The 72089-nt window shown below is 35.3% G+C and overlaps 1 pseudogene; it reads left to right on the top strand.

The window, feature by feature from the left end:
- The first annotated feature begins 53795 nt into the window (after positions 1-53795).
- On the top strand, positions 53796-58524 carry LOC141499235 (ATP synthase F(0) complex subunit C2, mitochondrial pseudogene; annotated as a pseudogene).
- The last annotated feature ends 13565 nt before the right edge of the window (positions 58525-72089 follow it).

Raw genomic sequence — 72089 nt, 5'->3', positions numbered from 1 at the left:
CTGACAGTAGTGTGAGCATTGACTGGAGAGTGGGAAAGAGAAGAGGTCAAAAGAAGGTTATGGAAAGCATCCTGGTGGATAGTAATGAGGACATATAATAGAGGGGTGGCAGTTGATATAGAGAATAGAAAACAAATGTAGAGATGAGTTCATCAGGATTTGATTACTGGTTTTCTTTTTTTTTAAATTGTAAAGATTTTATTTATTTGGGGTTTTACAATTTTTCCACCTAATCTAACTTCCCTCTCCCACCCCCACCCCCCACAGAAGGCAATTTGCCAGTCTTTACATTATTTCCATGGTATACATTGATCCGAATTGAATGTGATGTGAGAGAAATCATATCCTTAAAGAAGAAACAAAGTATAAGAGCGAGATCAGACAATGATATCAGTTTTTTTTCCTAAATTTAAGGTAATAGTCCTTGGTCTTTGTTCAAATTCTGCAGTTCTTTCCTCTGGATTCAGATGGTATTGTCCATTGCAGAGAGCCCCAAATTGTCCCTGGTTGTTGTACTGATGGAATGAGTCCATCAAAGTTGATCATCACCCCCATGTTGCTGTTGGGGTATATGGTGTTTTTCTAGTTCTGCTCATCTCACTCAGCAACAGTTCATGCAAATCCCTCCAGGCTTCCCTGAATTCCCATCCCTCCTGGTTTCTAATAGAACAATAGTGTTCCATGACATACATATACCACAGTTTGCTAAGTCATTCCCCAATTGAAGGACATTTATCCAATTTCTAATTCTTTGCCATTACAAACAGGGCTGCTATGAATATTTTTGTACAAGTGATGTTTTTACCCTTTTTCATCATCTTTTCAGGGTATAGACCCAGTAGTGGTATTGCTGGATCATTTTTGTTACCCTTTTGGCTTAGTTCCAAATTGCTCTCTAGAAAGGCTGGATGAGTTCACAGCTCCACCAACAATGTAATAGTGTTCCAGATTTCCCACAACCCTTCCAAAAATGATTATTATCCTTTCTGGTCCTATTGGCCAGTCAGAGAAGCTTTAATTTGCATTTCTCTAATAAGTAATGAGTTAGAGCAATTTTTCATATGACTATGGATTACTTTGATCTCATCTGTAAATTGCCTTTGTATATCCTTTGACCGTTTGTCAATTGGGGAATGACTTTTAAAAAAAATGACAGCTCTTTATATATATATATATATATATATATATATATATATATATATATATATATATATATTAGAAATGAGTCTTTTGTCAGAAACATTAGTTGTAAAGATTCTTTCCCAGTTTACTACATTTCTTTTTATCTTGGTTACAGTGTTTTTGTCTGTGCAAAAGTTTTTTAATTTAATGTGATCAAAATCATCTAGTTTGTTTTTAGTGATGTTCTCCAACTCTTCCTTAGTCATAAACTGTTTCCCTTTCCATAAATCTGACAGGTAAACTAGTCCTTGATCTTCTAGCTTGCTTATAATACTTTTTTATGTCTAAATCCTATATTCACTTTGATCTTATCTTGGAATAGGGTGTGAGGTCTTGGTCTAATCTAAGTTTCTTCCATACTAATTTCCAATTTTCCCAGCAGTTTTTATTGAAGAGAGAGTTTTTATCCCAATAGCTGGACTCTTTGGGTTTATCAAATAGCAAATTACTAGAATTGTTTCCTGCTATTGTACCTAGTCTATTCCACTGGTCCACCACTCTATTTCGTAGCCAATACCAGACAGTTTTGATGACTGATGCTTTATAATATAATTTTAGATCAGGTAAGGCTAAGCCACCTTCTTTTGCATTTTTTTCATTGAATCCTTGGAAATTCTTGACTTTTTATTTTTCCATATGAATTTACTTACTACTTTTTCTAACTCATTAAAGTAATTTTTTTGGAAATTTGATTGGTAGGGCACTAAACAGATAGTTTAATTTTCGTAGAATTGTCATTTTTATTATATTAGCTAGACCTATCCATGAGTAGTTGATGTTTTCCCAGTTATTTAAATCTGATTTAATTTGTGTGAGAAGTGTTTTGTAATTGTTTTCAAAAAGATTCTGAGTCTGTCTTAGCAAATAGACTCCCAGGTATTTTACACTGTCTGAGGTTACTTTGAATGGTATTTCTCTTCTAGCTTTTCCTGCTGTATCTTGCTAGTCATATATAGAAAAGTTGAGAATTTGTGAGGGTTTATTTTATACACTGCAACTTTGCTAAAATTGCTAATTGTTTCCAGTAGTTTTTTTGGGATGATTTCTTGGGATTCTCTAGTTGATTACTGATTTTCTGTGAGAAGTGAGGGATAAATTAAAATCCTAGTTAGCCCCAATAAAATCCCAAGATAAATCAAAATAGGGGAATTAGCAAATGGTTGTGCCACCAATAGAGCTATCAAAGGTGGAAGAGGAGGCAGGTTTGGAGGGAGGAACACTTCTCTCATTTTTAGATATGTCCAATACGAGGAGTTGCTGGTTGGACAACCAGTTAGAGGACTCCTATAGAGAGCTAGAGGTGAAGATTTGGAGCTCAGAAGAGAGGCCAAGGCTGGAGGCCAAGGCTGGATTAAGGAAACATCCGTGTGTGGAAACTAGAGGAGCAAGTAGGGTTGCTAAGCAAGAATTTATCTAGAGAGAATGGAGGAGGCTAAGGATATAACACAGGGTTGGCTTGCTGTATCCTTTACAAGGTTCACTTTGAGTCAAGTAGAGTAAATTCCACAGTAAACGTTCAGCAAATATTTTCATTGACTGCATGCCTATCCTCTTTTCTGTAATCAAGGTGTGATAGTTCTCCTAAGTCTCTTCTTCCTATACCTATTTTTGGGGGTTTTTTTGTAAGGCAAACGGGGTTAAGTGGCTTGCCCAAGGCCACACAGCTAGGTAATTATTAAGTGTCTGAGACCAGATTTGAACCCAGGTACTCCTGACTCCAAGGCCAGTGCTATATCCACTATGCCACCTAGCCACCCCATATACCTATTTTTAAAACATCGGCTGTGAGCATATTAGAACTTACCTTGTCTCCATCTCAGTGTAAATCTTAAAGAATCACTTTGATCTATGCTCTTCAACATTTGTGATCATTAAGTTAGAAGGGATAGATGACTTAGTCCTGTTCTTAACTTTCTGGACTTTAAAAACATGCCCATTCTATTGCTGGCTCATCTTGTCATTTTTCTTAGCACTATTTTTTGTTTGTTGGTTGGTTGGTTGGTTTTATTTTGTTTCATCTTTGCCTTAGAACTGTCTACCCTCCCTTTGATTTACTCACTCTTGAATATTAGGCTCTTTTTCTCCTGACACTACCACTACCTACTTTGGACCCTAATCTGCTCATCCCTGGATTATTGTCAGAGTCTTTTGCTTGATCTCCCTATCTGTAGTTTCTCTCCTCTCCAGTTCATCCTCCACTCAGATATCAAAGTAATATTCCTAAAGCACAGGTTTAACTATGACTCCCCTTTCCTCTAATTTGGTAAAGTTCCCTGGGATTATTTCCAAGATCAAATATAAAATCCTTTGTTTTCCTTTTAGAGTCCTTCACCATCTAGGCCTTCCTACTTTTCCAGTCTTCTTATACTTTAGATCTTTCTGTGAACTCTGATGCAGTGTTGCTTCCTCACTGTTCCTTGCACATCACCATTATCTATATACTACACCAAGTTGTTTCTCAAACTACATACTTAGGATGCATTAATAGAAGTGCCCTTCCTTTTTCAACTGGGAGCTTCGGAATTTTCCATTCTGTGTACTCTATGCATCTTCCAAACCCAGCTATTTGAAGTCTCCTATAAATTCTCTATCTTTCCCTACCTGCATGCCTCTGTCCTTGCTCTTCCCAACTATCTGCTTACCGCTAATGCTCTTCTACTTTTATATCTACTTACAAAAACTACCTTTTCAACAGAGCTTTCCCTGGTCCCCAGACATTAATGTCCTTTTCCTGCTCAGACCTCACATAACACTTTTTACTTCACTTTTCTCCTTATTATTTTTATATTCATTAAATACATAAATGCTAATTAATCACACATTGTATATCAGAACAATGCTACATGTGCTAACTTCTACCCACGTAACAATGAGCAAGTCATTCAACTTCTCTATTTCAAATTTCTCATTTCTAAAATTGACTAGATAATTTCTTGTAGCATTTACAATTCTAAATTTTATTGATCCTGCTGAGGTTTTATAGTTGGAAAGCTACTGACTACCTGCTTTGCAGTACCCATTGAGCTCAAGATTAAATATTGTGGATTTAAATGATATCAAGAAATATTATGGTTTGACATAAAGGAGAACTTACACTGAGGGTTACCCAAAGAAGATTGTAGAATACTATACTATTTTTTCTGGTGATTTCTGAGATCAGATTAGATAATTATGTATTTTAAATTATAGAAGCAGCCTAGCCTCTGAGAGTCAGGATTAAATGCTCTCTAAGGTCCATGGCATTAGAGATTTAGAGACTTAATTAGAGATTTAGAAATTAGAGTTACTTTTTGGGGTCCAGGTCTGTTTGATTTCATGCATAGCTGAGAACATACTTGGTCTGCAGTTTGGTAACAATAGTCACTAAAATATTCATTTAAGGAACATTTTTGTACTATAGAAGCAATTGCTACTGACATGGGTTTAAATTTAAATAAGTATTATGTGTTTGATAAGAGGTCAGTCACATAAGCAACATACACTACACACTCTGTATGGAGCCCTTTATTTGGAGTAATGTATATTGGAGTGATTCTTTTTTGTTCACATGATTTACCATCAAAAATCTATTGAATGCACCCCCAGACAAGTGCAAGTAGCTGTTGGAACAATCATATTGATGCTTAGAGATGGAAATGAGATAGGATAAAAGCAGAATAATATAGAAGGAATGCAGTTCCATGATTTCTGGATCTGCTGGTCTGCAATGTGCTTTTGTAAAAAGTATAATGACCTAAGCTGAGTTGCCAGAGTAGAATTAATAGTTCCATCATGAGTAATAATGACCTAGAACTTGATTTCTTAGGAAAATTCAATTCAAATCCATGCTTCTTTATTCAATGCTTAATATCTGCTATTCAAACATTTATTAAGTACTTATTAGATCAAGCACAGTGCTAGATACTGAGAATACAAAGAATGAAACAGTTCTTACCCTCAAAGAGTTTGCCTGCTGCTAGGAGAATACATACTCTGAGAAATAAGTTGGGGGGAAAAAAGAAATGGAAAAGAAATAGAAAGTAATTGGGAGGATGATCAAAAACACTAACAAATCAAGAATTGGGAAAGGCATCCGATATCCTTAGAACCAGCGTAGTATGATCCCTAGGGAACTGAGAGTTTGAGTCATGAAGACCTTGGAGCCTGGATTGCAAGTGGGATGCTAGTCAGCCTGTCATGGAAGCCCTGAGAAACCAGGTGCCTAAGATGCAAGTCCAAGGAGAGTTTTGGATATGGATTTAGGATTGTGCTCTAAGCAAATGTGAGTTAAGTTATAAACCTAGTCTCCTTCCCCTCCTCAGAAACTGAGGTGATACAGGATGGGAAAGAGGACTATGCCTCCTCTGTGTTTGGGGAATAAGTTTATATATTTGTGATCATACCTTCTGAAGTAAATATTTCTGAGTTAAAAACTAAAAAAAATGCATAGTGTGTCTACTATGTCAATAGGTGCTAAGATTAGTAGACTTCATCATCTGTGGTCACCTCTGTATTTCCTTCCCTGCTCCTTATCCTCTTCCCCAGGTATATTGTACAGCCAAGATGGAACTGTACCTTGCATGAGGTGCTGCTTGTGGTCCAAACACTGTGCTTGGTATCAGAAGATGAAAGGTATAGAAATGATGGCTTTCATCAATACTGATGCTCAGTTCACTTTTCAGCAGTCACTAAGTCTATTGTATAAGTGGGAAATCTCAATGCTTTGTCTGCAATGTACACTGGAAGAAGAGTGACAAGGCCAATTGCAATGTATATGTGTGTGTGTGTGTGTGTGTGTGTGTGTGTGTGTGTGTGTGTGTGTATATATATAATATATATATAATAATATATATATACACATAAACACATATGTGGGTGTGAGTATGGTGTTAGTCCACAGACTTGACAAAGCAAAAAACTGAAATTAGGAAAAAATTTTAAAGTGATCCATGATGAAAGGAAAAAAGATAGTATGCAATTTAAACCACTAAATTATGAACCATTTAAATGAAGACTTGATAATGAAAATGGGAAGTGGACAAAAGAAATGATATCAACATCAATTATAATCTTTTCATAAGAAGCTTAACTGATGTAAGTCAATTGTGACAAAAGGGAGAAAAAAATCACCTCAAACAGAAAACAATATACTTACTTGGTAAGTAGGCAAAGGTGATGGCCAAAGAAAATTTGGATTTAAAATGTAAACTTACTTGTAAAGCCTAATAAAGATGGATGGTAATCAGAAATCTAATTTTATAAAGCAAAGAAAATCAGGAGAGGGCAACACCAACTTAAACCAAGTTTAGCAACACAGTAATCATCCTGAGGACATTTAAGGATGAAAATGCAAGGGAGACAAAAAAATAGAAGAAAAATGGAAATGACCTACAAAGAATTAAATAACAAACCACTGTAATTACCAAAGACAATAGAGCCACCATACTTGAACATCAACAGTCTCAGATGTGCTTATAGAAATGGTATTAAATGACAATAAGGAGAAAAAAAATGGGATGAAGTATATATTGAGAATGGCTCTTTACATAGGATACTTATTAACATATTAAAGGATAGACTTAAAAGGGGATCGATAGCAAAGGCATGAGGATAAATCTTACATCTTATTGATACCCCCAAAAAAGTGACTCAAAGGTTACTAATAACCACCAACTTATACGCTTATTTTACAAAATAAACCAGAAAATTATGGGACTCATAAATATACAAATCAAGAAAATCCTTAATCTTAGATTGAGGCATTAGAAGAACAAGCCGACTCTCACAAGATATTCAGCAATGTCTCACACCTTGACCATGTTGTCATTGATTGAAAGATGAAGATAATGTAAGTTTCCATTGAGATTCATGTTTTTATTATGAAACAAAGTAATCTAGTAGGGAAAATTAATACTTTAAACTATCTTTTTGTGATAAGTCTCCCATACATTCATAAAATTATTCAAAATTACCTAGAACATATACCAACAGAAAGAACACTTTTAAAACACCTCTTCCTCATCTCCCTTCCCCATCCTTACACAAGGTTTAAAATGTGAATATGTGCTGTCCAGAATTGTTCTTCATTGTGATAATGGGGATCTAGCTTAAAGTCCAAGTTGAAGAAGGATTTTCTATGGATGGTGAAATTCTTTTGTCTGGATGCCTTGGAACATTGCAGAGACTTTTTGAGATATATAACCCCTCAAAGGAATTTGGTCTGATTATCTCCATGGAAAAGAACTAGTGAATCGGTATTATCCACCTACCAAATTATGATATGCAATTTAGTTGGGAAAAAACAAAACTATAGAACTTATCTATTTGGGATAGATAGTACAAACTGGTAATGGAATGAGTCCAGAATTGAACAAGAGAAAGAAAAACAGGCAAGATTGTAAACCTCTTTTAATGATTCCCAAGCCTCTTTCCAAATACAGAGACTGGTACTAAGAAAACTTCCTTGAAGTTGGAGGTGATCATTCTGTGGTGAATTTATATAGGACATAAACAAGAATCACATAAGACCAAGCAACATGGATAAGTTGTGATTTATATAATTGGAGTACCATTTAAATTTATTTACTCGGGTCACACTCTGGGATTTACCTATCAATTTCTGTATTTAAACCACAGACCTCTTTTGCAAACTGATCAATGTGCCTTTTGCAACCACCCACTCCATATAGTAGTTAGAGGATTGTCCGGACTGTTTCTGATTTTTCAGAGGAGTGGTTTTTTAAGAGGAGTAGTATGATAGCTACATGTTCATCCAGTCTGAAAGATCTTGCTAGATACCAGGTGCTTCTTGGAGAATCATGTTGAGGAACATAAGAATATATGAGTAAAAGGTGGGGGTAAGATGATTACATTGTGGAGATAGCTCTTTTTTGCACCATGGCATGTTTTCCTCTAGCTCCAGTTGACTTTGCCAAGTGCCTCTCTTAGCTGCCCCCTGCCAACTTATTAGATTCTTATGTAAACCATGGTCCTAGCACAAGACATGAAAAGAGGCACTGAGTATACCTTTTTTTTCTTGACCTAAGTCTAACAGTGGGAGCACAGAAAGGAAGGAGGAATTCAAAGGTTATATCTGTATCCAGGCTGCAGTCATAGGAATATTTCACCGAGTTCCCTGAAGTGCTATTGCAAGATGATGAGGGTGTGGATGATATGTCATTAACCAGGGATGCTGGAACAGAAGTGACAAGGAGACATGACTAAAAGTGTCATACAGAGGTGTGCATAAAGAATTCAACAATAGAATATGCAGATCCTTTCTCAGGACTCTGGAATTACTCAGGAGCAGTGAAACACTGTTCTTTCTCCTTTTCCTCTTCCCTCTCCATTTTCTATTCTTCCTCTCCTCCTCTTTCCCTCTTCCCCCTTCTCCAGGCTACCATAGGTGTGTCTCTTTGGCTTCTTAGGTGCTTAAGGCTTTGTGTTTTTGAACCAGGAGTCAGAGCTCTGGAAGGGAGTAATTCAATTTAGTCTCTTTTGTTGTATGCTTGGAGTGCAAATGGATTTTTTAGGATTTCTGTATTAGTGCTAAATACACCCTGCAAAGAAGTTATTGGCATATTTGTTTTTGAGTTAAAATTTCCCCGGAGTAAAACACACAAAGTGTATTTCAGTCTTGCGTTGATAAACATACATTTCCCAATAAATCACACACACACACACACACACACAGAGAGAGAGAGAGAGAGAGAGAGAGAGAGAGAGAGAGAAAGAGATTTTTCCAGTTCTAGTCTATTAATCATGGGCAAGGAAGGAGGCTTCCCATTCAGATGGGCTGTGTCAGTGGAGATGGTGGTACACACTTGGATGCCCAGCATCCCACTCTTTGTAGCATCTGCCCAGTATACCTTCTCCTCATCTATGCCATGAGCTCCTTGTCCCTCCATAAACATCTGATTCTGAGCATGGGGACAGATGGCCACATCTGCATGTACTACAAGCTTCAGATCTCTCTCCAGCTGTCTCACAAAGTTACTGTGTGTTGTGTGGCAGTCTTCCATGGCCCCTTTTGTCATTGTTCCTGTTTCTGGGGAAGAAGCTGTAAGCAGAAGAGGTCATACAACTATTATGTATTCAAAAAGGTACCCAGAAATTCAGTCACCATGGGATAAATTCCAGATGAAACTAGTCTGTTGTCTAGAATTTAACCACTGGTATATTCAGCTCATGGTTATCAGGGATGCCAAAGGTATGGTGAAGGCACCACACAGGTACATTTCAAAGAACAAGTACCCAATGAAACACAAGCCCAGAGCCAGATGATATCTCAAATGACCAATTAAGTCCTTTCACTATTCTCCTTGCCCCACCTCCTGCCATGAAAGAAGACATTGAAAGAAAGAATGGTAGTTGATCCTGCAAAATACATAATAGCAACAACAAAGAAGGAGTGAGACGAGAAAGTATATTTGTGGCTTGCAATGATGAGCAGATGTCTTATCCCAAGATAGAAGATATCATATTTACCTAAAGGAATCTTGAGGTATAACTCATATGCCAGATGAGTATTCAGGTACTTAGTAATAATAAAAGAGAAGAATCTTTTTTTGAAAAATCATTTTTTTCCAAGGAGAAATCTGTTTAGGTTAGATTTCTTTGGGTAGAAGTTTTTAAAATAAGCATAATGAACAAGAGCAACCTTGAAAGATTCTGGGGTTAGAAGACTACCTCTGTTGGAAAATATGCTGAATGGTATTATGAATATGGGTTTCCATATTATGGGTTCCCAGCACCCACTCTAGTACTACCTCCAGCAGGCCAGAATGATGTAAATAGTCTTGATTAAAATCTTAATGCTTCTTCCTTCTCCTCTTTATTATCCTGAGATCATGTGGTATAGGGAAAAGAATTAAGTGGAAAGAGTCTTGACTTAGACTGCAAATGTGGTGAATCTTTTTTTCTGCCAAGGATCATTTGAATCTTTATGACATCATTCGTGGGCTATATTTTGTCAAACATTTAATTGCATCCAGGTCATCTCCAGTCATTCTCATTCATATCTGGTCACTGGATCCACATGTTTCTGGAGGAGAAAGTGAAACTACTGACCCAGCAAAGTTTCCCTTAGTCAAATCCAATTCATGTGCTTGTTATGGCATCATCTCTCTGATGTCATTGGTCTCCTTCAAAAATGAAGGACAATCAGGGCAGCTAGGTGACATAGTGGATAAAGCACCAGCCCTGGAGTCAGGAGTACCTGGGTTCAAATCTGGTCTCAGACATTTAATAATTACCTAGCTGTGTGGCCTTGGGAAAGCCACTTAACCCCATTTGCCTTGCAAAAACCTAAAAAAAAAATGAAGGACAAAATATCTCACCAATTCACCCCTAAAAAGTCACTAGATTTATTGAATATTAAGTCGTGCCTGAGATCACCTTGGCAACACCACAACAATACATGAGAAGCTGGAAGCTCCCTGCCCCTGACTTAGAACCAAGAGTCACAGAATTTGAGAAAAATAAAGAACCTCAGCAAACTGTATCTAGTTTAACAAGTACACTAAATGAATACTGATTGTAACATTAAAAAAAGAGATTTGAAATATAGGTTTAAATCTTGGTTCTGACACATATTACTGACTAAATCATATAGTCAGTCTAGTTCTAAGTTTCTTCATTTGCAAGAGGGGAACACAGAAACTGACACTATGGAAAGAACCCTGGCTATGGAATCTAAGATCTGTGTTCGAATGCCAACTCTGTCTTACTGTATGATCTTGGGTAAGTAATTTAGATTTTCTGGACATCAATTTTTTAATCTATAAAATAAGGCTAAACTAAATAGCTTCTAGGGTCCCTTCTAACTCTATTTTTATGATCAATACAACTTTTGAGAGGTATTATATGAAAAAGTACTTTATTGATATTAAAGGGATATAAAATGCTACTGCTACTATTTATAGCAGGAGGCAGGATTAGCAGCATAAAGTTCATGTGGAAACTTTGTTTACAGTTTGCTATCATGGGAATTCTCTAAATATGGAGGACTTTCAACTTGTTAAGAGAGTAAAACTAATGTCCCAAATATGTACATAGGGGGACCTAGTTATAAAAGGCTAAGGATCATTTATATGTTGTGGGGAGCACCACAGTAATTGGAAAGCCCCAAGTTACCAACTTCTTTTCCAGTCTTCTTTATAATCTTGAAAGTGAGCATTTCTAGACTCATACCTTCATTATTATAGGTCACCATGGAGAGAGCAGAGGATTCTGTTAGAAAAATTATCAACCTATATTTAGCAACCTTCAGAAATCAACCTTGTAATTTTTTAATTAAACTATATTACTTATGTTCCACCATTTGTATGGATTTTGCACATCTGTTTACACTAATATGCGTTAAAATGGGTAATTACCACAGCAATCACAGTCTGACACAACACTCTTGCCAGCTCTTAAATATATAGCAGCATCTTAATCAAACACACACATTGAGGTAGATTCTGAAAGCTGCCAATTTGTATCCTGGATTGCCAGTAATAAATATTGCACTTCAAATAAGAACATAAAATTTTGCATATTTCATGCTAATATACTAATTAGCTTGATTTGATTGTATCTCCCTGATTTTTAGGGGCAGAGGAATTAATTCATTCACATTCAACATGCATTTATTTAGACTACTCAGTGCCAGTCATTGTCTTAGGTGCTGGGGACAAAGACACAAATAAAGCAATCTTCATCCTTAGGTAGTTTACATTCCTGGGGGAAGATAACACTGAAAAATAAAAACAAAACCAATAGAAGATAATTTCTGAGTTGAAGGGATTAGTACCTGTTTTAGAGGGAGTGGGTAGAGATCTGGCTATAAGAGCTGAAGGGGAAAAAAAAAAAGAAGGGATTCTAAGAGTCAGAAGTAAGGATGAAATATGGCTGGCTGGAACATGGGAGGGAAAGAAAGAGGCACAAGGTAGTTGATTTTATATGGATTAATATAAAATTTGAATCACAGAATCTAAGTATTGGAGAAACCCTCAGAACAAGAAGCTTATGTATATATATATATATATATGTATATATATATACATATATATATATATATATATATATATATATATATATATATATATATATGAACAAGATCTACACTTCTACATACTTCCAAAGTTATTCTCTATTCTTTGTTGGAAGACTTTAGGGTGCTATCTTCAATGGCAGTTCATTTCACTTTTAGCTCTATATTATGGTGTTCCCCCAAATTTGAGATTGTAGGAAAAATGGAAACTATTCTGAAGTATGGATAAAGGGGAGATACTCAACAAATTTGAATTCTTCTTTGTTAATGATTTCACAGGTCCTTTGATTTCATTTTTTATTGTCAGTTCAGTTTAAAACAATTAGACATTTCTCAAATGCTTCCCTGGGTAATGTGCTAGCCATAAGGATGAAAAATGATACACTTTATGTCCTCAAGGAACTTAGAGTTGGCATGATAGTAAATAAGGATGATATGCTTAAAATAGGCTTGTCCAACCTTAGGTTATCTTGAGGCCACATTAAAATAAAATAATTATTCAAGGGCCACACCCGTAATAAAAATTACAGTCTATGTTCAGTGCATATACATGAGGGCTGCGGAGCCAAGGTTCTTAAGTAGGTGAATGCCGACTAGTCTGCGTGGTACAGACAGAACTCATCCCACAGATCATTTGAAAATTCCATATGATATATTCTATCTGTAATATTGCTTGAAAACATTAAAGAAAATTAACACCAGTGAGAGTATTTATTAGTGAAAGAATTAAAAAATACAATATGCATTCCATGCAAATTATTATTTTGTTTTTTTTTCACATATGGAAATTAAAACTCACAGGTGAGCCAAATAAATTCATACTGCAGGCTGCATGCAGACCAGGCTGTGTTTTGCACAACCCTGATTTAGAATATAATAATGGCAAAGGAAAGAAAAAAAATTCTCCAGGAAAATTTGAAGAGGGAAAAATCATTTTCAGCTGAGGAAAATATTTATTATAAGAGGTTCCTCAGATGGACCTTGAAGGCAGAGATGAGGAAGCACTATGTTTTAAGGAGTAAATATTCATGATTGCAGGGAGACAGAATGAAATTAGGACTAAAGTAGTAGTCCAGTTTTCCTGGAGCATAGAGTACCTTAAGAGGACTATAATAAAATCATTTTGAAAAGATATGATCAAGCCATATTGTGTAAACTTTTATATTCTAGGTTAGGGAATTTATATATTATATCCAACAGGAAATGTGACATCACTAAGATTTTTATTTAAGGAACTGAAATAAGAATTTCTTATTTGTCTTTGGCAAATTTTTTGTTGTTACCTTCATTGAATAGTAGGCCTATATCATAGTATTCCTGGATATGAAGCAATGAGACTTTGACCTCTCTCAATCTTAACCTTTTTTTTGCCCCAACATAATCTTCCTCACTCTAATCTATACCCTATTTTTCATTGAAAGTGTCCTGGAGTTCCAGAGTAGATGCTGCTCTAATTTGGAGAACTTTCTAAGTTCTTTGCAGAATTTTTTAACTTCATCTTCTGCAAGATGTTGGCACATGAAGTTGCAATTATTTTCAACACAGACTTTGTGCCAATATTTAATGTGACTTCTGTGAAAGAGATGACCAAGTGTCTCATGAAAGGGCAATAAAAACAACTCTTGTATCTCAGAGAAGAACCTATGTGCCTTCTAAAACATTAGCTGAAATTTTGTTTCCCCTTCCAGTTTTGTTTGTATAAAGAATGTCAGAGTGTATAGAAATCAGCTCCTCAAATGGTCCAATCAATGGTATCGGGCAACCAACTTCTAAATTAACAGTTGAATGATTTAAATCCTGTGTAATCCTTATCCTCTGACCCCCCACTTCTGACATTTTGTCACCTTAATTGAAGAGTAAACAGGATTGTAATCTATTGCATATTTTGCTTTTTCTCTTTATGGGTTTACATATTTAAAGAATTCATTACCAAGAAGTTTTCCTATTTGTAAGGAGTTTCTTTACATATATATATATATATATATATATATACACACACACACACACACACACACACACACACACACACATATATATATAGATAGATATAGATATAGATATATATAGGCTGATTCTCAGAAAACCAACATGTTCAGTTGCTAGAATCAGTTCAAAGTCTTTCCAGCATATTAGAAACTCTTAGACCTGGTGACCTGATGATAGAGCCTACAATAGCTTAGACTCACCTGCATTTCACAATGTGCCATTGGAGATAGGACTTTGTGAAAAGCAAGGTTTTGCTTGAGTAAAGTATCTGAAGGTATTGGACATGGTGAGCACCAGGTAAGATTATGTAAAATCAAGATATTTATATAAGTAACCTCAATCCCATATCCATTGGCAAAAGCCTCTCTCTTCTCATGTCTTCTCAGTTTTTTTCCTTAAGTAATTTGAAGTATGGTTAGCATTTTCTATTTTCTCTCTGGAAGCTGGAAAAGTATGAAGTTGGAAGAGATTCAGTGATTTAAAGAAAGAAGACAGAAGAGACTGAAGCTTGAGAAGAACTGAAGTTTTCCTTTCTCCTGCTCCCCTCCCCCTAACCAAATCTGGACCACTCCTCACACAGGACAAAGCTTTCCTTTCTACCAATGAGGAGAAAGTCCTACACGAAGGGGCTTTGGGACTGGGGTCACAAATATATCATATTTTGGAAATCATTCACAAATCAGCTGCCACGTATCTTCTTAGAAAAAAAGATGAAAATTAATAGAGAGACAAGCATGTATAGACATAAGGGGAAAATATATATACATAGAGTAAAACAATTGTAACCTGAACTCTTTAAATGTTATTGACATTGAAAAATAGGAAGTGGATGGAACAAAGGACACTGATATAGATGATTACAGTTTTATAATAAGGTCTCTTTAAGTAATATAATAAATTACTGTTAGAGACAAAGAATGCATAAAGTTCTCCTTACCAAAAATTTTTCCATCTTTCAACCTTTCATGGGTAATCTGTGCCTGGATGATACTCTGTCCTGACTTCTTAAAATCTCTACTTTCTTTTAAAGTTCATTTCAAATTATTCTATTAGAAAGAAGACAAAGAAATAAGGACAGTTCAGGATAGTGCTTGAAATAGCAATATGAGTAAAACAGTCCTGACCCTAGGGAACACCCACACTTGTAAATGTTTACAAAATATATTCAAAGTAAATTGTAAGTAATTGGTGGTGGGAGAGGCAAGGCATCACATCTAAAGTAGTAAAAGAAAGACTTAGTATAGGAGAAAGTACTTGAATAAAACTTTAAAGGAAACTAGGAATTCTATGAGGTAGAGACAGGACTCCAGTCATGCCATTTAATCTCTCAGGACTTCAGGTAATTCTCCAACACAATAAATTGCAAAGAAAGAAAGTGCCAATCTCCAATGGGAGAAGAATGGGAACTTGTTGGGAGTTTCTTTCTTTTTTTTGCTAGACAATGGGATTAAGTGACTTAACCAAGGTCAGACAGATAGGTAATTATTATGTGTCTGAAGTCAGATTTGAACTTCTACTTGAGAGCTGGTGCTCTATCCAATGTGCCAGCTAGCTGCCCCATGGAAATTTCTTACATCAGTGAAATAACAGATATCGTAAAATATAATGTCTATGTATAAGTGTGTTTGTCTTTCTGATGAATAATGTCATGTGACCTTGAATAAACCATCAACTTCCCTGGGCCTCAGTTTACTCATCTATAAAATGAGGGGTTTAGACTAGGTTTCTTCCAGCATTACATATATGATTTTATGATCATATATATACATATGTATACACATTTCTCTAGTAAACTGACATTTTTATATATAGGATATATATGCATATATATATAGTTCTTATATATGAGTATTTAGTATTTATAGTAATATATGTATTTAAATATTATATATTTACACTATGAATGTATAGTTTACATACATGGAACTAAAATCTTCCCAACATTAAAGTTGTCCTTTAAGATGTCCCTGCAATATGGAAGTTACACTGATTTTCTAAAGCCCATGTCAATGGATGGATTACAAGTTCTGGTAGGTTCTACCTCTTATTCAGTGGTTCTCCTTTGGATTTCTCCATCATGACCCCCCCACACTGGTACCTTCCTTTCCTTTCTCTTTCCATCTTCCTTTTTTATGTTATCTTCTCCCATTAGATTGTAAGCTCATTAAAGTCAGGAGCTTTTTTTTTTCATATTTGTATTCCAGCATTCAGTACAGTGCCTATCACAGAGAAGGCACTTCATATTTATTGTCTGACCACCTAACTAGAAAGGCTTTGCATCCAGGTCTGGTGACAGTCCCTGTGTCTCTTATCTGAGAACCTACCTAGCTAAGTTTGAGAAATTCATAAGCAAAGAGTTGGACACCAGATAATGAATTTTTTTTCAACCATAACAACTCATTAAGATTCTCTAAGGTTCAGAGGGGTTTCAACATGAATCAGTGGAGGGAATACCCACACTGATGAAATCATAGGTCCTTGAAGTATAAAATCATCAAAAAAACTTTCAGTTAATCAGAATATGTGTTGATGTATATATATATATATATGTATATATATATATATACATATATATATATATATATATATGAAGTGTTCCAAAAGTCTTAGTGCAATTTCAAGCTATTAAAGCTTAAATAAATTAAATTAAATAAAGCTTAAATAAATAGACTATTAAAGCTTAAATTAGCTTAAAGTTGCAAAAGACTTTTGGAACATCCTGTAAGTTTATCATAATATATGGAATTTTTTCTATATGTGTACAGGATAAAAACTCATATTTACATAGCACTTTAAAATTTATAAAATGCCATTCCTCCCAGCAAACTTGTGAGATTGTTCTCAATGTATATGAGTTTCAGAGAGGGTGTGTGACTTGGTCTTCATCAAACAGTGTCAGATTCTGGAATCAAGCTTGAGTGTCTTGAATTCAGTACTTTAGCTGTTGGACTATACTGTTTCTCTTAAACACATAAATATGCAAAGATATAAAAAAAACTTTCTGGTTAATAAAATTATTTAGTTTACTAAAAGACTTTTACTCACTATGACATTTGGAAAAATAGATGTTTATGAATTTTTTGAAAATTATTTTTAGAGCCATTTTCCATTTCTGAGCATCATTTTTTTTCTCATCTGTAAATTGTGGGAGGAAAGAATAGATGATCTTGAAGATCCCTTCTAGTTCTAAATCTATATCTTATATAGGGGCTGTGTTCATTAAATAGCTTTTTTCAAAGACAACATCCTATCACAGAAAACTTTGCATCATATTATTTGTCCTCCTTAGTTGGAGATCTAGATTTTAGTTTCTCTGGTACTAATTTCATGTGGCATTTGGAAAAATCACTTGATCTCTTTTTCTTTTTTGTACTCAGCTAATTATACATTTCAACATCTGCTTAAGATGCATGTAGTGATGGCTCAAATCAATGACATCTCCATCCAACCACATTTTATATTCTGGATGTGATATTTCTTAGATGGATAGCTAGACTGAAAACTTTTAAGTAGCTTTGGAATTCATTTGGAAGACTTAGAGATGTTATGAGTTTGATACAATTAGCTCAATTCTATGCACAAGCAAAAATATATGAAAAGTCTCACCTTTTCCATTTAGATTCTGTAATGGATCCCCTCAAACATCTTCATTTTATTCTTCATTTGAAAAGGATCAGAATTTAAGGATACCTTGAAAAAAAAAGCTGAATCATTTGCTACATCTGGTTCTTATGACAGAATCATATATTTAATTTATTTTGTTATTTTGAAAGTCTCTCGAATTCTAAGGAGCATTGATTGTAAAGTATAGAAAAAGCCCTGAAATATGGAATGGAAATAACTTAGATTTTTTTGAGTTTTTAGTATCTAAAAAGAGATGTATCACTTGGTGTTTTTGGTCCTTAGATGCTTGAAAAATAAAATTATCTCTTTCTATATATTTTCAAGGAATTTTATATATTTTTTGAATGATGAATTGGAGGCAACTAGATGATGTAATGGCTATAGTACCAGCCCTGAAGTTAGGAGGACCTGAGTTCAAATTTGACCTCAGACAATTATTAACTAATTATTAACTAATTATTAACTCTAGGTAAGTCACTTAACTCTGCCTCCTTGAAAAGAAAAAAAAAGAGAAAGAAAACTGAATGGGAAATACTTTGTTGGATACCTTTAAGATATCCATTTTTGCTAGATCAAATAAATCAAGTTGTTTAATTGGTTGGTTCTTGTCCTTCATTATTGAAGAAGACCAAAATGACATCACCATGTTTGAGACAAATTACATTGTGTCTAACTATGACTAATCAGACCAATACATCTCAGAATGATCTACCACAGGGTGAGTCTATGTGAGTAACTAGGAAGGGTATCTAAACTTATGCATGTCATGTTTCCTTTGAGTTGCTTCAATTCTTCCTTCATCATGGAGTGCAGCACCCACACTGATGAAGGCACTCCATGCTGGGTGATCCTGTGCCAGTGTCTCCCATGCTGGACAATCAATTCTATAGTTCTTCAACTTCATAGTATCCCAGTATCACTTCCCCCTTGTGAGACCCCCTTGTGTGCACTTGCCTTCTGTGAGTTCTCCATAAGATAATATTTTGGCAAACCTATGTCTGGCATTCTAACAATGTAGTTGCACTCTTTTTAGTAATGTGGGAATGCTAGACAGTTTAGGTAGATATAAAGACCTCAGTGTCTGGTATCTTCTCCTGCCAGATGATCTTCAGTCTTTCTAAGACAATTTAAAGAGAAGCGATTCAGTTTCCTGACATGGTACTGGTAGACAGTCCAGGTTTCACAGGCATATTGCAATGAGGTCAGCACAAAGGCTCTATAGACCTTCAGTTTGGTAGTCAGTCTAATTCCTCTTCTCTCCCATACTTTTTTTTTCAGAGCCTCTTAAATACTGAGCTAGTTCTGGCAATGCAGATGTCAATCTCATCAAAATGTACCTCCCTGCCAGGCAAGTGAACTTGTCCACAGTATTCAAAACATCCCCATTTGCTGCAATCAATGTTTCTGTATATGGATGGTGTGGTGCTGGCTGATGGAGCACCTGTGTTTTCTTGGTGTTAATTGTTAGACCAAAATAAGCACAAGCAATGGAGACTTGATCCATACCTTGCTGCAATCTCAGCTTCAGAGGCTGTATTGAGTACACAGTCATCTGCAAACAGATCATGCACCAACACTCCCCCCACTTTGTGAAGCCTTTTCAAGTTGAAGAATTTGCCATCAGTGAGGTTGCTGGCCTTGAGGCCATGTTCATCCTCAGTGAAGGCATTTGATAACATGGCTGAAAACATCATGCTAAAAAGTACAGGAGCAAGGACATATCCCTGTTTTACTCCATCGATGACTGGGAAATCTCAAGAACATCATCCACTATCCAGAACCCAGACATTCAGGCTGTCATGAAATTGATGTACAATACTGATGAACTTCACACAACCAAATTTTGACATAATTTTCCATAAACCTCACAACTGATGGCATCAAAGGCCTTGGTAAGATCTACAAATGTTGTATATAGACCTCAACAGTGGAACAGAAAAAAGTGGGCAGCTTGTTAAATAGTGAACAAGCAGTGAGCATAATGAGATTTTGTATACTTTTTGATATGCATAATGTTAATATGTGACTTTATGAAAATATTACCTACAAGAGTTTCTTTATACTTTTCTCATACTTTCATCATGCATGTTTTCAATGCATCTACCTATTGTTCCTTTTTTGGGGTGGGGAGTACTAATCATAACGACTGAGACTTTTTCCTGTGACTTTTATTTCTCTCTCTCTTTCAGATATTTTGTGAACAAATACCCCAAACCCTAAAAATAATCCACTTCTAGAACTATTCCTGAATATATTTGCACTGATCCAATTTTTCCATCTTTCATACATTCATTGTCATTTCTACTTCATTTTCATTATCATTGTAGACTGATGTTAGGTCCAAATGAAGTTCTCCCACTTTATATGATGTTGAACAGAAATTAGAAGAATCTTTGTAGAAAATTTTCATCTTTTAGCTTGCTGTTGTCCTTTACATTTAATCCTTAAATAGCCTTGAGATCAAATAAATTGTTTTGTCATCATCAAAATCTCTAAAACCTGTTCCTTGCCATTTCCATTTCCTTTCCCTTCCTTTTCCTTCCTTCCCCTTTTTCTTTCTCTTCCTTTTCCCTTATCTTATAAGAAAACAAATCAATTTTTGTCAGAAGATCCTTTTTGATATTAAGGACCTAAGTACACTTTGGGGTATTTCTTACTTCTTTTTTTTAAAGATCTTCATGTAGACTTTATTTATTTCCTTTTTTTCCAATTACATGTCATGAAATTTACATAAGTAAGTTCCCTTTCACCATCCCTTCCCACCCCTCCCTCTCAGCAGCAGTCTAGGGAATATTATACACGTATATTTATGTTTAACATGTTTACATTTTAGTCATTTTCTGTATGAGAAATTAGGACTAAGGGAAAAGAAAGAAAACCATGGTTAGGAAGGAAAAACATAAGAGAAATTTTTTAAAAAGTGAACATAGTGTTCATTCAGATTTTGTAGTTTGATTTTGTTTTGCTTTTGTTTCCTTTTCTTTATCTGCATGTGGATGGTGTTGTCCATAATAGGAATCCCACAGTTGTCCTAGTTCTCTGAATTGCTGAGAGGAGCTGCATCCATTAAAGTTGATCAACTCACAATGTTGTTAATGTGTCATTTCTTTTTTCTTGTTGTTCCCAAGCAAGCGATCTTAGAGCTTTAGTTTGTGACAGCTAACAAGGGAGTGGTCACTACTTCTCTTTACAAGCACATAGGCTCACAAGGTCCAAATATGAGCAATATTATATACAAGGAAAAGGAAAACAGATGAAACTTGTACCTGAGTTCATAGAATATGCTGATAGCCTTTCATCCCTGACAGAAAAAATCCTTTCCTAACCAGAAACATGCAGAGTGTTAGCTACTTACAAGATTCCTCAGGACAAAACTTCAGTTAAAATGACTAGGATTTGTTCCTCCAGGTTGGTACTCCCCTATAGTTTTTTTTTGGTTGCCTATGCAGCATTATTTTTTCCATACATCTCTTTTTCTTCTAATTCTCATAGAAAAATTAATGGTTTCTTCCTCAATCAGTTTTCTACACTCTTCTCTCCTCAGTTCTTTCTTGATCCCTACAGATGGTAGCCCTGAGTTTTTTTCCTATGGTGGGCTAGGCATTGCAAATTTTCCTTGCTGCAGTTCTCATCTGATGGCACCAGTCGTTGCCAGAGAGCATTGACAACTCAAAAATGTGCCACCAGACTGGTGTACTTTAATTTCTGATGATTTTATGCCTCAGGTTTCCAGAATCTTCTTTGCCCTAGGTCTTGTAATCCCAAGGTTTCCCAATAACATAAAGATTTATATCTTTCTGTATTTTAAAAGCATCTATATCCCCACAATGCCCTGTTAGTTCATAGTAGTGTATTTTAATTTATGTTTTCATTTCCTCAGGACTCAGGGATATATCTTCCATACATATAAATGTTTTTTAGTCAGTCTAGAGTCTCAGGGAGAGTTCTCCAGTGGTCTCCTAGATCCCTGAGCTTTTTCCTAGGTGGCTGTATAAGATTGTTCATATTTTCTTTGAGAGGTAGAGACACAAAGAGAGGAAAAAAGAGACATGCACAGAAAAAAATTTCCCCATCATCAGCATTCACTATATTCACTATCCTCCTTAATGCCCATATGCAGAAAAAATAAGAGAGTTTCAGTTTCCATTAGATCATTCTAATTGTTGTCAGCCCAGGTGCAGTTTTTTTTTTTTTAGATTTTTGCAAGGCAATGGGGTTAAGTGGCTTGCCCAAGGCCACACAGCTAATTATTAAGTGTCTGAGGCCATATTTGAATTCAGGTACTCCTGACTCCAGGACCAGTGCTCTATCCACTGTGCCACCTAGCTGCCCCACCAGGTGCAGTTTTGATGAGTGACCAGGAATATACTTAAAGAAAATCATATCTGTGGTTGGAAGCCTTTAAAAAATTCGGTGTATTTAATGGTTTACTCTTAGATGAAATAAAACCTTACACTATGTGAATCATCCCTTTATCTCACTGGACCTCAGCACCTCATCTATCAAATAAGAAAGGTTTAAATTGCTGACTGGAATAAAATATTCATATGCTCTTCTCTAGTTTTCAGTATGTGTTTCACTTCTTCTCTGGCTACTATTTCTATTGCTATTCATATTCATATATATCTGTGGCCAGAGATTTTTGAGTTAATAGGAATGAGGGACCTGTTCACTATCTATTCTTTCCACATTCCATTATGACAACTAATATTTAGCCAATAAGTCCTTCTGCCACTCCATGTCTTTCTAGGGTGGGGGTGGGAAGAAATGGAACTGGGCCTTTATAATAACTACATTCATGCCCACAATCAGAATTGTCATATCCTTGTCTCTCTGAATAGTATTAAGTTGAGATCATCAGATCATAGGACTTGGACCTGGATATATGACTTATGAATCGTTTAGTCCAAGGAGACTCAGTCATGCAAAGACTCGACAAAGTTATGCAGGTTGCAAGTAAAAGTGCTAAACCTCAAACCCTAGACTTTGGTCATCAAACAGGAACTGTTTGATCCAGATCCAGGATCCAGAAACATTTAAAAATATTTCTCTATCAACTAATATTCAATAATCAGAGAAATAACCCTGAACTAGGTTTTTCCTTATTACATTTCAAAAGAAATTATAAAATTTCCATGGGAAGAAATGTGAGGGACAATTGCTATGGTTGAAATGGTCATGAGACATTCTCCTTCTAGAAAGTTGCAACATTCAACCATGAAGGGTCCTATGGCCCAGAATTCTGTTTTACATCCCAATTACAAAAACAAACAATAGACCAGTGTTTAAGTCTTAGATTCAATGAGAAAATAATTCAGTTACTAAATGTCTAGTTTGAATCTGAAAGGTTTAACTAAAACTGATCACTCCTGCAAATTCTAAATCCCAGAAGTCTTATTGACAGAACAAACAGAACACCTTAGTAATCTTCATTCCTATGATGAAGGTAGGGATGGCCTGTATTTACAGACAGAACATCAAGCTTCTTTTCTTGCTGTGAACTAGAAAAGTTTTTAGATGCTCCTCAAAAAAAAAAAACGAAGAAGAGAATTCAGTCAGACTTTTAAGTTTTGACAATTGTAAAGAATGTTCTAGTTTATTCTTCTAGAAAACAAAGTCATTCTAAGGTTGCTTACAAAGGGGCATCTCCTACATTCTGTCATTCTCTTTTATTGTCTAATCCTATGGGGATCAGTGGGGAAGGAGTAGTGAAAAAGGGAGAGGGAATCATCAAGTAAGGACCTGGGAAGGCACTCTCTTTTGATACTCCCTCAGACTTGTGCTGCCAAAGACCCCATGCTGTAACTATGTGACTGCCTGTCTTACTCATGCAGTTCTCATGGACATGTACCATATCCTCACGACTAGGGAGAAATGTGTTCAGTGACTAAACTCAGATTTTAAAAATTTTCCAGTGACTTCATTTTTTTAGAGTTATATCTACGGGGTGGCTAGGTGGAGTAGTGGATAAAGCACAGGCCCTGGAGTCAGTACCTGAGTTCAAATCTGACCTCAGACACTTAATAATTACCTAGCTGTGTGGCCTTGGGCAAGTCACTTAACTCCATTTGCCTTGCAAAAAAAAACGAAAACAAAACCTAGAGTTACATCTTTCTTATTAACCTGGATTTTTAAACCATAAAAGAGCTTTAGCCACCTTTTTGTCTTTCTTTACAAAAATAAAACAAAACTTTTTTTGAGGTTCTCTTTTTCCTTTCCTTGTATCACATTTATTTTCTGTACTAGCCTTCTCTCCCCCGCCCCATGACCTTATTTTGAAAACAAAGTTAAGCAAAACAATCAAAAGAGTTGCCACATCTGATAGTAGTCCCCATTATTCCTACTGAAAGGAAAGATGCATTTAATCCTCTGTTTTTTTGAAACCAAGTATTCATTGCAATTGGTTTGAATTCAGCTATTTTCATTTATATTATTTGTCCTTGTGTGCATTTTTCTCACTTCTGATTTCTTTGCTCTGTATCAGTTCATGGGAGTCTTTCCTGTTTCTATGAATTCCTTATATTCATCATTTATTAGGACATAATAATATTTCATTACATTCTAATACCACAATTTGTTTATTCATTCTGCCATCAGAGAGCACTCATCATGCTTCCAGTTTTTTTTGTTTTGTTTTGTTTTTTGGTGGAGTCTGTTTTCTGACAAGCTAGGTATTATTCTCTTTGGACTTGAGACACTGGAAAAGAGTTAAGTTTATGCCATTTACTTTTAGTACTTCATATGAACTTATCAATTACTTTCTTTATAAAACATATTTTATATGACCCTTTACAAAAACAAAACAAAAACATTTTAATCCTAGACATTTTTCGGCTGTAACATTGATAAACCTTGTGTTTTTTCCCTTCCTTCTTTTTGTGCCAATTCCATGAATGCCTTATGTTTCCTGAGGTCCCTGTCATTTTGCCTTTCCAATGCAGTTTATTATGAAAAGAGCTTTGAAGTGAGTTCAGAAGACCTGGGATTAACTATCAACTCTAGCATCTACCAACTATGTCACTTTGGACCATTCCAATCCTCAGTATTCATATCTGTAAAATAGGGATAGTAAATTTGTACTGTTTACATCACAGAATTGTCATTTTTTAAAGCCATGAATAACTACTTAAGTGGGGGGCAATTAGTATTGTTAGGCTCTGTTCCTGATCCTTACTCCTTTCCCTATCAAAATTTATGGTGAGGTAAGAGCTAACTAATCTGATTAAGCAAATTGATGCTAATATGTTGGTGAGTGTTAATGAATATTATGCTAATATGGGCCCTCTCAGGGATGATTTTAGTCAGATTCATTCTAAATCCCCCAGAATTGAGTCCTTCCCCCTTTAAAAAAAAATCCTAAAAAATTAAAAGTTGTTTACATCATAATTTATGCTCACATTCCCCCAATCCCAAATACATTTAAACAACAACAATAACAACAAAAAGTCAAGTAAAACCAAGCAGCAGAACAATCAGAATCATTTGTGTCTGCCATATTTAGCATACATCAACTTTTGGATTCACTATTGATCATTGCTTTTATTCGGAGTTCAGTTGTCTTTTTTGTATTGTTTTTATTTACATCGGTGTAGTCTTTGTGTTCCTTTAGTTATTGAAAACGCATTTCTAAGACTTCAATACTCATTTTTTTTTCATAAAACCTTTGCTAAAAAAATAACAAAACCCAAATAGTTTGAAGGTCATAGAGTCCCTGTCATCTGACAGGTTCAGGTAGTCATGTTGTATTCAGTAAAGGGATCTTGGATGCACTGTTCCTTAACTGAAAGGGATAGCTTCCATGGAAGTTAGGGCAGGTCCTATAGCAGACTGCTTTCTGCAGGTAGGCCCTTTGGGTCTCTTCAAGTCATGCTACCTCATCAGCCACATCCTAATGTACATGGAGAGCCAGTCCTGCCTTTTCTTTGCAAAGAGGTGACCCATGAAGCTGTGTTCTTATGAATAGACCATCCATTTCAAATGAGTACATTTCATGATGGTCTCCGGGGCAATGGTTTTAATGAATGCATTTTAAAAAACATTATCCCTACTTGCGGCTTTTCTTAACCCACTCATTGCCTGTTCATTTTTTTCATTCAGTAACATAAGACTTTCCCCATATATGTTTTGCTGAACCAGGGTGGAAATGTACATTAAACAATAAGGGAAGGATAGTAAAAATAATGAAAGTTGTGTTGACAGGAGTTTTATACTAGCTCCATATCTCTTTCCTAATAATAGCTCTTTAGCCATCATAGTTAAACTGCTTTTCTCCCTCCTATGCAATCTTCTATTGAATCAGCATTTCTTTTTGAATGACATTATTATTACTATTATTATTATTTATATTACTTCAGCTTTTCCAATATTCTTTGTGCTACTCAGGATGTTAAAGAGACCTAGTTTTTGCCTAGGGGCTAATGCTCAGACATAAGGAAACAAACAAAATGTACTCAAGAAGAGGTAGATTGAACTTAAAGAAGCAATTTTTTAGATATTCATTTATGTTTTGGATTCACTCTTCTTTTAACTAGTAGTGGGTGAGGGAAATTTCTGAACTTTCTTTCAGAACAGGACAAGGATGTCAAGGTACCTGAAGAAAGCAAGAACCTTCAAGGATTAAATGCATTTCCAAGTATAAGAGTATCTGCTTCCTACCCAGGCCCTATTGTGCCTGATTATGTAGGAGGTTTTAAGGAGATTCACACCCCCCCCCCCATCATTTGTCTCAGCTATTCCTCACTGGATGCTGACATAAATTATTTGAAAATTCATTGTCAAATATAAACATAGGTCCCTTCCAGGAACAGGATATTGTATTTACTACATGTTACCAAGCAGACATGGTTTCTTACATTGTATTCATGTGAAAACAAACAATTGTTGTGTCTCACATTCAAGATTCTGTGTGGCAGCAGATGACATTTGCATAGAATGAATGTTTCCTTAAAATTTCATTTTGTTTTAGTTTTTTTTCTGAAGCCCCCCTGTCCCTTTGAATGCTGAAATAAATGATGTATTTTCAAAATGTTTCTATTTGCTAAACATTGATTCTTTCCCACTCAAAATCCTTTGCTCAAATACTAATAGAATGGAAGTGAGAAAACGATCTTGCTTAACATTTTTTAAAATGATAATTTCAGTCTGGATGAGCAAAATATCAGCAATGCATATGTGTGTTTGTCAGTGACTAGGTAGAGAAAACATTCCAGGACCAGAAATACAAACAAATGAATCCCTTTTGCTAAGATTTCAGTAAAACAAGAAACAAAATCTCAAGTTTGAGAAGGAAGCTTCCAATAAACCTTGAATTTCTAATGTGTAATGGATTTGGAAAACATAGTCTACACGGTCAGTAAGATGGCATACATCCAGAGGGTTAGGGTCACACAAACCACAATCCTTATGCCTAGTGATATGGATGCCCCTTGTCAGACAGAAGCAATCTCTAGGTTCTGTGTGTGTTTGTGTGTGTGTGTGTGTGTGTGTGTGTGTGTGTGTGTGTGTGTGTGCCTGTGTGTACCTGTGTGTGCACACGGAGGGTGGGGTAGGGGAAAGGGGAGGGATATCCTGAGACTTTTCAGTTTGAAAAATGTCACAAAATCTACGAGATTCCAAACAAAATATAATTATTTTTAGATCTTGGTTTATAAAGTTTCTGGTTAATGCCCCTTTCTCATGAAGTGCAGGAGTGTAGTGTACACCTCCAGATGGTCTATACAAATGCTTTGTGGTACTTCACTCCTTCTTTGCATGACAAGCATCTCTGGGACTACATACATTTCCAATTAGCATATTATATTTATTTCATAGAAATGATTCTACTTTATTTCATACATTTTTCTTCAACAATATTTGCACACTGTAATGCATCTCTCCTATGACAATCTAACCCTGACTGTTTAAAATTATCCTCTCTCCACCCCCCAGCCCTTGATCACCCAAAAGATTTTATTGGGTACCATTAGGGTGAAGAAAGACTAATTGCTCTTCCTTTCTGTTTCCCAAGGAAAAGTCTATATATCTCCTTCAGAAACTAAGCCCATAATAATTACCATTGTACTCTATAAACCTATTGAAGATGACTTTGTTATGTCTACATATTTATGCAATCAACAAATTAAACACCAAACATAAACTTTGTTCCGATATTTCAAAATACTCCCCCAATGCATTCAAATTTCCACTCAAAATGACATTCTGGGCTCTATACCATTCTATATTTCACCTTTGTGTCTTTGCTCAATGTGAGTTATTACAAACCTTGTATACACTCCTTCCTTAATTCTTCCTCTTAGAATCTCTAGCTTCCTTTAAGGCTATGTTCCAATGCCACGTCCTACACAGGGTCTTCCCTGGTCTTCCTACTTAGTCCTCTCTCACTATTAAAATTTTCCTCGTGATTACTTTGTATATACTTTATATTTATCTGTGTACATGATGCATTTCAGCAGTAGAATGTAAATATCTCAAGAGCTGGGAGTAATTCGTATTTGTCTTATTTCCAGTTATCTAAACAATTCCTGACACATATTTAGTACTTAATAAAAGGTTTCTTGCTGTTATTGTTGTTATGTTGTTGTAAGGGGGATATAGAGAAAAATAAGATATGCCTTCATGCAGTTTATAGTTGTGTGGAAATTGGATCTCTATTGTAACAATATCTTTATAATTCCAACCCAGAAGCTTATAAAAATGACATCTCACATGTATATAGTTCTTAAAACTATGGAAAGGGTTTTATTTGAATTGCCTTGTAAGATCTTCAAAGGAACCCTTCAAAGATATTATTATCCACATTTTTATATATGAGAAAACTGAATCTCATAAAGTTTAAATGACGAATCTAGGGTCACATAGCTAGTGAGTATCTGAAACAGGATTTGAGTCTTCCTGACTCCAAATCTACACTTAAACCACATTGATTTTTATAGATTAGTCTACCTTATAACAAGGTGGATGGTAGATTGTATATACCAAATCAGTTCTGTAGTGAAGAATTATTATAATTAACTACCCTTGTATTAAAGATGATTACATGTAGACTAATACCTTATGATACCTTGCTGTGTCTTAGGAACTAACAATATGCTATGAATAGTAAACCCTAAAGTCCTGATTAATGCATCAATGATGAATTTTGGATTGTACACTTGACAGTTGCCTTTACAAGCTTGTTGCCATCATTTATGTTGTGCCAATGAGGAATTAAATGAAGTATTGTATTGACTTGTGGCTTAATGAGAACTTTGAGAAAGAGGGCATAGTGTGTATGTGTGTGTGTGTGTGTGTGTGTGTGTGTGTGTGTGTGTGGTGTGTATGAATGCATCAAACAGAAAGATAGTAAATGATGAAAATTTTGAAAGAGTTTAATGATCAAGGGAAGGAAACTGAGGAAATGGATCTGGGGATAACTAGAGAGGGATTCCTACATGGATCATAGATTTAGAGCTAGGAAGGGCCTTAGAGGACAGCTAGTCTGATTCCCTCATTTGACAGATGAGGAAACTGAGGTAGAGAGAAGTTAAGTGACTTTTCCAAGGTCTTATAGAAGTGACTGAGGTGGAACCTGATTCCAGGTCCCCTGACTGTAAAGTCAATGTCCTCTCCACCATTCTACATTGGACAAGATAGGTTGGTGCTTAGATTGAGCATTCTAAAAAAGGTAAAATGGCTAAGAAAGATTGCAGCAGCAGATGTGTTATGAGGAGAGACTGGGTCACTGCTCCTACTGGAATGGTTATCTTCTGAACCTTGGCAGCTTACAGAGGACAAATCAAGCAGCCATTGGCGCCAAGGAAATAGGCAGAACGTACTCATTCAAAGGAATAAAGTATGAGCAAGAATCACGGCCCCAGGCCAAGAGAGTACACAGGTCACAGAAGCATAATAATTAAGTATATTAAGGGGAACAACTAAGAAACATATGCATTTTTGTGTGGGTTCACATAGGCATGCATACCTATGTAGCTTCTTGGAAACTGCACCCCTGTACCCTGCATTATTTAGGGAGACTGGACCCCTTCTTCTTAGACAGAGTAAATCCATAGATGTAATCCAAAGAATTATATCTTTCCTTTTGTACATTCTGGCTTACTTCTGATTTGGTTTATTGGAAGTTTATAGTAATATTATCCCTCCTACTCTATAATACTCTGACTCTGTTTACCATTGTATATACTACTTTGGGGAGTCACTTAACACAGCCTTCAGGATTAACAGAAATAGCCACTTCCTGGCTAGGATTCACATGAGTTTTTTTCATGTTCTTAATAATAAATAAAAGAATCATTGATAATTTTGCAAGGTAACACATTTTTTGCTGAACTCTGTGTTTTGAGTCTAGTAACATCTCTGGGATCATGAGCTGTGTCTTTTTTTCTTAAATTCAAAAGGCAATAGGACAGGAAGCCACAATGTCCCTGAAGAAGTTAACTTAGCAGATTGGGTCACTCAGGGGTTTTAGGTGTTAGGTATAGAGTAGAGTGGGAGTAGCAGCTTAGAGTCACAGGGAAATACTGTGGGGATAATAGGTGAAAGGGAATGGAGAGGCACTTCTCCCACTTAGAAAAACAGCTTTCATCTTGGTTATGATCTCATTGTAGAACTATGTGAGCCTCAGCACAAAAGGTTTCTCTGATGAAATTCACTCCCCTGTCAGCAATACTCAGTCTCCCCAGTTAGATGAATATGTATCTAATGGTATAATAGATATTCAGACCAATGAACAGGCAAAAAGGTGAATAATTTATGTATGGACAACTGTGTATATAGCTACAGAGGCAGTACCTAAAATGTTTATCCTTTCAAATTATTTTATTAATGGATAGTTGTATCTTCTACATGTAGTGGCTGGAGTGTTGAAGTTGAAGTCAGAAAGTCTTGAGTTCAAATGCAAGCTTAGACAGTAGACAAGTCACTTAGGTCCTCAGTTTTTTTTTTTTTTCATTTGTAAAATGGAGATAATAGCAGTGCTTACCTCCTAGGATTGTTGTGAGGTTCCAATGAGCTAATATTTGTAAAGTGTTTTGCAAAGCTTAAAATCTATTTAACTGTTATCTATCAAACAATATGAAATAATTGATTGACATGGACTATACATGCCTATTAATCATATTTAGGAAAATTTATCAGAGTTTAAATCTTAAACTTATATCAACTATCTCTAAGAATGGTTAAAAGCACACTTAAAGTCATGAATTTAAAAAAAAGTACTTGATGGTCAATATTTTAAGCATCTGTGATTTCGTTGTTTGGTTGGCTCTGGTTACTTCCTCCTCTGATGCAGATTGTAACTCTTCTATGATTTAGAAGATTTTCTCATCTGACAAACATTATTTTCTGGATGTTGCTATAGCTAAAAAATGTATCACTATATAGCCAAACTGGTGATAAGCCTTTTCACACTTAGGCTGTTCCTGGCATGATAGACCTTCTATCAATGAGTTCATTCATCCTCAAAGCTTTTTTGTCTCAGCAGGACTAGACTAAGTTTGAGCCCCATTAGAGTAGACTTCAAGAACCTGTGGTTACCTCCATCAATGCTGATTCTTCCCCTGCTTCATCTATCTGTGAATGAAGCATCAGAAGACGGACTTAGAAAAAGTCTAGTGATATTATGTAACACAAAGCCCAGTGACCAAGTTCAATCTTGAGAGCAGCCTAGATAAATCATTTACTCTGACTCATATTCCTCTACTTAGAATTTACCCTAGGGAAAATTTCCAAATATAATGTCTATAGAGAATCTTATAGATATGAGTAAAAGAGTCCCCAGATCTTACACAAGCTCTCTGGGTAACACTGCATGTAAAACACAGCATAGAACTGATTCTACCTAAAAGAAGGAAAAAAAAAGAAAAAGAAAAGTAAAGGACTTGAAGGAGTACGTAATACAGAAAACATATGAAGCAGGGGCCACTGAACCTTGCATAAAGATCTCTGTAAGACTAAGAAAAATCATGTTTATTCATTTAAAAATAATAGATCAACAGAGTAAATGTAAGATAGGAACTGTTATGGATTTTTGACACTTCTGATCATAATACCCATAACCAATAAATATAATTCTCCAAGCCTTTTTGGTGAGTCTCACTCCCCACCATAGTCCTAAAGTCTTAGGTTTGAATTCCCCTCAGAAGGAAATGAACTTGGGAGTGATTCCAAAGCAAGCCCCCAAATTCCCACTAAGTCCCACTTTTTCCTGGATACTTTAAGGCATCAATCTAATGGTTCTACCCAGAGGACTTGACTCCCTTGTGAAGGTAGTGAAATTAGAATCACCAGACAGGCAGCCCACTTCCCATCCTACCTGTAATATCTGAATAGCCAGAGAGAAAGTGGAAGTCAAAGTCTAGGTTTTTCACTTTCCCATATTGTGGCTTAGATTTCTCTGTTGCTCCTCTGGTCTTGGGGGTCACAGATGAGATCTTACTCTCTTTAGGAAGCTGATCAGGAACTCACTTTTTTTTAGAAGAGTGAATCTCTGAATTCTTGAACTTGAGAATGCTTTAGAGACAAGCACGAAGCCAACACTGCTTGGGAATTCTCCAACTCTCCCTAGAATGCTGAATTACAGGATTGCACTCCCCAATAATTTATCCACTGCCTCTGGGCAGGGTTGGATTCCATAACTCTTGAACTTGGGGTTAATATCACTATGCCTCTAAAGTTAGTGCTGATCACGAAATCCCTTTCTTTTCCTGAGTGACTGGATTTCAGAAAAATCTTCCCTTCACTATATAGGAAGTTAGAAGTCAAGACCTCTTACCATTTGATGTTATGGTGTTCCTTTCCAGGGCTGCTCTGATTCTCAGACTGAAGTGATAAGCTACTGCTTCTTGAAGATTGGCACCAGAGTCTAGAACTCTTTTCTTGGACTTTGTGGCTTAAGAATGTACAAAACTCAGGCGGCTAGGTGACGCAGTGGATAAAGCACCAGCCCTGGAGTCAGGAGTACCTGGGTTCAAATCCAGTCCCAGACACTTAATAATTACCTAGCTGTGTGGCCTTGGGCAAGCCACTTAACCCCATTTGCCTTGCCAAAATCTAAAAAAAAATGCATAAAACTCTAATTTTGTAGAGAAAGTGCCCTTCTGCATTGGTATAGAATGTTTCCTCACTTGGGAATACCTGCTACCAAATATAAGAATATATGTTCCTTAACAAATTATTGTTATTGGAAAGTGATTATGGAAGACACTGATATTTTTGACTGAATGGTTTGTTGACAAAACACCTCTTCACCTCTCCTGTTGTAGGTACCTTACCCCTGCTTACAGACAATCATGCAAATGCACACATCCTGACTCAGAAATAGGAATAACCCCTGATACATGCAATTTGATTCACCTAATTATTTGAAGACATGCAAATCACCATCCAATATTTATGATTTACTTGAACATGTCCATATTTCCATCAACATCTATTAACAAATGTTTCTATATTAAAATATAGCATGTGGATGGAATGCTGTTCTCGAAATGAGAAAGACAGGATTAAAGTCTCACTGCTGAGGTCAAATCATTTAACTGATATGAGCTATAATGAGAAATAATATCTGGAGTACTTACTTTGTAAAGTCATTCAATTAGTGAATAAATATTTACTAAGCATTTCCTATAGGTTATGGACTGCACTGATTATTGGTGATACAAAAAAAAAAGGCAAAAACAGTCCTTTCCAGGAGGGGTTCTTAATCATCTAATGTAGGAGATGATAAAACAGTATGAGTAAATAAGGTTTGTACAATACAAATAGGAAATAATTACAAGAAGGAAGACACTAAAACTGAGAGGTTGGGAAAGGTATAGAAAACTGTTGTAATTTTCATGAAATAATGTATGTAAAATATTATATAAATGTAAGCCATTATTATTCTTATGAGACTCACTCTCAATTTATTAAGGTGAAGATTGTTCAAAGGAAAACTAAACAAAAACAATAAGAAAACCAGAGTAATCCAACATGATGCTATTCATATTTTAATGATGAATACATGGGCACAAAATAACAAGAGAAGAGTGAGAAACTGATTATATTTTTAAGGGAGAGGCATGATTAAATCCAAAGTCAGTTGTGTAAGGTTATATCATATTTATTATTAATTCTCATTAGTAAATCTTTCAGGTAGAAATGTAACCTAAATGCAAACAGTCTTTAAAAATGCATATTATGTTGCTGATATACCAGAACTGTTGGAGCAGATCAGATCTCTCATTTAAATATGTATTTATACATTTAAAAATGTATATTATTGATTCTGCTGAATGCCAGAACTCCTGGAGAACTATTATGGCTCACAGTATATCTCTTTATTTGACACTGTATCAATTTGAAACCCAGAATGTCATGATCTGAATTCAGATAGGCATTTCAGGAATGTTATAGAGACAGAGGGAAGTCATTCACGCAATAGACAGTTTTCAAATGTCATCATCTCAGTCCTAAAAATATAATGCATGTTTTTTGGGAAGTATTTGACTCTCACATCTGATCCTCAGTTCTTCCTGTGCCTGCCTTGCTTCTATTCCCTTCTTTCAGTTGAACAGGTCTGTGGCAGTGGCAGCATTAGAGAGTAGATGGGTCTATAATCTGCCCTTAAGTGCCAAATATATTAATTTTCCATCAAGGATTGTGGACCTAGGGTAGGGCATAGAAGATTTAATTTTCTCCAACGGGGGATTTTGAATTTCTCTACAGGAGTCCAGGAAACATTTCAAATGACCATTCTGTAAGATGGAGGAGAGAAGATAGGAGACAATGGTACAGAGAAAATTTCTAAGAGACTTTTACTGGGATTTGATTTAGAGAAAAGTCCTAGGAAATTTCCTCTCCATACTTGATTTTAACACAAGGAACTCCAAAGCCAAATGGCTATAAAATGTCTAGATTTGAAACTTGAGCATGCTCAGCATCTGATTGAAAAAATGCCACCCCCCCCCAGCTTAAGTCTTCCAAGAAGAATGGGAATATTTAGCCCAAACTCTACTGGAATAAACAGGGTTGCAGTGATAATTTTGTAACCTCATGTTGACATTACCCACCAGCTTGCTGGAGAGCCCCTTCATGGAAAGGAAACAGAGGAACTATAATGATTTTCAGATACAGTTGACAAGAGACCATTTAGTAAACTTTTATTTTTTTTTAACTAACAGTATGCAGGGACGTTGTATTCTAGGCTGCTACTAATAATCTCATCAGAATGCAAAAGCAGCGACTGTGTTATAAAACCAATGATCTGTTATATTCTGCAAGAATTTACAAAAGCCTAATGTCATTTACTACACCATGAGAACCATACTTGGATAAAAAAAACAAAAACACATACAACAACAAAAACAAAAAAAATATTCAGAATTTGAAACCTGATTATAGCTTATGAAAAAAATAAACTGTTTACTAATACAGTGTTTTAAAGGTATACTTATGCTGATGCTAAAATTTTGAAATGGGCATTGCTTCAAATGAGGAAAAGAATGAAATAGTTATCTTAAAATGTAAAAATAGAGGATGTCATTTCAGGTCGTGTTGGTTCAGAGCCTCTTTTTGAGTCAAGGATTCTCTGATCTGCAGTTAATGCTGAGTGTGGGCTGTGGGCTCAGGCTGCAGGGAAGTGGCCCGGCCTCCAAAGAGTTTGCTCTTTATTTTTCTTTTCACCAGCACTTTTATAAAAGCATGACTATAGCAACTCAGAAATGGTGTTTCAAGTGATTATGAGAAGGAAGGACTAATTTCTGGGTTAGAGGGAATGGAAGTAACTGAAGAACAAATGAGAGATATGTTGGTGTGTTATATGACTATAGTAGTATTGGAAATGGCCTTTTCAAGTGATTAAAGAAGGAATGACTTATTAAATGCGACAGAATGAAGATGACTGAAGGACAAATATGAGGGAGGGGTATGTTGAGGCTCCCAGCAATGCTGGACCCAGGGAAACATTTTCATTTAGACAGTTGTTGATGGCTTGGTAGGGAAGCAGTTAAGTCTTCCTGAGTGCTACAGTCTTTAAGTGAAGGGATTCTTAAAATATGACCCATAAACATCAGTTTTTCCCTTTACTCCTTCACCTCTGCTTTCATATGTATATATATATATATATATAATATATATAATATATATATATATATATATATATATATATATGGTTGTTTTCACCTAGTAAGGACTGTTAATATAGAGTTCTTACTAGGTGAAAATCAAGGATAGATTCCAGGGGGAAAAAAATTATATCTTTGTTTTCATTATCCTCTAATTAAAATTTGGAATTTCCTTCAATAATGAATATTTAAAAGATTCTATCAGAGAAAGGACTCATAGGGTTCATCAGATTGTCAGAAGGATTCATGATATCACAAAAAAAATAAACATTTCTGTTTCCATATCACCAAGAGTTCTTGGATATACCAGTCTCCCAGTTTAGAGGACTTGCCCTTCATAGCTGAAACAAAGGGGATCCAATCTGACAAGCCTTTATTAAGTGCCAACTGTATTCAAGCTACTATGCTGGGGATAGAAAGACAAAATTAAAAACAAATTGTTCCTGACTTTAAGAAATTTACATTCTATTGAGAAGGAAACTATTCTGCTCTTTTTCTTCTAAATTACTTCATATTATAGGAAGCACTGGAAATGTGAGTTTCCTGAGTGAATCTCAATACCTATGAAGGCCTGAAAGTCACCTTTTTCTGTTTATTGAATGTCCCCCTTAAAAATGAGGACCTTGGCATTCCTACAGCTGATTTGTCTTCCCTGGAGGGAGATTAGTTATTGTTAATTCTCCTATTTGGTCTTAGAATCTTATACCCAGTGTTAGAATCTGAGAATCTGACCCTCAGGTGAGGTTTGGAGTAATCAGAAAACTTTTAATCAATGACAAAACTAATGAGAAAGTGTCACTGAATCTGGTCAGTGAAGGGAGGTCCCTGGGATTCCAAAGCATTTTCATATCAGAGATAACTGACTCCCAGAAGAATCCTTGTTGCCAATTTATTCCTGGATGTCCTTGAAGGTACACTTGTTCTTGCAATCTTGCAGGGAATCATTTTGAAGTGTTGACTTAGGTGCCTGTAAGACATCTGGTAATAATGAAGATAGAGCTTTTAATGCTTTGGGATTTTATGAATGAGTTATAGTACAGCCACTGATGAATCATTAAAACTCAACTCCAGAGCAGGGGGGCCCTTCATATTTCTTGGCTGTTAGGAAGTTGTGCATATTGATAACTGTCCAGAAACAGAGGCCTACTTTTAACTCTAAATTCCCTTCAGATCAACTAGGTAAAGAACAAATGAAAGTGACATTATACTTCCAAAGAACTGAGCTAACACTGTGAGTGTGGGTCTGTCTGATAAAAGAGGCAGCTCTGTTCATTAACGGAGAGTAGGCAGACACAGTTGGAATTGATGAGGATTTACATGGCATCAGGTCTCCAGGGAGAGTATAGACATAGGGATTTAAGATTTGATTGGTCTAGACAGGCTGGTGATCACTGAATTTTCATATTTAGAAGCTGCTTGGTGCCCTAGAATAAAGTACACACCTTCCCACGTGCTTTTATTCAGTAATATACCTGAGGGAGGAATCCCTTTCTGAAACTATTAGGCAACCAATTTATGTCCAAAGGAAGAAATTTAATTTGCTTCCCTTAGGATGCATGACTATAGGCATAATAAAAAAAATAGTCACTTCTTCTTGAGGAGTGAGGGTGTCTGAAAAGCATTTTCTAAAAACAGAAACTATTGGTAAAAAATGAAAACAAGATATGACCTCCTTCCCCTCTATGAGTCATATTATACAGTACATTGGGGAAAGTCTTCAGACTTGATGTCAGAAGACTTGGGATTGAACTCTTCCTTTCTCACTTATCAAACATTTATCTTGTCCCAACTCAAAGATTCTTAGTTTCCTTATCTGAAAATGAAGATAGTAATTATACCACCAATTTCAAAGCCTGTCATAAGGATCAAATGAGATAATGCATGGAAAAGGCTCTATAAAACTTGAAGCATTATAATGATAGAAAACTATTGTTATAGCAAAGTGAACTTTTTTTTAGGAAGCACTGAATAAATTAGTAATTCTATTATTTTACTATAACAATCATTACCACCATTGGTAGATCCAATGGTTTTAGGTGCTGTATCCTCATCCTCTTCCAGGGTTCAGTCTTCTCCTCCAAAGGAAACCCTCATTTGCTCCAGTTTAAACCAACACACCTGGTGACCAAGTTCAAGCATGAACTTCTAACAAAACTTCTAACTTCTAACAAAAGAGGTTATGAACCATTTATTCATTTCCTTCAAAGCTCACAAGGTCCTCCTGACGAAAGGAGGTAGAATAGAAAAAAATCAGTCAAAGTTGGATCAGAATCCCTTTCCTCTGCACCACACAGTTCCACAGTAAGAATTTGCTGGAATACTCTCTTTTCCTGGCTCACCACTCACTGGAACTTCCCATTATAGCTGAAGTTCAGTACAGGACCCAGGGGGTATAGTGAAATCCCTTAGCCAATTGGAATGGATTTCTTGCCTGGCATCATTTTCACCTCATTTAATGGCTTTTAAAGACTTTTCATACTTATTCTAAAACCTGTGGTTGGATATTGCTTGATTGAGCAGCTTATCACTTTCAGTGGGATGGGGCAACTTGATTGACTAAATTAATGAAACTCACCCTTACATAATAATTCATACATTAAATTATAATTATCATTCTACTTCAATACTTTGTTTATGTATTGCAAATTATCTTTAGCTAAGCCTGGCCTCTGCTCCATAAGGAAGTTGTCATAATCTTTTTGCCAACTCAGATTTGTGATGGTACTGGAATATATTCCTTATTGTCCTAAACAGATTTAAGAATTCTATGCCTCTATGAGCCTATATTTGCCCATTGAACTTCAAACTTAGCACATCCCAGCTCAAACTCATCTCTTTTAAGATCTGCTCTTTCTTTTGACCTCCCTTTTTCTATTGATGGTCATGCTATTCTTCTTGTCATGTAGGGTGAAATGTCAGAGACTTCCCCATTGCTCTCATCCAGTTAAAATGCTAGAGAGAGAAGAGAATTTAGAGGTCATCTATTTTTTCTCATCACATGAATTTCTGCTGTAGTATTCCCTAAGAGCTCAACTAGCATCATCCCAAACATCTCCACTGAAAACAAACCCCTTCTTTCACCATAGAATTTATTGAACTCAGTCACTGTCTAATCAGTTGTGCCTATACAATATGGTATTCCTCCTCTGCTCACTAGCTTTGTTCAAGGCCTCATCCTCACTCATATGGACAATTTTTCATACGTATCATTAATATGAGGCCAAATAGTAATTGTAGGAAAAATGAGGCTACTATTACTGAGAGGTCTAAGACTCCTCTTTGTGTCCCTTGTAATCCAGCCTAAAGAATGATAATTTATTTCCTCCCTGTGGCAACCATCATTCACATGTTCAAAAATCTTCAATTGACAACTAAAATATAATGAATAAAGTTTTTAAAAACTTCCTTAGTTGTTGAGTCCCATTCTGGACTCCCTCAATCTTCCCCATGTGAGTGCTGGAAGGGCAGGAGAAAAGGATGACAAAGGAGACAAGTACTACATCAAGATCTCCAAGTACTCCATTTATTCACCAGAATACAAGTGCTTAAATTTCCTTCCCAGACTCTAATCCACCCCCATTCCCATGGCACTTAGTAAGATAAGGCTCTGGTGCTCAAGGACACCAGGTGAAGATAATTTACAATGCTCCCAAGGTTCCCTACACTTAGTCTAACACTTAAGACCTTTTTTGATCATTCAATCAAAAAGCATTTATAAGGTGCCTATTGTGAGCCAGATAGGTCAGTTGGGTGGAGAGAGTGCCAGTCTGGAGTCAAGAGAATCTTAGTTCAAATCCAGTCTCAGATACTAACTAGTTGTGTGACCATGGGCAAGTCATTTTCCCTGCTTGCCTCAGTTTTCTTGTCTATAAAATGAGCCAGAGAAGGAAATGGCAAACCACTTTGCCAAGAAAACCCCAAATGGGATCACAAAGATTTGGATACAACTCATCCACTAAACAAGAGCAAGAACATGGACCAGGCATCTTGCTAAGTACTGGGAAGTCAGCAAACCTATCTTCTCTTTTTTTTATACCTTAACAAACCAGTTATTTAATTTTCTCTCAAATGTCCCAAACTTTCCTCTCCTTAATGAGTTAGCTAAAGATATTCTTTCTGTCTGGATAGTTCTTTACCATTTCAACCCTACTCTATTCCTAACATCCTTTTAGGGCCCATTCAAGTTCCATCATTTCCATGAAGTCTTCTCTGATGTCTCTGACCTGAAGTAATTCTCTTTTTTTATACTTTCAAAATGGAATTACCTCAGATAGAAGTTTCTCCTTATTTGGTTCCTTCAGACAAAAGTTGAATAATAGTCTAAAATATGTAATGTAATATATATATATATATATATATATATATATGTATGTATATAGTAGGAATTCTTGTTTAAGTATGAACTAGACAAGATGACCACAGATATTCTTTCCTACTCTGAAATTCTGTGATACCTTGTAGTATATACCAATGGGGTAGTAGATTGGTGAGAAGAATTGTCTAGCCATTTTTATTTGCTCCTGCCCTATTATTAGTATATTGTGAACATGAGTTTTCAGCAAAAAAAAATATTCTTCTCTCTGTTTTGAGAATTTGTAAGAAAAATGAATCTATGATTTCTTCTTAAAAAATAAATTTTGAATACCAAGTCCAAGCAAATACTCTATCAAAATAATAGTTATAAACATTTCTCTATCTCCTCTCTGGGTATGCTTCCCACAATTGCATCCTTTAAACCCATAAGAATACCCAGATTATCAATGTCCATGGTTAACACCATTTATTGCAATTGTTGCTTTAAAAGACAATGTAAACATTAAGACTGAAGAAAGGTAAACTTTAAAAAAAAGATTTTCCCAGGATTTAGAAAAAAAGGGAAGAAAAGAAATATCAAATTACATTTTGGAGAACATAGGTTGGTGCTGATTGGTTCTCACAGACTTGCTTTTTGGAGATCTGAAGCTTGGTTCTTTTCTCTATCTTTTCTCCAATCTTTTTATTCATTCATGCACCTGCTATGCATTTTTTGGAAAGCTGGATTTTTTCCCTTGATTTTTCAAAGGACTTCTTAAGAAGCTCCTGTTAAGAGTAATTGAAAATGTGGTCAAATTTCTCACTAAATACCCAGTTCAATCAGAGAACTCCTTCATATTTTAAAAAGATGTGATGGGCTTATCTACATCTTATTACTTTAGCATATTAGTACATATCTGATTTCATTAACTAGTTTAAGTGCCCACCACCTTCCATTTATACTTATGGTTAATTGTGACTCATAGTGCATTGTGATCTCTTTTATTAGACAATAAACCCTGTGGGAAATAATAACTCAAATTTATGTCAGAACTAAGATCTATAAATCAGTTGCTTCACAACAACACTGTGTGTCACATAAAATCAAATCAATAAGGATTTATTAAGTAGATACTATATGCCAAAAACTGCTAAGGGATAGACAATATAAGCAAAAAAGAAAGACAATCCTTGTCCTCAAGGAACTTGCATTCTAAAGAGGAAAGATAAGACATATAAGGAAGTTAAACAAGGTTGGGAGAGTTACCCAAGAAACCCTTGAAGGAAGAAATCCAGGAGGATTTAGAGAAAAAATATTTATATAGTGCCTACTATGTGCCATTGTGATAAGCAATTTACAAATATTATCTTCAGAGTCCAAAGGGAGGCTCAGAGAAGAATGGAGAGAACATGACTGCCCTGGGCACTATCTCTAAAATGGAGGTTCTAGGAAGAACTGACCAATTAGAGGGAGGGACCAGAAGGGAAGAAGGAGGTGCAGATTTTATTTTCTGCCAAAATTTAAAGACACTAACAGATACAAAAAGTAGTTTAAAGGATTTTATAAATCCTTCTACATCATTCCCAGATTTTGGAAGATTAACTTTATCATAATTTCTCTGACTTGTTTCTTAGCTTTCTTAAGTGTTCATTTTCTTAATGAGGAGCAAATAGACAGAGGGAAAACAAGATTGGGAATCCATCACTAATTCTACTCACCCTGTTGATAGTAAATTCTATTGATTAAGGAAATTCTGGGCTGTTTTGGTTCTTGATTAAAATAAATCATGGTTCCTTTACTAGCAAGTCTTGTATCTCTAAAGGTGCCAATAGCTTGCCCATTTTCAGTATTGTAGGGATTTTTTATTTAACTTCCATTAATTGGGGCGGCTAGGTGGCACAGTGGATAAAGCACCGGCCTTGGAGTCAGGAGTACCTGGGTTCAAATTCGACCTCAGACACTTAATAATTACCTAGCTGTGTGGCCTTGGGCAAGCCACTTAACCCCATTTGTCTTGCAAAAACCTAAAAAAAAACTTCCATTAATTTTAATTTTTTGAGAGGTCAAGGCTGTTTCTCATTCAGTGAAGGACTAATTTCACTTGGAAGACTCCTAAGAGATAAATGAGAAAGGTGATGTGAACAAAGAATGTGCAAGGAGGTTATTAAGCTTGTTGACTTTAATCCCACAGAATATGAAAATTTATCTAAGGACACAAATATTCCTTAGATAAAAAATTAGAAGAAGAATCTTAACTGTCCGATTCCTTGGTAACATATAAATCCCTTCTTGAATCTCAAATAGTCTGTTTGTATTTGTTTTTTTAATAGTATTTCATTTTTTCCTCAATTATATGTCAAGATATTTTTTAGCATTTGTTTTTACAAGATTTTGAGTTCCAAATTTTTCTCCCTCTATCCACTCTCCTCTTCCTAAAATAGTAGGTAATTTTATAAATGTTACACTCATGCTATCATGTAAAATATATTTTCATATTAGTCATAGTTGTGAAAGAAGGAAAAAACCTTGCAAAAGAATAAAGAGAAAAATTTATGCTTCCATTTGCATTCAGTCTATCAGTTCTTCATCTGGATGTGGATAGCATTTTCCCTTCATGAGTCCTTTCCTTCATGAATCAATGTGTTGCTCAGAAGAGCTGAGTCATTCACAGTTGATCATAATACAATATTACTGATACAATATACAATGTTTTCCTCAGCTCACTTTAAATCAGTTCATACAATTCTTTCCAGGTTTTTCTGAAATTTGCCTGATCATCATTTCTTATTGCACAGTAGTATTATATATATACCACAGCTTGTTCAGTCATTCCCCAATTGATGGGTATCCCCTCAATTTCCAATTTTTTGCCTCTACAAAAAAGAGCTACTATAAATATTTTTGTACATGTGAGTCTCTTACCTTTTTATGATCTCTTTGGGAAACAGAACTAGTAGTGGTATTGCTGGATCAAAGGGTAGACAAAGTTTTATAGTGCTTTAGGCATGGATCCAAATTGCTCTCCAGTATGGTTGGACCAGTTCCCAACTCCACTAGTAAGACATTAGTTTCCCAATTTTCCTATATCCTCTCCAACATTTATCATTTTCCCTTTTTGTCAAATTAGTCACTCTGACTTGTGTGAGGTGGTACTTCAGGATTGTTTTAATTTTCATTTCTCTAATCAAATGTGATTTAGAGCAGTTCTTCATATGACTATAGTTAGCTTTAATTTATTCATCTGAAAAATTCCTGTTTATATCCTTTGACCATTTATCAATTGAGTAATAGTTTATTATAAATTTGACTCAGTTCTCTTTATATTTGAGAAATGAAGCCTTTATCAAAGACTCTTGCTTTAAAGACCTGATAATTGATAATATTCCTTGAGAGTTTTTATTTGGGGATTTCTTTCCTAAGATAATCATTGAATTCTTTTCATGTCTATTTTGTACCTTATTTATATGCCGTGGAAAATCAATTTTGGCATATGAAACTCAAAACAGAGATTTTTCTCCATAACATTAGCAAACAGGATCCTTCTGATGGTAGAAATACAATCTATTGATACCTTTGTTACTATTTCACCAGTGTTATGCCCCATTCTACTCTGGGAGCAAATCTGCACATAAATATTGCCTTCCCTTTTATTTTCTGGAATTCAGTTGAGGACCATCACAATATTTTTCTTGGCAACTTCAAGATTTGTGGCACAAAGGATGACTAAAGTTGGAGTTCACAATCAAAGTGAGAATATAAGGAAAAGAAAGGGGGGGAAAAGGAGAGGAAGAGTGAGGTAGAGAAGAAAAGGAGGGAAAAGGTAGAGCAAAGGAGGAAAGAGAAAAAAAGAGAGCAAGGACAAGGAAAAGGAGAGAGGAATGAGAAAGAACAATAATTTATTAAATCTCTACTTTGTGTTATAGAGAGCAAATGTGTACTATAGAAGTTCTCATCTATACTTTACTTAGTAGATTCTAAGTTGGAAAAGGGAGAGAGAAGTGAAGAAAGAAAGCATGAACAAAGAGGTTAAGAATGTGGAAGGTAGGGAAAGAGAAAAAGATCACATGAGGATAAAGATGAGAAGATAAGGAAAGATGAACATCCAGCATAATGCAATGAAAAGTATAATGGGATTGGATCAAAAGGATAAAGTTCTAATCCTGAATTCCGACATTTTTATATACATGCACAAGTATATATGTATATTCCCATATTTGTTGGATGTATATATTTTTGTATACATATCTATAACCCCAAGGAAACTTCAGTTCTTTAGTTTCTTCATCCATGGAATGGTGTGTGTGTGTGTGTGTGTGTGTGTGTGTGTGTGTGTGTGTGTGTGTGTGACTTGATGATTTCTCCAGTCTCTTCTAACTTGAAATCTATGATCTTATTCACATGATCAGCTGTTGGCTCAGTCCTCTGATTATAAAAACAGACAGCCACGTAATATAAAGGATATTCAGGACTACATGAGTTCAAATCTTCCCTTAGATATTCCCTAGACTTGAGCAAGTCATGCAACCTCTTAGTGCCTCAGTTTCCTCATCTCAGAATTGTGAAAAATAATATTTGAAAGGTGTTTTCAAGTTTTAAAATGCTATATAAATGCTAGTTATTATTTTTATTATTAATCATATCTATTATCATTTTTATATTATAATGTAGGAATTTTCTTCTGAGTTTTAGGATGGAGTCCTGGTGTAAAACTAGTTTTCAGACTGGTTCTATGTAATTGTGAGCACTTTACTTAATTCAGAAGGAAATGAATAGAGTCACAGAGACCCCTTACCCAATTCCCAAAGGGAAATAGGTCTAGAGCATTTTCATCAGAGAATTTATTCCTCCCAGAATTTGTGTTCATTTTAGCTGTCAGTACAAGACCGCTAAAGATCTTCTGTCCTTATGGTACATTGCCAGCAAGGTACCCATCATCTTCCACTGGGGATAAGAATCCCCAGTAGTGAGAAAAGCAGCTGGTGTTTTATACAAAAATGTCAATAGTATAAGCAGATTTCTCATTGCCAATTGCTGGTGTCAGGACCAGTATAATACAAGTGACTTTTGTGTCTTCTGGAGAGTGATGGTTGGTTTAGGGAACTTTTAGATTTTAGTTCTACCCAAATCACATTATTCATTAACATTTGCTTCTTGAGAAGGAAATTCAAATCTTGTTTATGGAAAGTAAGGCTAAATTAGCCATAATTAGAAGAAAGCTAAGATCCTTTTAAAAATTCTTCATTTTGTTGTTGTTACTCTAATTCCTGTAGCCTGACACCTGGAGCATATAATTATAAAAGAGATAACAAATAGTTAACCGAGGTAGCAGGGTCTATGACAGGGAAGCTGAAAGGAGAAGTCAATCATATAGCTAGGATGAGAGAAAACTAAAGGATAGCCCTTTAGATCATTGATATCTATTAATTCAGTGTCACAAAAATGAGAGAAGGCCAATAATATGTTGACCTTTATGACCTTTATGGGCAAAAGTGGACAAGGTCTTCCAGGTGAGGCCAACATGATTGGGTCATAGTTTACATCATTGAAAGGGGTCTCCCGTCTTATTGATCATAAATTAAATTATCAAAGTGCTATTGAGAGTACTTTTTACTTGGTGTCTCCTAGTGACTATTTCTCTGTGAGTTCAATTAAAAAAACAGTTACTTTTATATGCTTAGAGACATTGTTTTTTGATCGCCATTTTAATGATGTTTTCATATTGCTTATTCATTTATTTTATGAAACCCATATTGATGGATATGGATAGAGTCTGGACTTCCAGTTTCATTGGCATATGGGGATATATCCCTTCTGCCTTATGACAGATGTAACATAGTTATCCCCTGTTACCTTTCCCTCTCCCTCCTCTCTGACCCAGACCCATGTGTAGAAATTGCCTCTAACAATGGAGCCCAGTACTTACTTCACAAATTAAAGTTATAAGAGAGTTAAATGATTTATCCAGGGTCATACAGCCTGTATGAATCAGTGCAATATTTGAACTGAGTTCTTCTGACTTTAAAGCCATTTGATATTGATTCAGCATATGCTAAATCAGGAAATGGTGTGGTGGGGGATATGAACTAATCTAAGATAGAATCAGGCACTCAAATGTTTCTTTATATTTTCTCTTTTTTAGGAGAAGAGAACCATTTTGTTAGGTACTTTTTAAAAAAAGTCAGAGCAGACAACCTAGGTCACAAAATTTCCTCCCCATAAAAGAGATCATAGTTCCAGGCACATAAAACGGACTTAATAGAGCTTGTTCATTGAGTGACTGACTGATCTCTTATCATGTTTGGACCTTCCAATCCAAATTCATCTTTTTCAGTTCTTTGCCTTCCTATCAATGGAGCTTTGGATATTGGGTTGGAGATAAGAGGCACAGTCTGGGGCTTCAAATTAGTCTCTGAATTGCTGCATGAATGACTAATGGGAAGTTCAACTTAAATAGATGTATGATATCATGATAAATCATCCAGGAACTCCTCCTAGGAAAAATGAAGTGACTGCACAACTGCTGTGATAGGCTCTGACATATGACAGAAGTAACCATGTAACTTGGAAGGTAATGTGTCACTGTGGTAAATGGTAAATGATGCTACTAAGAACTCCTGGAGTCTGGGACAAACATTGACATGCAGAACCTGTGAAATGAATTAGGTGTTTCAGCACCAATTATAATTTCCTGACATCAACAATCATTGGGGGGTCAAGAAGATTCTAAAACTGATGGGGAATTAGTAAGCAAAAGAAGAATACAGTTCATATGTTAAGATAGAAAAGAAATAGTTTTAAGCATTTAGAAAATAACTAGTATTTTCCTCCAGAAGTTCTGTATAGTCAGAATGTATGAACAGCTGGATCTGGAAAGGACCTTAAGAATCATCCAGTCTTACTCCCTAAAAATAATGAAACTGAGGCTTAATGAAATTCATTGGTTTGTACTAGATCTCACCCCAAGTAAATTTTGGGAGAATTTGAACCCATTACTTTCTGACTCCAATCTAGCATGATGCTTCTGTACTTACCATTCCACCCTCTACCCTTTTGAAGGGTATGATATTTTTCTATGGATTATAGGGTCAAGAGGTAGAGGATGAAATGATTGGTAGTAGAAGTGGTTTTACTATTCCCTACAATGTTTCCCGGGATTTTGGAGCTGGAAGCCTTTCAGAGGTCATCTTAAGGGCAGGGACTGTCTTACTTTTTGTATTTATATATCTAGTATTTTGCATGTTGTCTGGGAGCATTTAAATGATTTTTAACTTCAATTCATTCATTCATCTAGTAAAATCAATACTTGAAAATGACCTTCTCTTTATGGCATTCCTAACAAGTGGTCATCCAATCTCTTCTTGAAGATTTCATTTAAAGAGAAAACCACTATTCCCCAAGAGAGCTCAATGGGGGAGAATTGTTCTAGTAATCAAGAAGTTTTCCCTCACCTCAAGTTAAAAAAAAAAATCATCCTTTCCGAATCACTATTAGAAGTCTGTGTAGGTAGGTACCAATTACATCTAGGCATAGGGATAAACCTGAATGTTGACCTATTTATGTTTCTCAATACAATAGACATACACATACATACACACACACTAAATATCTATATCTATATCTATCTATATCTACATATCTATAGCTTATTCAAATAAACTTTATATATATATGTGTGTATATATATATATATATATATGTATGTATTTGAGATGTAGTATTGCCACAAGTTTGGTGAAAATCTTTCTGTGAAGTTTATAAATTTTTCATAAATTTGGTCTGCTCAGTCATACAAAACAAACTTCCATGCATTAGGTGCACACTTTTTTTTCCCTTGCTCTGTATCCTTATGATTAGTTGAATGGCCATGAATATTTAATTGATATGAACTTCACTTTTCATATTCATAAAATGGGATTGATATGGTATTTCTGTAGACCTCTCTTCTTGTTTTTCCTAATTGACACTCCTAGGTTTTCAGAATAGGTTTCTACCTAGAGTAACAATTCACTTAATCTCTCTTATTCCTCAGTTTTTATTATTTTATTTATTTATATTTGTAAAATAAAGGAAATATCTTCGTCACTTCAAAACTGTTGCAAAGAAAATATTTTGTAAACCCTCAAACACTAAAACATTGTGAGCAATTGTTATATAAACTCAAGCATGCTATTACTATAGTTTTAAAATAGGACTAATATTGAGGAAAAGGCAACAATGGCAACAGCAACATCAAAAGATCATATATTGTCCAGGTTCTAAAACACTCATGAGTCTATATTTCTAAAATTGTAGCTTACAAATCCCCATCAATTTCCTCAAAGCAAAGATATTTACTAAGATGGAAGAGGCTTCAAAGTACCCCCCCCACCCCGACAACCCTCTGATGAAATCTTTCTAAAATACATACCATATCCATGATAAGGATGGTCACATATTAGTTAAATGATAATGAGGAACACATGTATGGAACCTACTATTGTCTCAGATACTACCTTTGATGTCCTTGGGAAGCCTTCTTTTTAGTTCAACTCTTTATTGCTCAGTTTTATTTTTTCTTGAATCTAAAGTCACCCTTTTTGTCTATTGTCAAAGGTTATGAACTTTGAAACTGCTTCCTCCTATAAGTCATTGTATCTCTCTGCCTGTGTCTGAAGAGAGAGTGTATATTTTTGCTTCCTCAACTATGCTTGAAACTCTGTAGAGCTGACTCACTCTTGAATTGCTGATTGGAGTACCTCCGACTGGTTAAGTAATATTTTAGCTAAGTAATTCTATGTGTGGATGGAGTGAGAAATTCCCCCCTCTTCCCTACCCCCACCCCATCCCAACTGCCCACAAAGTTACTCTTGTCCTCTATTCTCCAGTACCATCAGGGATCTATTCAATCATTTCCTGGCCACTAGTGTTGTCACTTCCAGTTAAAATGAAGAGAACCTTATACACCCTTTGAAATCTATAGCTTATTCAAATAAACTTTATCAAGTATTTGCTTTTTATAATTATATAATTTAGCAGGGAAAAGGAGATGGTAAATAATTAGGTGCACACTTTTTTCCTTGCTCCTTATCCTAATGATTAGTTGAAATAGTCAAAGACCAACTGACTTACAATTAGAGCGATTAACCTAAACTATTGCTTTCAATGCATGAAAATGAAGAATGTGTAATAGAAATAGATCAATCAATAATATTTGTTAAATATAACATATTTACAATGCTATATAATTGATTAATTTATAAAATAATATTTACATAAACCTTTATTAAGCAACTACTATATTCTAGAAATTGTGTTTTTGCTCCTATTTTTCTAGCTCTCCACTGCTCTGGTTCCAAAAGCTATACTCTATGAGCTGTACTCTCAAGGAGGACAACCAAAAAGAAATTAGAACCCAACAAACACTTCCTCACAAAATCAACACTTAAAAAGATGTTATTGAAATTGCCTCTCCCCTCCATGTATTTTGCATTATACACCCTCTGATTCTTCCCCTCCTTTAAGAAACAATGAAAATAAGAAAGGGTTCCTCACAGCTTCTTTTAGTTCCCCCTTCTCTAAATTATACTTATTCACCCATATCTCCTATCTTTGAGTATTCATTTAGAAGGCAGACTTTGTAATAGTCACATTTAATTTATCAGGGTGCAATAATTTGTGTTTCCCCATCATCTCGCAGACTTTGGTTCATTATACTATTGTTTCACATGAGTAAGTTAGCAAAGTTTGGATTGATTGACTCTAATTAACTAAAACTGGTTCCAGGCTGTGCCTCTATTGTCATGGTAGCTAGCCACAAAGCCCTAAACTGTTCAGTAATGGCAACATAAGGTAATATCAATATGAGAACTGTAGCAACTGTTTCATATTGGGCTTGTCACTGATTCTTGGCAATTGGGAAGAGGAATACAAGTGTGAGGAGAGTACAGACAGATGTTAGGACCCATGGGGACCAAGGGACTGGAGCCTAAATGTCCTCCAGAAATTTTTCACCATGCCCTCTATTTTTCTTGGTTTCTACAGAGGGAAATGCTTTTATGTTGAACCAGAAATAAACATAGAAGTTGGCAATAATTGCTCACATTTAGATGGAACTTTGAAACTTACAAAGAGCTTTCTTTGGAATGTGCCTGATAGTTTGGTGGTAATATGAACATTTTCATACTTATTTCACAGATGAGGAAAATGAGGTTTTGAGATGTCACATAACTTAGATAAGTGATATAGTTGGGGAATGTCAGAACTAGAACTAGAACTCATGAACAAGGGGTCTCCAAATTCAGAACGCTTTCTTCTGAAACACACAGTTCCTTGCTAAATAACAGATGACTAGAAGGCTTCTGGTATTTTAAAACTGGGTAGAAATAAAAATAACCTTTTGATAAGTAAGTATGTAATAGCAAAGAATCCTGGGGAATCTAAGATGAGGTATAGATATGATGAAACGTTTTAAAAATGTACTCGTGGGTGATCAGACTTTAGCCAGTGTCTACAGTAAAGAGAATTATTCTCAATTTTAACCATTTTTTCTAGGTCCTGATTTTTTTTTAATACCAAGCACAATCTTAGCCTGAGAAAAATGATTTCCATACAGTATGACCAACTGGAAAAATGATTGAGCTTATAACCTATAAGCATGAACAAATGTCACTCTTCCTGGACTTGTTGGACAGAAGTCAAGTTTTTTTCTTTTTTTTTTTCTTTAAAGGAGGGTATGACTAACTTTGCAGACTGAAAGCCATAAAGCTTAGCAAAATCTGATGTGTTTTGCAATAAGATTCACTCAATGTGGTGTCAACCTTTCTATGCAAGATACTGTGGTTTATCTGTCCATACAGTCTTAACACTTGAATTAACGTATCCTTACTTTTGATGGGGGTGGGGGGTGGGAGAGGAAGAGAGAGAAAAGGAAGGGGAAGGACTGAGGGGCAGAGAGAGAAAAAAGAAGGGAGAGATGGAGGAAGGGAGAGGAGGGAGGAGAGAGGTGAGGAGAGAGAGAGAGAGAGAGAGAGAGAGAGAGAGAGAGAGAGAGAGAGAGAGAGAGAGAGAATGACTGAGATTCATCTTTCTTTACTTTCAGAACAGGATGAACCTTTATTTTTAGGGTGCTTTCCTTTCTAGGCATTTCGCAAAATGGATGGATAAATGGAATTATCTTGCATAGATATCTACATATTCTTGCTGACAGATTATGGGCAAGTTCAGCTCCTTCCCACATGTTTCCCCAGCCTGGGGTCCAACAAGTCTCTTATCATAATAGAGGACATGTATACAGAGTATTCACTTCTTTTCATCATTGACACAGTTTATCCAGTATTCAATTTCATTTGCCCTGGAAACATGAAGCAACCTGTATCTTAAGCAGTTTTTCTTTTTTTCCTCCATTTAAATTTTTGGTAGTGCTTATGTCTGAGGGAAAACTAACCAAAAGGCACACCAGAAATTTGTGAGGAGGAAGGAGACACATGGGGAAAGGGAGAGAAAAGTAGTTTTGCTTTGGAGAAGAAAAATTGAAAAGCATGTGGTTGCTGATACCTACTGCACAATCACTGGAGGAGTTCTAATGCTGTCAACCATATGAATAGGTTAGGTACAGCATGCACCTGCCTAGTTTCTTGATGGTCTTAGCTACAGGGTGTCCTCATATCCTTTTTCCTCTTAAATGCACTTAAGGAGTGACTGATCATATCGATGATACAGTGGAGGGTCAGTAACAGTGTGTTACTATAGTCAAGAAGACTTAGTGAAAGGAAGATAATAGATGTTGTCAATAACCCTTATAAGGGCACCAGCCTCTTCAGATTTGGGGCGCCCTCTAGGTAGCATATAAAATCAGGGAAAGGTCAGAGCTCTGAACTAGTGTTAACCAAAGTGGCTTGTTGGCTCATATCATTTTATAATCTGATTATGTTGAAAGGAGGAAGAAGTATATGATTGGATATTTCTCTTTGGGATAGGATTGGCTTTTTTAACCTCACTATTTTCCTTTGACTATGATTCCAGTTTTTCTTTTATACCATAGAAGTTATCTATGGTCAGGTTCTTTTTTCCTTTGCTTATCATTTTTATAGTTTTATTTTTAGTGACTTATTATAATCAGGTATTATAATCAAGAGTTGTGGGTAATGTCCTTGGCCTCACGTCCTCCTTACTGTTAAAGAATTTTTGTTGTTGTTATTTATTCATATCTATCTCTTCATGCCCCACTTTAGGATTTTCTTGACAAAAATATTGAAATGGTTTGCCATTTTTTTCTCCAGTTCAATACATAGCTGAGGAACTGAGTCAGGGTTAAGTGACTTGCCCAGGGTCACATAGCTAAGAAGTGTCTGAGGCCTAATTAGAATTCAGCAAGAGGAATTATTCTAGTTCTGAGACCAGTACTCTATTCACATTGCAGCACCTAGGCTTTGTTGTCACATATCCATATAGCTCTGAGGAATCTGGCTAATTGTATGGTTTTCCCTGTATGTGCATGGTTGTATTCTCATATGTTTTGTGTCTCTCTTGGACATTTTTGAGAATTAGATTGAACTATAAGCTATTTGAGTTCTTGGGTATAGAGAACAACAAAGGACTGGGCAGTGTTAATTGACTTTGTATATCAAGAGCAGAGTTGGGAATTCTTTTTTTAAAATCTCTTCTCTGGGATAAACATTTCCAGTTCAACAATTCTTTTTATTGCATGAGTTCTAGACATTTTACCATCCTAGGTATATACCTCTCAATGTACTTCATTGTTTCAGTGTCCCTCTTTATAATATCCTACCATAAACTGAGGACAATACAATACAATATATGAATGGGTAATGCTATACTGGCACAGATCTGGAGAAAAATGGAAAAAAAACTATTTGAATAATTTGATCTTGATACTGAAAATAGGAAGCTTAAATTTGGGCTCCTTTGTAATATATGTTTTTCTTTTTCTAAAAAAAATCTATTTTTGTTTCATTTTGAAAGTTTCTTTTTAAATTATGAACTAACCCAACCACTTCCAAAACATAGTATAATAAAGAAAAGATGATCACATGAAATTGCAACTATTATGTACCTTGATATTCCTTTTAAATAAATGTTATATAACATTTTTCCTTTTTTCTTTCCTCCCTCCTCTATCATAGAGATAACTACCATATGTGTATATATATATATATGTAAAATCATTTTATACATATTTCATTTGTCATTTCGTTCTTTGCATGCAAATAGTCTTTCTTTATATGACCTTTGTAATTAATTAGGGTATTTATGACAGTCAAAATGACTTAGTCTTTCAAATTTGTTTTTAAAACAATGTTGCAATTACTATATACTATGTTCTCTTAGTTCTGCTCATTTCATTCTTCATGGCTAGACTTACACAAAATTTATGTTTTTCTTAATCATAACAAATAGGATGCCATAATCAGTAAACTGTAAGATCCTTTAGGACAGGAGTTGTTTTCATTTTGTCTTTGCATTTCCAGTGCCTGTAATGTTCAAATAGATTTAATATCTGATTGGTTTAGATGTTGCATCTAATGATGTAAATTGCTCCCCATCTATGTTCATCTATCTTGTGCAGCTCTTGTCCATATTGTCTCATAAGTCCAACAGAATGGATTCACTCAACTTGTTGGATGCCCCTTCCCTGGCTTTGTACCGAGGTCAAAAGGATATCAGAAATGCACTCTTGCTGAGCAGCTTGTATCCATTCTTCTTGGTACATGATGAACCTATCTTCTCTCCATATCATCTATTTCCCTAATAACATCTTTTGTTCCTGCTCTTCTTTATCAAAGATTGTTCATATACACTATGCGTTTCTTTATTGACTTCTGTATGAGATTCACTTTTAATTCTTTAGAGACTCATTCTATTTCTCACTGCCATATAAGAATGATGGCAGGGGTGGCTAGGTGGTGCAGTGGACAAAGCACCAGCCCTGGAGTCAGGAGTACCTGGGTTCAAATCCGGTCTCAGACATTTAATAATTACCTAGCTGTGTGGCCTTGGGCAAGCCACTTAACCCCATTTGCCTTGCAAAAACCTAAAAAAAAAAGAATGATGGCAGAATGTATGAAAAAGATGACTTTTTTTTCCTAGAGAAGAAGGAGCTTGAGGTCATTAAAAGAAATTTAGTATTTCCTAGAACTGTCCAGCTCATTCTTCTCTTCCTGTTCTGATTTTCCATTTATACTATCAATGATATCTAGCTGTCTAGCTATAGAAATTTATTTCTCAAAGATAGTCATCCATAGACCCACAAGAAGATGTAATGTTAGAGGTGCTAAGTTCTATACCCACACCTACACCCACAGAAAGAGAGAGAGAGAGAGAGAGAGAGAGAGAGAGAGAGAGAGAGAGAGAGAGAGAGAGAGAGAGAGAGAGATATGGATCAGGATGACTGGAGATGACCTTGGATGGAGTAGGAGACCTTGGCCTTTTTAAAGCTAAGGGCATTTAGATCTCAGTTTGACTGAAGCAATACTCAATTTGTGATTAAGGATTAAGGCAGGTTAAAAAAAAATAAACGGAACAAAGATGGTTTCATATATGTATATAGCTTTGTTTATGGTCTGAATGTCAGTATGTATATGCAATGTCAATATGTATACACACGCAGACATACACACACATACTGTAGATTATCCATACATGATCTGGGCAATATTTTTTGTCCATTTTGTCTAGCCTCTGTGGATAGTCAAGTTTTAAACTCTTTTAAGTGATTATGAATCTCTTCTAGGAGATTCTTCAGTTTTGCATGATTAAACACCACAATAAAGTCATCTGCTAATTTTGGTATTTGGAGCCCCCCCCCCCACTACCTGTTGAAAATCCTTTTTCACCTTGGACTTTGTACTGCATTTATTACATGATAGTGGCAAGCACTTTTGGCAAACATATATCTCTTTTTATACTTTGCCTGATATTAATAATCAGAGGGTCTTTGAATGGGCCTTCATTATCCTTCAAGAAATTTTGAATGGTTTTAATATATGTATGGATTACATCTCATTGGAAAAGAATCCTTGAGGTAGTTTTGCTTTACCAAATCAAATGTTTTTCATAATCAACAAACAATAAACACAATAAGTTCATATTTACATTTTTCAGTCAACTGTGAAATTGTAAAGATGTAATCCACTAGTGAATAGTGCTTACAAAAATTCTGTTTATTCCCTAGTAATATCATAAAAATATGCCGTGTATTCATGTGAGGTTCTCATAACATTTTTGTGTAAATGAGAAGGTAGACACATAGGTCAGTGGTAGTCAATGTCTCTTGGTGAACATTTTCCTATATCAATAAGGTTTGAGCCCCCTCCACACAAATCTTTCTTAACTTCCCATACTTCATATACTTTGAATTTCAATGCCACAGTCCCCTCACATTTGTAACATCTCTTTAATAGATCTCTGTATGTAGTTGGTCCTACACAACAGCACATCTAGGATTAGGAGATTGAATCCAAATCTGGTGACTCCATTTTCTTTGATGGGGGGGAGACAAGCAAATACCCAAAATAAGTTATTCTCTTAAATACTCTTATTTTGCAGATCTTCTCCCTTTTTTCTTCTTCTTGTTGTCATTCTATTTACTTCTAAAATTATCTTGTGATAATTTGTTTCATTAGATCTCATCAAACTTTTATAAAAATTTTTTCCTGCCATGAATGATGAAACTTTTCATAATATTTACCTTTTCCTTTAACAAATAATTTTTAATTTTTGTTTTTCTACAACTTAAAGTTTTTTATGGTTTTAAGAGAAGGCTAAATTTTAAATCATTATTTAATAGTATTTAGATATCATCTCTTTCCACTTAGCAAGTAAGTCAAGAAGTTGAGATTTGCTGGGTTCCTTGGTCTTCTTGTGATAATTGTTCTATATATAGTTTAAACTTCCATATAATATTAGAATTGTAATGGATTTAATTTATTTTTTCCCATTTCCCATTTTCCTTTATTAGTTATTTGTTTAAATAATTCAGGATTGAATAATTTTAAGTGTGTGTCCTATCATCCTTTCATAATTTTTATTTCTTCTGGATTTTCAATTATTCTGATTTTTACTATGACAAATCAGTGATGTGGCTATGCACAGATAACAAATTCAGGATAACTGATTTCAGAAAAGGATATCAGAAATGCACTCTGACTGAGCAGCTCTATTGCTCTTGGTGCATTATTGATAATCAATAATGAATTTTATCCAGTCTATTAAAAATAGAATCACTTTTATTTTTTATAATATTTGGTGCTTATCATGTCCAATTATTTTCTCAAAGGAAATGTTCTTTATATAATAGCATGAGGTTTTTTATAATATATAACTTTTTGCCATTTCTCATTTCTTCTTCCTGAACTATCCTTTCCCATATATTTTTCACCATCCTTACCTGTATTCTCACCTTTGCAGTCCACATGATTTTGTTATTTTTCATATATTTTTTCTACTTAAGCTTTCTACTTCAGCTTGCAATTATTTTCATGGTAATCTTTTTTTGAAAATACTTATCACAAAAACTGCAATATAAGATGGCCAAATATTCCATGAAAATATTTCTTGTTGTCTTTAGTATATGGTAAAAGTAACTCTTCAAGACCTTTTTTAACCCTTTTAAGCATAATCTCAGAACTATTCTCTATTTAGCTGAAATTTATTTCTTTCTTCTAGTTTTGTTTATATTCAGAATGTCAAGATTGATATGACTTAGCACTGCTAACAGGGAACAGTAGTTCTCTAATTGGTCCATGGACAACCATTTCACATTGAGAGTAGCCATGGTCAAATAAGCTGTGTGATTTTTATCATTCTTTGCCCCTTTTTATCAGTTACTTTCTCACCATAATTGCTGGAGAGGAGTTCACACAGAAATGAGAACTATTTTGTATTTTTCTTTGCTTCTTGGGTTGCTGTGACCAAAGTCAGTGGCCAGTTTGCTGGTAATAGACCTCTATGTATTTGACTAGTATGGTTCTGGAAAAGCATGCTTTGGTGCTGGGTTCATTAATACTTTTCCAATGTGGTAAACTTACTAGTACTTCCACTCCTAAAGTAAAATCTTGGAGAATCAAGAATAGATGAGACACTGGAATGGGATTTTTTGAGTTCTGTTTCTTACTGGGCACTAATAGATGTTTGAGTTGAACTGAAGCTAAACGTATGTAGTCTTTTTGAATGAGTTTGAAGCAGTTATAGGGACTCATTGGCACTGACTAAGCAATCAAGTTTTTTTTTTTGAAAAAGCCTATATTTTTAAAATTGTGTTTTTCCTAATTTGTTTCTTTAGGTTGATTTCTTGATATAATGCCCAGCATTGAAATGGATTCAGATCTCAACTTTGGCACTTATTAAATATGCGACCATAGGCAATTCACTTAAATTCTCTGATTTGATTGTTTTATATTGATATATAAAATGTTAATAGTAATGCTTTCACCACCTACTTCACAGGGTTTTTCTGAAAAAGTAATGTATAAACTTCAAAACACTATATGCAAACAATCAGAAGAAGGAGTGTGGCTGGAGGATGTAATTTCTCTTGTTCAAGTCCTTGAAAACTTGTGATGGAGGCGGGGGGGTTCAGATTCATTCTGTTTGACCGAGGGGGTAAAACCAGCTATGATGAGAATATTACAGATATGAGACATTACATGGGTTGGACTAGTTTGTCAATGAAGACTCTTCCTAGTCTGAAATCATAGAAATAAAATTTGCCAAAATTGAAGTATTTCATTTTTATTTTCACAAACATTTGTAAACAATTATATGCAAAGCATTTGACTTTGAATGCATAAAAGTTTAAGAAAACATTCATTTTGGTTTTAAATTCTTTATATTCAATATTAATTCAAGTAAATTTTAAAGAAAGTTTGGTGCTGCCCTCTCTGATTCCTCTGCTCTGTTGCAGCTCTTTGAGAATATATGCCTTGCCAAGTTCATCTCTTCCCCTGCCCTTGTAAGGAGCAGTTCTCAGCTGCTGAGTAGACCATTGTCTGTTGTGGCAATGAGACTGCCAGAGGCTTGGACAGTGAGAACCTCAGCATTTTGTCAGCATCGGGTCCCCTGATCTCTCTTGTCCCCAGATGTAGATTCCAAACTAGCACCATCTCAAGGGACAATGACATGGCAGCCGAGTTCATTGGGGTTGGAGCTTCCACGGTGGGGGTGGACAGCTCTGCAGCTGGGATTGTGACTGTGTTTAGAAGTCTCACCATTGGTTATGCCAACAACCCCTCTTTGAATCAGCAGTTCTCTTACACCATTCTGGGCTTTGTCCTGAGGCCTTGGGATTTTTTTGCCTAATGGTGGTCTTCCTCATCCTCTTCACCATGTGATGGAGCTATTTCTAACCCCAACTTTTCTGAATGTTCCTCCTCGTCCTTCAGGTTCTTCTATGTCTCAAGCAGCCTCTGTGTACCTCCCCCTACATCTCCCCCAGGCAGCCCTGGGGAAAGTCATGGACTCAGGGTTTGGCAGAGGAAAGACAAATAATGGTACTACCATTAGATAAGTAAAAATAACTAGTCAGCAAAGTGCTAAATTAGGATAGTTTTTTTCTAGATTTATTTTTAGACTTAAAAATCATGGCATTTGTGGAACATGGCAATGGAGTGGAGTACTGTAGAGGGTATCCTCATTCTCCTAGTCACTGGGATCCTATTTATCATCTTCAATTACTCAGTCCCTCATTGACTTCATCCAATCCGTTGTTAAGACTTGTCATTCTACTTTTACATGATCTGTAGTATTCATTCAATATTCTCTTCTAATGCTACAACTGCTATGGTCCAGGCCCACATCACTTCACCACTGGTCTTTTCTCAGAACCAACTGTAGTTTCTCTGTCTTTTCTTTCTCTACTTCAATTCATCTCCAATCAATTGTCAAACTCTTTTTTTTAAAATACAATTTTCATGACATCACCCCCCGATTCAATGAACTCTTATAGCCCCCCTATTAAAGCCAGGATCAATTATAAAACACTTCATCTGACTTTTGAAGTCTTCTTAAAATCTTGCCTCACTTTACCTTTACAATCTTACATTACTCCTCCACCTTGGTCTCTTATCCTGCAACTGAGCAGCACTGTTCTTATTCTTTGCACTAAACACACCATCTCCTGCTTCTAGGAATATTTACTTGCTTTCCCTAATGCTTGAAACTCACTCTCCCTCCTCATCTCTGCTTCATAATTTTCCTGATTTTTTCAGGTCTCAGCTAAAATTCAATCTTCTGGTAGAAATCTTTTCCTTCATGCTAATGCCTTTCTTCTGTTGATTATATTCAATTTATCATATATATATATATGTATATATATATATATATATAATATATGTCTTGCTTATACACAGTTGTTTATATACTTTTCCCCCTATTTCCCTGTAAGCTCCTTGAGAGCAAGGTTGTATCCACAGAACTTGCATAGTATTTGGCACATGGTAATAATTTAATCAATATTTATTGACTGTCAATCTGCCTGCCTGTATAGATTATTAGACTAGAGTCATGAGACCTTGGTAAAAATTTTCACCCACTTCATATGCTTACTACTAATAATGTTTGTCCTTCTTTCTCAAAGAAGATCATGACATCAGGGAGATAATGCCATGACAAGCACGTGAATTGGATTTGAGTGAGGGGGAGGGCTGTGCTAAGTCACCAGCCTCACTTTCTCCTCCAGAGCCATCTGGGTCCAGTAGACAGATATGAATCAGGATGACTGGAGATAACTCTGGAAGAGAGGTAATCATGGTTAAGTAAATTAACCAAGGTCAAACAGCTAATAAGTAGTAAGTGTCTGAGGCTGAATTTGAACTTTCATCCTCCTGAATCCAAGGCCAGTAGGCTCTATTCACTGCACCAACCTAATTGCCCATCATATTCTTACTATGCAATTGATGATAGGCAAGTAATAATTTCTAAGGTCTTCAATTTCCTCATGTGAAAAATGAACATAATAATATGGTATTATCTATCATATACCCACAGACATACACACATGATAGCTACACACACACATCTATATCTATGTATAGCTGTGTATGGTACTTATGTATGCCATGCTTGTACTCTCTCTTCCTAATCTCTGCCTCATATTTTCCTAATATATATTATATATATATAATATATATATATTATATATATATATATATAATATATAGTCTTTGAGGATGTTTATCCAAACTCCCATTAATGATCAGGCCCTCAGAACTTGGATACATCTCTCCCTCAGGATTTCTAGTGGAGTTGAGAATAATTGTCTAATATTATTGAATTAAGCCCCTTCCAGGATCAAAGATTATCAGTTGATAATCCTTTAGTCAGTCAGTCTTAAGCAGTTCAGAAAGGTTTATTTACTAACATGATACAGTAAAAATAGTTGGCATAAAATATTACCTTCCCTTCCCCAAAATCTATGACAGTCTCCTACAATGATCTACAGAGTCATGGATAAAGTGTTCTCATACTTACAAAACACAATATAGAATGGGCAAAAATGTATAGCTCCTGATTGTTAGAAGTTCTTTTCTCCCTTTCATGGGGAGCTCAAGATGTTCCTGGGGAATATGGTAAATATTCCTAATAAATAAAAATATGGTAAAACATTTTCTTTGATTCCTGATAAAAATAATGCCTTGGGCTAATCCTGTGATATTCCTAGGACATGGGTGGGAGATCTAATATACTTTGGACTGTTTAGGTTCACAAGGATATCCTCTCATCAAAAATTGATAAGCAAGAGAAGATCTGAGCAAGGTCAAAAAGTCATTTCTGTTCCTCCCCTCCCAAAAAAGGGGTTCTTTGGGGCATAATAGAAAGCCTATCCTGTTTCAACTTCTTGGATTACTATAATGCTCTAGTTTATTAATGTTTAGATGATCTCATAAGCATGGCCAAGTTTCCTGAGCCTAACTATAACAGTTTGAAGGACTTTTACATATTGAATCCAAAGCCTATGATTGCTTGATTGAATAAGTATATTATTACTTACTTTAAATGAGATGAGTTAAATACATCAATCACCCTCACCCTTATACATAAATGGGAAGAGTATCTGTGTACCTATCTGTGTTCAAGTACATGTTTACCCCTTCAGATCCTTTCCTACCTAGGCAAGGATTCTGAGCTTTTTTTAATCAATGAAAAGGTATTGTTTAGGGTCAAGAATACCAAGTCACAGAACCAAAGAGTGACATCAAGATGTAGAATCAAATGATCAGAATTGGTTCAGAGACAATGAGTCTAGGATCATAAGAATGGTAGAACAGGTGGGGAAGATCATAAAGCAAATAGAAAACAAGGTCACAGGTGGTATTTATCAAATTGAAATCTGTTGGGAGGAAGAGGAGAAGCCTCCAGCTCTAGTTGATTGCAAATACAAAGATTTTATCGTCACATTATATAAGTAAGGAATGCAATAAAACATAAATAAATGTCCATTTTAATCAGTAGGGAACAGAATGTCTCTATTGGCTATCAATAACTGATGATACTTGATACTTGCCTCCTCTTCCTGCCTACTCTAGTAACTAGTTCAAAGTTTAATCTCTGCATTCTTAGTCATGCTGCCTCTAGGGTAGACCTATAAGTACTTGCTATTTTGCTTAATTTTAGTGATTCCTTTAAAGCAACTCCCACTAACTTGGTGTATAAATAAGTGTGAAAATTCAAACAACTTTAAATTGTCCTTTGCTGGACCTAGATGCTCATGTAGCTAACCATTTATTTAACCACTTGAACTTTTACAATCCCTGATGGCTAAAGAAGGCAGACTGATAATATAATCACTTTCTAATCCATTTCCCCACCTATATGATTGGTAGCTCTGAGATTTCAAAGATGAAAAGTTTTGATAAAATGGGTTCAAAGCTTTGACATACTACCCACCGGCAACTTTTCACTACCAGCATGTCCTCAGGGGAACAGGAAGCCCTCTGTTGGGAGTCATGGGCATGCTGCATTCAACTGAATCTGAGGGGACTCATCTCATCATTGGGCAATTCCCATTGAGTCTACTTGCCCTGATTTTCATGCTGATTGCCTCCACAGCCCCAGAAAGACAAGAAAGATAGTATGTCCACAGCTACCCCCACCCCAGAATACACACACAGCATGGTGTGGCCCCATGAGTATCCTCTCAAGTTAAGGCATGCCGCAGGGCATTCTACAAAGATGAGACTCAGAACGCCCAAGGAATTCTGTGACTGCATTGATTCACTTGCATTGGGGAGTCCTCCCAAGTTTCTTTTATGCTTGAACAGTACTCCACTTCGTTACTAAAAAGATGATATTGATCCTACTACCACAGATTGTTTAGTGATCATGAAGTCCATCTTTAATCTTTTTAGGATTATTCATTGTCTTGCAGGAACACTATTGCCAGGTATCCTTTCTAGAGTCAGTGCTTATTCATGGTTCCCTCCTCTATTCACAAAGTTCTGGAGTTTTGTCAATATTCTTTTCTACTACTGAAATGAGGTTTCTTACTTCCTTCTAGAGACACATGAGGCCTCTCTTTTCCCTTTCATTCAATGACCTAACAATTCTCCTTCTACCTCTTTTGATCTAGAATCTCTTGGACCTTCTAATCTTCCCATGTGTTCACCCTGTTGTGCTCTAGTTATTCCTGATGTTGCTGTAGGAATTTCAGTTGGACAAATATCAGTCCCATCTCATAGTTGACTCCATATTGCTATAAATGAACCTGAGTACTAGTTATCCAATTGTCAGGAGAGCATTTGTCTTGGTAAGTGTGACTTGCATTTCAATTAGACTGAGACTTTGGGTTCTGATGGCAGGGCAAGGGCAAAAGGGAATTAACTCTGACTTCCTTCTCATCTCTCAGACTCCCAAACTTATAGCAAGGCCTGCTCTATTACTTAAACTCAGTCTGACAATATTTCTTCCAAATGACAAAGACAGACATCTCTTTGGTCCCTTTCACTCTCTGAAAAAAACAAGAATAAGTCCAACAACAACAAAAACAAAACCACTATAAGACTGCTAGACAGGTAATCCTAGACTATACTTTTTGTATAATTCAGGCAGCAGAAGGGGAAGAGTGGAAAGGGAGGCAAAATTCAGCATGGTGTTAATACTTCCAAGTTCAGGATCTCTGTAAACAAACCTCTTTTCTGACTAAAAGGTCTAATCTCCAAATTCTTGCCCTTGGAATTACCCATGTAGAATTCCTAGGATTGGTATTTTATAAGAAATCTCTCTTCTCTGGCAGGATGAATATTGTTCAAGCATTGCTTTTTGTTCCATGAAGTTCTTGTCTATGTCATGAGCTCTTGCAGAACCTACTTCTACTCCACCCCCAGCTGTTTGCTACCTCTTAGTCTGGGCCTACTGTGTAGTCTCCAATATTTGATCTGTGCTAAATAAAAGAAATGGAAAAGAAAATTAAAATTAGACTCTATTAACAGTAGTAGTAGGTAGAGCAAACTAAACTATAATCCCATTAGATTACCAGACTTGGAATCAGGAAGATCAGAGTTCAAATATGACCTCATTCAGAAAATAAACTTATTATTTATTACTAGAAATACTACTCTGGGAAAGTCACTTCAACTCTTTGCTTCAGTTTCCTTGTCTGTAAAATTGGGGAAATGATAGTACCTAGCTCCCAGGGTTATTGTATTAAATAATAATTAGGAAGACTTGAACTTTTAGCTAGTGGTGTGATGATAGAAATCATAGTTGCAGCAGTTATACCTTACCTAAAGTAATGTGTTTGGTTCTCTTTTCTACATTTTAAAAGATTCTGTCCTCTAAATCTATCCATCTTTACCATAAACTCCAGTCATCTCATCGCTTCCAGGTTTCTCAGACCATCACCTCTGTTATGGACCACTTTTCTTACTCAAAAATCACATTATTATGTTTTTTTTTTACTGTCCTTATTCTTAAATCCTTTTTCTCTTTGTTCTGTTAACAATCATCCTTTTCAAATCCCAACCATGGTTTACTTCCACCATCTGCCTTTTCCATTTATACTCACAGGCTGATGAATACGATTGGAGAAAGGCATAAAGTCACTAGATCTTCTACCAAATTATGTGGTCCAGTCTTATCTAAGCCTTCACTACTACATGATTGATAGATTTTTTAAATCCTTTTTAACCCTTAATTCACTACAAGTGTTATTATAAACTTCTTATCTCTTCTCCCCCTCTTTCCTTATGTTTTAATGGGAAAAAATATTTTATTTTTTCCAGTAACATCAATGAGGGCCTTAATAAATTTAGTGAATTTTCCTCAGTCCTCATCCTTCTTAACCTCTTAGCATTTGACAATGTTGACTACTTCCTTCTCAAATATGCTGTGTCCTTCCTGGGCATCCATATTACTCCTGTCCTGTTTCTACTCTTACCAGTCTGATTCCTCTTTTAAAGAATCATCAGTGGGAGGGATAATGTTCCTCAAATCTCTATTCTGGACCCTCTCTTCTTTTTATTTTGGTGATCTCATCAACTCCTATAATTAATCCCTTTGTATAAGGTTCTAAAATTTTTATTTTCAGAACTTCTTTTGAGTTCCCATACCTGACGACTAGAGGTATATACCTGAATGTTTCAAATTTGAAATTCATTATCTTTCCATTAAACCCATATTTCTAGGGCTTAGAATAGTATCTGGCACATATTAAATATTTATTTATTCCTAAACTATCTTATTTCTATTGAATGTATGACCATTATGCTAAACATCCAGATTCAAAAACTTATGATTGAATCAACAAATGCCAACAAGTGAATTACTTAACAAATGCTTACTAATCAACTAATTAAAATTATTGAAGGGCTGTCAAGGCTGGAGAACGAACTGTCCCAGAGGGCAGAACTAAGTACAGTGGTTGGAAGTTGAAATGAAACTGATTTGAGTTTGGTATAAGGAAAAACTTCCTCATGATTGGTGTTCAATCAATACTGTCTCTGGAGGTATTGAAGCAAGGATAACCACTTATTAGAGGTGTTGTAGTACTTGTTCAGGTAAAAGCAATACTAGATAATCCAGTGTTGATTTATATAGTATGAACTAGAAGTGCTTCTTTTCATCAGTGCCAAATCTGATTATTACTATATTATTGTTGCAGTAATTTAAAGGAAAGGGTATAGTAGCTTTACTACCCTTCTTGAATGATAACCAAAGACACATCTACAATGAGCTCATAAGTGGCTAGATAGTTTTCAAATACCATCCTAGATTGTTAACTATATTTGTCTTTGCATCACTTGTTTGATTAGTTAGTATAGTTAGTAATAAATATGGTAAATATTGGTGATTCTCACTATACTCCCTTTATTCTAGGGTGCCACAGAATAACAATTCAAATTATATTCAACTTTAAATGATTTTTCCTCTGAATATATCTGAATTGCTCTGAATTCTATCTGAAATATCATTCTCCTCTCATGATTCATCCATCTCCTCTCCAATTAATGAACCCTTGAAATTATTTTATCCCTTCCTAGCTTATTTATTTCTATCAAGATCATATATGCATTGCAAGGCATTCATCATTTATTTTATATTCATGGAACAGTGTGGTATAGTGTATAGATTGCTCATAATTGTAGCTCCATGGTTAGTTCCTAGATTTCTCCCATATGGTTTCATAAGAACAGAATCAAATTTAATAAGAACAACAGATATGCCCAAATTTTAGATCTAATTCCTTCCACTGAAACCTATTAGCTGTGTGAAGATGACCAAACTGCTTGACTTCTCTGGGCCACAGATGGGTTGCAACTTAGGTGGTTGGAGAGAGTTCTAATATTGATACAAGCACAGACCCTTTAAAGATTGAAACAGCTTCTTACCATAGATTCATCTCTCTTGCTTCCTCTATTAGACTGTATGCTGTTTGAGTCCCTGAAATATATTGTGTATTAACGCTTTACTATGACCCTTAAGAGACCAATAAAATAAACCAGGTACTGGATCCTTCATGAAATATTCCCTGATTTCTACCTCTCTGGCTCTAACAAAAAATACTCTTTCCTGCAGTACATTGACTGGATTCTTCCATTTCTCCTTTAACCTAAATTTACATTTATTCTCTCTCTCTCTCTCTCTCTCTCTCTCTCTCTCTCTCTCTCTCCATCTATCTATCATCCATCTCTCACATGCATATAGGCAAGCATATATTTATATCTCCATATATACTATAATCACATAAACTTTATATACACATATGCATATGCAAGTATATATACAGACATAAATGTACATATTTGAACTTCCCCCAGTAGATTGTAAGCTCCTTCAAAGTAGGGACAGTTATTTTTAAAATTTTGTTTTTCTGATGGCCAGCATATTGCCTTGAATATAATAGATCATAAAATTTGTTAAAGGCCCCCATTTGACTTTTAATAATAATTTCTGGACTGATTCATATAACAATAAATTTGCCACAAAATTTACCTAAAACTAAGATCTTCTGATGTTAAGAAAAGCTGGAGCAAGATTAAACAATCTTGTGTGAAATTCACCTATTGGAAGCTCAGCCTGTAACATACTCCATTGTGTTGGCTGGTATGCCAAATGTAAGGTTGTGGATTCAAAGGTGAAGCTAAGTCAGTCATGAGTGGGAACAAAGGGAAATTGTGAGAACTTTTAAATTACAGCCCAAGCTCATCCACAATGGCACAAATGTCACCTTTTATTAGAGATGGAACAATATGGACACCTGTAAAACTCAACCATGTGAGACTTTCAAACTCGAATTTATGCTTGATATATCAGACACATTCATAGGCCAATTGTATGAGTACAACACGGTAGAATTGTTTGGGAATAAAAATCACCGACTTTATAAAGGACCTGCTAAAATTAACTCATAACAGGCAGTATAATGCTTATAATGTTCTCTCCAATACAAAAGCTAGAATTCTCTGACAACTTAAGCATCCTAAGGGCAGAAAACATCTCTTTTTCATTACTGTAGCCCCTGCAGCACTGAGAATAGCAACTTTACCTTTATTCAATAGATGCTTATTGAGTGAATAGAAAAATGAAAGGATCAAATCATGTAGCCTCAGATTTGGAAAGGAACTTTGAAGCCATAAAGTTCATCTCTAATCTGAACAAAAATCCTCTTTGCAGCGCATATAGTAATCTAGCTTCATTTGATAGGACACTTGCTATGTCTACACTCAGGGCAGCTCCTATTTTTGATAATTCTTATTTTTAGGTAATTTATTAATATGAAACTGAAATATCTTTGTAACTTCTATTCCCTGCTTCTAGTTTTCTCCCCTTTTATTTATGTTATAGAATATGTTATGTTATAGTAGTTCTTTAGGCTTCCAAGAGGTCTTGGTGCTATTTGAAGCCTAAAAATTTGTCTACAAATGATTTGGTTTCTACTCCTATCATCATCCTGTAGAAACCCTCCCACTCTACAGTGCCCTGTATTTGTTCAACTCAACACCCAACATTTAAAAAAAATAAAGCAATAGCAAAATGAGAAACAGACAATAATTTTATTTTAACAAGAAACTGCTTAGTGACTTTGATGAAGTATCTAAGATATTACTCTAAATGGTTTAAACAAATATATTTCTATTCTATTTGTCCTTTTACTTCCCATTATCTCTGACCTGTTTTCCCCTCTTCCACGCTTTTATAGACATTCTAACTATGCATATTTTAAATATAGACAAGGTTATGAATATATGATGACAGTAGATAAATGCATACAAATGAAACAAATATTTGGCATTTTGCTATTCTATTACACTGTAATGTAGCCAGCATAAATCTAAAAAATGGAAATTTTCTACTTTGGGGACATATGCAATCCATCCCATTAAAAATTGTAATTGAAGACATGAAAGTTGGGTCACTGGCAATCTAGAACCTTTTCTGCAAAAATCTGTAGATTACTTCTGGGTCCCTTATAGGGCAAATAATCAAAAAGTAATGTTTTGTAAACTTGAATTGAGTAAAGTATCTTCTCTGCAAGACTCCCAGATGATATCCAGTCTGAATCTGGTCATTATTTCTCATCTGACTCTATATAAAGACACTTCAATTTGATCTTGAGATATTTGTTGCTAAGGCATCTTAGCACCATAAAAAAAAGACTATTCTGCCATTCTTGGTGATCATATATGGACTTATTTAAGAACATGGTAGATCTTTATTTTTTAAAAAATCTCTTTTTTTTCCAGGACAATACCTTGAAAATATAATCAATCAATTGGAATGGATATTTAGAATTTTAATTTAATTCAATTAGGCCAAAGGAAAACCAAAAGTAACCTTAAGGAGTCTATTAGAGTATATTGATCTTTAAAACTATCCTATGAACTGAATCCATTGAGGCTGGAAGAAAATAAGTCACATAATTATGCAAACTCCTTCCTGTTGAAGCATCTTGTCAAATTCTCCAGAATTCATGCTCTGTACTGTTCTTTTGTTTACAAGCATATAGCCTTATATTCTGTGGCAATCACATATAGAGATAGTCTATACTTTGGAAAAGACAAATAATTAGTAACTAAATCTAATCATTTCAAAGTATAATACAACATCTGATAATGAATTATTCAGCACAACTAGTTTTGAAATTCTGCTTTTCAGGTTCCTTTGTGTTTTTTGGCTGTGACATGATTGTTATAGGCTGAAAATAGTCACTTCCTTTACAAAGATGGAGTACTTTTCTAGGGTGATTTTCCTAAAGGAATCAACAAAGACACATTCCCCAAAATACATTTACAAGGATTATTTAGCAAATTTTCCAAATCTTATCTCAAAAATGAAGCTTGTAGAGAGCAATTTGGAATTATACCCAAAAGGCAAAAAAAAATGTGCATACCCTTTGGTCCAGCAATACCACTATTGGGTCTATACCCTGAAGAGAGCATGAAAAAGGGTAAAAATATCACTTGTACAAAAATATTTGCTCTGTTTGTGGTGGCAAAGAAATGGAAAACTGAGTGAATGTCCATCAACTGGGGAATGGCTTAACAAACTGTAGTATGTATATGTGATGGAACACTATTGTTCTATTAGAAACCAGGAAGGATGGCAATTCAGAGAAGCCTGGAAGGATTTGCATGAACTGATGCTGGGCGAGATGAGCAGAACCAGAAGAACAATGTACACCCTAACAGCAACATGGGAGTGATGATCAACCTTAATGCACTTGTTCATACCAAAAGGGAAACAATCAGGCACAATTTTGAAATATCTGCGATGGAGAATGCCATCTGTATCCTGAGAAAGAATTGTGGAGTTTGAACAAAAACCAAAGATGTTTAATTTTTTAAAAAATGTTATCTTATTATGTAAATTTGCTATATCACATATTGTATATTTCTTCCTTAAGGATATGATTTCTCTCTCATCACATTCAACTTAAATCAATGCATAATATGGGAATAACAAACTGCCTTCTGTGGGGGGTAGGGGGAGGGAAGCAAGATTGGGGGGAAAATTACAAAACTCAAAACAAGTAAAACCTTTCTAAAATTTAAAAAAAAATGAAGCATCACAAAATCGCATTTATTTCTATTGAAAGATTTTTTTAAAGTTCCACTGTTCTCCATTCTCACTGATAACCAATCAGCCACTTCCCTGAAATACTAAGATTTTTAATATCTGATTTAAAATGCTAAAATAATTAATACCCTTCCCTTCTATGTTACTCTTTCCCTTCCTAAGTCATCTTATTTTTAGTCTAGTATTCTATTACATGATATTGAGAATAAGAATAATTGAGAACTGATTATCAGTGGGATTGCTTTTTTTAGCCTGTGTTTCATTAATATATCAGCATATACCTTGGCTTTTCTTTGGGGTGATAGTTACTTAATCCAAGAAGTATACTGATACGAATGGTAAAGGTGGTATTCCACAGAGGTCTTTGTGGTACCTGAAGCCTACAAGCTATGCATTTTGGATGTATATCCTGAGATCTCTAGCTCATTTGACTTTGTACCAATTCCATATGCTTACTTTCCCTCTTTCAAATGAATTCTTGACTTCTGCTAACCCAGTGCCATGACCTCCAGTTATACCTTAGATCATCCATCAAAACTGCAAAGGGAGCTCTGTTTGCTACCCCAAGGGTCCTGTTTTCAACATCTCTGGGATATTGATAGTGAGGTTTTTGTTCTGTGACTTGTCATGACAATCTGTTATATTTATAGCCCTATGGATAAAACCTGGACTTCTTTCATATGGTTGCATAAGGGAAGAAGCAAATTTAATGTCCTCAAATACTCAATGACATGAACAGATTTTCTCTTGAATATGTGAAGGCAGAATATATCTTATTCTTCCACATTTTGTTGTGTTCACATTATAACATTTAACATATTTTAAATTTAATTTAGTAAAAAACCCTAAATAATTCAGTAAAATATTTGTTGTTATTATATCAGATAACTCTCTGACAGGGATATGGGAGAAGAAATATAAAGAGAAATTTAGATAATATAAAAAGACATCAATAAAATGTATTTCAAAAATATTATTAAATATCTGGTATGTACCAGGCACAGGGAGTACAAACTTGAAAATCAAGCCATCCTTGTCTTTGAAGAGACCATTTACTTTATATATATACAAAGAGACAAGATATAAGGTAGAATGTGATAGTGCAAAGGAGAGATCCAAGTCAAAGTGCCATAGGATGAGGGAGAGATCACCTTCAGGGAGAGAAGGAAAAGTGGTTCATGAAAAGAATGACACATGATCTGGGTCTTGAATATAGAGACTTCAAAAACAGATAAACATGTAGTAGCAGTATGTTCCATGTGGGGCAAGTCAAGAGAACAGCAAGGAAAAAAATAGCAATATCTAGTTATTCAGTTTGGCTGAAATTAGAACACATGGAAGAGAGAAATGTGAAATAGAAAATACTAAATTAAATGTATTAATGTGTAATATTAAAGTCAGTAGGGACTCACTGAAGAAAGATGTCATAATTAATCCATGGTTAACAAAATATATGAGGAAAAGAAAATACCACTCTTTCCTATCTTAACTACCTGGATTATTTTGTTTTCTTACAATTTTTACATTTATTTGAGAAGTCTGATCTATTTAGCTGGCCATTGGAGGAAATAAAATCTTCACTACACATCAGCCATGTTTGCTTGAATTAAGAAACATACCTCCCCCAGAAAACACAAAGTAAAATGACAGATGGACTGAACTGCGTCATTTCTACACCTGCAGGCTTTTCTGCATATTAGCTCCTGTTCAGCTTAATTCTGTCATATGGAACATTACTGAAGTGATTTCAGGGAGTTGGTAGACAGATGTGAAGCCATACTACCAGTTTCTTATAATCTGACATTTGTAGTGCTTGATTCACAATCCTAAAGTAACCCATATATTATTGTCTTCCTAGTTTTATTCATAAAAATACTTTGAAGTTTCTCTTTCAAAAGTTATATATAATTTTAATAGCATTTACATAAAAGTACTTTTTTATGTATTATCTCATTTGTTTTTGAGGCTGTTAGATATTTGTCAAAAGAAATCCAGTGACTATCATTGATGTTACCTTGTCATTGAATGTTACTTTCAATAGACAATTTTTAGTATTCAGAACTTCTTGAATTTTAACATTCCCGGGGAAAGAGACAACATTCTGGATAGAGATCTGATGTCCAGTCAGAAAGTTGGGGGCTCAAATCTTGCTTCTGACACTTACTGACTTTGTGACCTTTGGAAACTAAAGTTTAACCTCTTAGTTTTCACTCTTTAAGACTCTAAGTTGCAGAGCTATATGTAATTGCATTAACAAAGGGAATTTTCTCATTTTCTAATGGGGAATATAATGAAATTATGGATTCCATACCAAAGTGTGGGAAAGGAAAGGAGGAAGGAAAAATCTTATCAAATACCCCCCAAAAATTATGATAAAATAACCAAT

The sequence above is a fragment of the Macrotis lagotis genome, chromosome X (genome assembly GCF_037893015.1).
Source record: "Macrotis lagotis isolate mMagLag1 chromosome X, bilby.v1.9.chrom.fasta, whole genome shotgun sequence".
NCBI classification, from domain to species: domain Eukaryota; kingdom Metazoa; phylum Chordata; class Mammalia; order Peramelemorphia; family Peramelidae; genus Macrotis; species Macrotis lagotis.
The sequence above is the reverse complement of the archived record's forward strand: the minus strand, read 5'-3'. Positions and strand labels throughout refer to the sequence as shown.